This window comes from Eurytemora carolleeae, unplaced genomic scaffold (genome assembly GCF_000591075.1).
Source record: "Eurytemora carolleeae unplaced genomic scaffold, Eaff_2.0 scaffold597, whole genome shotgun sequence".
Lineage (NCBI taxonomy): Eukaryota > Metazoa > Arthropoda > Copepoda > Calanoida > Temoridae > Eurytemora > Eurytemora carolleeae.
The window spans coordinates 96,557-168,645 of NW_019396500.1; the positions used below are offsets into that span (position 1 = coordinate 96,557).

General features: G+C 31.3%; 5 protein-coding genes and 4 long non-coding RNA genes across 9 annotated transcripts; 5 read left to right on the top strand and 4 right to left on the bottom strand.

Moving 5' to 3' along the window:
• The first annotated feature begins 4,183 nt into the window (after positions 1–4,183).
• LOC111704444 (uncharacterized) lies at positions 4,184–15,766 on the top strand. The gene is made up of 10 exons (XM_023476681.1): positions 4,184–4,312; positions 6,901–6,948; positions 8,021–8,071; positions 8,177–8,268; positions 10,781–10,881; positions 12,216–12,347; positions 12,932–12,978; positions 14,517–14,589; positions 15,016–15,073; positions 15,653–15,766. The coding sequence occupies exons 1-10, from the start codon at positions 4,195–4,197 to the stop codon at positions 15,764–15,766; spliced, it is 834 nt and encodes a 277-aa protein (XP_023332449.1). The 5' UTR covers positions 4,184–4,194.
• Positions 15,767–22,710: 6,944 nt separating this feature from the next.
• Positions 22,711–25,420, top strand: LOC111704446 (uncharacterized). Its single transcript, XR_002765831.1, has 4 exons — positions 22,711–22,777; positions 23,179–23,289; positions 24,616–24,665; positions 25,315–25,420. It is a non-coding gene; the product is annotated as an uncharacterized LOC111704446 (long non-coding RNA).
• A 3,109-nt stretch (positions 25,421–28,529) lies between these two features.
• On the top strand, positions 28,530–30,987 carry LOC111704447 (uncharacterized). Its single transcript, XR_002765832.1, has 3 exons — positions 28,530–28,568; positions 30,098–30,190; positions 30,880–30,987. It is a non-coding gene; the product is annotated as an uncharacterized LOC111704447 (long non-coding RNA).
• A 9,892-nt stretch (positions 30,988–40,879) lies between these two features.
• Positions 40,880–41,650, top strand: LOC111704440 (ribosome-binding protein 1-like; the record flags this gene model as incomplete). The annotated part of the gene is made up of 1 exon (XM_023476676.1): positions 40,880–41,650. A coding segment is annotated over one exon (771 nt), but the record flags the coding sequence as incomplete, so codon positions are not given.
• A 4,575-nt stretch (positions 41,651–46,225) lies between these two features.
• On the top strand, positions 46,226–53,052 carry LOC111704441 (galactosylceramide sulfotransferase). Its single transcript, XM_023476677.1, has 4 exons — positions 46,226–46,340; positions 51,618–51,757; positions 52,154–52,204; positions 52,935–53,052. Exons 1-4 carry the CDS (start codon positions 46,272–46,274, stop codon positions 53,050–53,052), a joined length of 378 nt encoding a protein of 125 aa, XP_023332445.1. The 5' UTR covers positions 46,226–46,271.
• A 6,533-nt stretch (positions 53,053–59,585) lies between these two features.
• On the bottom strand, positions 59,586–60,047 carry LOC111704436 (uncharacterized). The gene is made up of 3 exons (XR_002765830.1): positions 59,876–60,047; positions 59,735–59,808; positions 59,586–59,667 (listed from the first exon to the last, which is right to left on the bottom strand). It is a non-coding gene; the product is annotated as an uncharacterized LOC111704436 (long non-coding RNA).
• Positions 60,048–60,913: 866 nt separating this feature from the next.
• Positions 60,914–61,391, bottom strand: LOC111704449 (uncharacterized). The gene is made up of 3 exons (XR_002765833.1): positions 61,321–61,391; positions 61,170–61,229; positions 60,914–61,089 (listed from the first exon to the last, which is right to left on the bottom strand). It is a non-coding gene; the product is annotated as an uncharacterized LOC111704449 (long non-coding RNA).
• A 2,969-nt stretch (positions 61,392–64,360) lies between these two features.
• LOC111704442 (TNF receptor-associated factor family protein DDB_G0290931-like) lies at positions 64,361–65,576 on the bottom strand. Its single transcript, XM_023476678.1, has 4 exons — positions 65,568–65,576; positions 64,904–65,035; positions 64,707–64,794; positions 64,361–64,632 (listed from the first exon to the last, which is right to left on the bottom strand). The coding sequence occupies exons 1-4, from the start codon at positions 65,574–65,576 to the stop codon at positions 64,361–64,363; spliced, it is 501 nt and encodes a 166-aa protein (XP_023332446.1).
• A 69-nt stretch (positions 65,577–65,645) lies between these two features.
• Positions 65,646–66,354, bottom strand: LOC111704448 (uncharacterized). Its single transcript, XM_023476684.1, has 3 exons — positions 66,264–66,354; positions 66,024–66,165; positions 65,646–65,877 (listed from the first exon to the last, which is right to left on the bottom strand). Exons 1-3 carry the CDS (start codon positions 66,314–66,316, stop codon positions 65,704–65,706), a joined length of 369 nt encoding a protein of 122 aa, XP_023332452.1. The 5' UTR covers positions 66,317–66,354; the 3' UTR covers positions 65,646–65,703.
• Positions 66,355–72,089: the final 5,735 nt, after the last annotated feature.

Here is a 72,089-nt window from a genome sequence, read left to right on the forward strand (position 1 = left end):
TAGCTTTCGTTAATAAAGTGTTCATCAACAATGCATTTCAATGCAAAGAATATTTTTTGTTAACTTTACGTTTTATCTTAACTTTTCCAATATAAACTCTTTTAATTATGTTTAGAAATTTTACAAAAATGCACCTTTTCTTACGTTATGATTCATCCAAAAGTTTATTTGAAAACTTTTTTTTTGCACTTTTTTACAACTGGCAAAAAAAAACTATTTATTCTTTTCATTTCTAAGAAAGATTTAATATTTATTCTAAAAGTAAGTATGAAAAGATTTTTTACATGATAATTACATTCTTATTTCAGTTTATTTCATCCTAAAACATGAACCGTGAAAAAAAAATGGTGTTGTTAATCCCTTTTTTATTCACCCTGCATGTTGCTGTTGCATTGTTAACCTTTTAGAGAATGTGTAGAAGAATATGCAATATAAAAATGTTATAATATTAATATTTTTAACTGTTTTAAAATTTGTGAATGAAAGTTTTTAGCATTAGACTTTCATCTCAAGGGTGTGTCTTAAAGGGACTAGAGACATACTTTCAAGTCATCTTCCATTTATGGAGTGGCATGTCCAGCATACATATAAAAGATAGGAAAACGCTGGTATTTTCAAATCATCAATCAGAAAAAGGTATACACGTTACCATTGGGAATTGAGCATGGCCCTCTTTAAATGGAGGATCACTTGAAATTATCATCGTGTATTTAACGTAGGGTTGTGAATCGTTTTTTGTTTCGTTTTTCATTCGTTTTCAAAAACGATGGTTTTGTTTTCGGAAAATTACGATCGTTTTTAAAAACGACCCACTCATTTTGAACTTTTAGAAAACGAATAACAATTGTTTTTGAAAACGATCGTTTTCATAAAAACGATTTGTGACCGTTTTTTATTCGAATTTTTTTTAAACCATCCCTTTTGAGAAAACAATTGTTTTTGAAAAAAATTATTGACAATTATACTGACAATTGTTAACATGGGTTGTCATTAACGATCGCTAACAAAGGGTTGTCATTAACGATCGCTAACGAAATGACAAAATTTAATAAAAAACAGTCGTTTTTGGAAAAACAATCTTTTTTGAAAAAAAATTACATTATTGAAAGTCGTTACACGTAAAGTTAAACAGTTGTGGGGGAGCTAAAACTTTTTGATATTTTCTTAGAAACTACTCATATGATAAGTACAGATGCCTTTCAGGTCGGTTTTCTCTCTTTGTTAACAATCGTTAACTAAGGGTCGTCGTTAGCGATCATTATCGTTTTAAAAAACGATCATTTTTAACAACGATCATTTTTTAAAACGATCGTTTTAAAAATGACCATTTGTAAAACACAAACTTTTTAAAAACGATCGTTTTTATAAATGATTGTTTCATTTTCGATTTTATCGTCTTTTTCATAATGAAACGATCGTTTTTCAAAAAAAAAATTTTGACGAGCTTAAAAAATAGACATGTTTTGGGACACTTCATAAAATGAATCAAAATTCGGCAAGGCAAACCACTTTTGCAAAGATGTAGAGATTAGAAAATATAATTTGTGGCAAATTTTTAATTCTTTTTGTGTTTTTTATGTTACTTACAATGTAAGTAAAAAAGCGGCATTAGCGTCAGTTTACAAACCACAATGAAAATGTTTTCAGGGTTCATGTTTGCGGTTAAAAAAATTCAAATAAAGTAAGACAAATCCTAAGTATTTTTTTAACACAAACAACGAGAAATAAAATTTTATAGCATTTTTTCTTTTTTTAACAAATGGATTAAAAATCAGTTCAAGCTCAACTGTAACTGCCGCAACAACTGAAGCTACTACAACAAAAACAACAGCGTTATCAAGAAAGAAGAATGGAAATTTTAAAATTTGTTATTTGTTTTTCCTGCTGAGGTGCTCAATAGGCCTGCAGGCCTATAGTGTCCGGGCACGCCATGCTATGGTTTCATGTTTTTTTGGCTGACATCTGACGGCCTTTCGTTGCATTCAGGAGTTAAGTTTTTTAAAGAAATACTCCTATTTTAAACATAAAACGTGTATGAATATCGTCTATTTTTAAAGATTTTGCATTTTCCAATTCAAAGGTTCCTAAAATATCACTGAATACTGATGTCTCCTGATTGGTCGTGTACAAAACATGTACACAATAGAACATGCTGTGGAAAATATCGCATATTATAGGTGTTAATCGATCTCTGTAACTCTCATATCTCTGGTCTAAAGCTAGAAATGTAAGCAAATCAGAGAAAAATCATAACAACGGAGCGTACTGCATTGTTCATCTCAAAATTGGTTAAATGTCAACAAAAAAGAGAAAACAAAGAGGAGACGATAAGAGATATGGGAAGAGAAGAAAAGAGGGAGCAGAAGAGTAAATAAAAAATAGAAGAAAAGAAAAGATAAGAAAAAAGAGAGAAAAAAATAGAAGAAAAAAAGAAGAAAAGAGAAAAGAAGAAAGGAGAAAAGAAAAAAATAGAAGAGAAAGAAGTGAAAGAAGAAAAAATAGATTGCGTGAAAGAGAGAGCTAGCATTTTACAGACAATTATATTAAAAATATGTTTAAAATTAACTTTATTGGAAAATTGCATGACATTTTTGAAAAAAATAATTGTCGTAACTGTTTAGCGTACATTTTTTTGATCATTTGGCATTTGATATTCTGATATTTTTGAAATAAATTTAGTCTTTATGTTCAAAGAAAATTCTAAAACATTTTCTTTGAACAAAAATTTAAATAGATATCCCATACCCATAATTGTTAAACATTTTTCAAAAATTTTACATTTTAAACTAAAGAATTTTTCTCTTTAACATTTTTTTTAATATATATGAGTAAATGCAACTGCGCAGTAGTCAAAATTATGTCGCCAGATATTCTGGACTATATAAATAGCTGTACAACTGTTCATATTTCAGTAAGTCTTGGCCTAGCCCTAGTTTATTAGTTTTCTTTTTATTAACAAAACTGAAAAATGGGGTATATTTCAAAGCTAATTATATCTCTCTGTAAAAAATATCATTAATATTTATCATAATGAATACAAATTATTTATACATTTTACGTTATGTATGATCAATTATATATGTATAAGGGAAAATTAGCTAAAACAAAATACATATTTATGGCCCCCTAATCTACAAAAAAATAGAGATCACTTTTTTAAAAAGTTTTCATAAGCAAGAATTTTCTGTATTATAGTTATTTTAAATTAAAAGAGAAAAAATAGTTGTCCGTTGAATGTTTCTATTTTGTTTCTATTTTTTATAAACGAAGGGATAAATTCAAGTCCTCTTCCTAAATGTAGAAAATACCTTAGAAAAAACTGAGTTTTGCCACAAACTTAAATTTTCTAGCCACTATATCTTTGCAACATTATATAGATTTTCTAGCCACTATATCTTTGCAACATTATATAGATTTTCTAGCCTCTATATCTTTGCAACATTATATAGATTTTCTAGTCACTATATCTTTGCAACATTATATAGATTTTCTAGCCACTATATCTTTGCAACCTTATATAGATTTTCTAGCCACTATATCTTTGCAACCTTATATAGATTTTCTAGCCACTATATCTTTGCAACCTTATATAGATTTTCTAGCCACTATATCTTTGCAACCTTATATAGATTTTCTAGCCACTATATCTTTGCAACCTTATATAGATTTTCTAACCACTATATCTTTGCAACCTTATAAAGATTTTCTAGCCACTATATCTTTGCAACCTTATATAGATTTTCTAGCCACTCTATCTTTGCAACCTTATATAGCAAGCTTTTGATATTTCATATTTGGACTATTTCATCCAACACAATTTATAATTTGAAATATCAAAGTTTCAAAGAAAAATTTATCAATACATCAGAGTTTGTGGCAAAAATTTAATTCCGTTAGTCAAAATAAATATCATCATTATTGTTGTTCTTATTATTAAGATCTTACTTTATTAAAGTTTTTTATTTGTCGAATTTCTGAAGATTTTCAAGAGTATGTGAAAAAAATTGAAGATTTTCTGGAAATCATTTTCAGAAATTTTTGGAGAAAATTGTCTTGAATTTTCTCGAAATCTAAGTCACCAATTTTTCCTTTTTTCCCTGAAAAATTAAAATTTCTCTTTTAAAATCAAAAACATTAGTTTATTTTTCTTGGTTACTTTACATTCTCAATTGCTTGCAGAACTAAACATCAGCAATGAGAACTAGATTAAATTTTCAACAAATAATTTTGGTGATGATTCTATTACGTTTAATGTGGATATCCGTGCTGTATGAACCTGAAATCTCGGCAAAAAATAGGATTTTACTTGAGAGTAGGTATCTTATTCTGTATAATCGTTATTTCTTATTAATGTTTTTGATTTGGGAAATATTTATTTCCCAGGCAACATTTAAACCAACAACATGTGCCGATGGCAAAGATGTGAGTAAAAATTCTGGACTTTTGATCTTCAACATCGGGCATGTTGATGACTTAAAGTTGTCAGGGAAATGTCAATGCCTACTTTAGGATGATTGATATATGGTGAAAATAATTAAAGTTATTTTGTCAGAAAAAACGTTTGTCTTGAAACTATTGGAGATTGTAATTCCAGTCCCAATAGCGTACTTTAAAGTTGTTGCGATTTAAAAGCTCGTAGTTGAATTTTAGCAGGTATTTGTCGATTTAAATCAGGGGTGAATATAGGGGGGGGACGTTCGCCCCCCCCCTAAATTTGGATTTTTAAATCCTGAATCCGCCCCTGATTTAAATGACTTCAAAACTGAGTTGTTACCAGTGTGTTTTGTCAGAATTTACAATGAAGAACACGTTTTTACACTGAAGAATTGCTCTCTCATACAAACTGGTTCCTAGATTCCAACTCTTCAAAAAATCATAGGAATTCCTGGGAAAGAAGCGAACACGTTTCCAACCGTCAAATGTTAAATAAACTTATATTTTGAAAATACATTTTTAAAGTAATTTTGAAAAAAAAGTTTAGATATCTTCAACTTTCTATTAGATACTACAATTTAATTTAATATATTTAATTTTCTTTAAATCTACGATAAAAAGCATCAAATAGTGTAAATACAAAATATTCTGAATGATAAATCGGCTTTTTCTCCGGCCACAGTTGTCTTTGAACAATAAAACTTATACCAATTAAATGCTTTTTAGTTTTCTCCTCAAATTACCCAAATAAGTGAACGGTCCCTTTATTTTAAAGAAAACCCGACCAATGAATGAGGACACATCTATCCAACTAAAAAACACATTTTAATTTTTTTTTCAATCCTTTTTTTCTTACATTTACAGGAATCGAGTCTTTTTCTCAAAATCTGGTTTTCATAGTATCTTACTTTTTCAATTATTATATTTATCAAACAATGAATTATGTTAAATCAAACTATTAGACTTTGAAATATGAAAGGTTTATAAAGTAGCAAAGATACAAGGATTAGAAAAAAGTGGAGTTTAAGGCAAAACATCAATTTCCTTTTTTTTTGACTTTTCTTCTATAACACTTTTAGGCAATAACTTTTTATATTGGACAAAGATCATCTTGTTTTTTTAAATTTAGAGTCGCCATCAATTTTACCATTCAATTAAAAACATTTAGATAAACACAATATTCACGAATTTTCATATTCATACAATAATTTGAGAATATTTATTTTATTCAATATTTATAAAACCATTTAGAAAATAAAACAAGGGTTTCTGTAAATTATCTTTGCAGAGAGTATCGATAATTCTGGTGATCAATCACATTAAGAAAATAATAATAATTATGAACACATACATTTTAAAATCAAATTGAGTAATTGACACTTTGTGACAGCAAAGGAACTGAGTTCTTGCCACAAAACTAAATTTTCAAATCCCTATATCTTGAAAACCTGATTGATCTGAGATCTATATAATGGGTGGCAAAGATACAGGGAATAGATAATTAGAGTTTGAGACAATAACTTTGTTTTTAAAAATTTGGTAAAGAGCTTGACACCCTCCATTCTAGGGAAACTTACACACATCAGAAAATGTTGAATTTAAATTACTGACAATTCCACGTTGACCTTCATAAACCTTCATAAAATGGAGGTCGATGACCTCCTTTTCACTTTTTGTTTATGTTTCTATAATAAGTTATTTTTTTTATCTGGAATAGAAATTGGAAATAAGGGTTTTCCACAATATTTTATTTTCTGATCCATATATCTTTACATCCTGTCTATGTTTATTTTTTTCATGTTTATTTTTCGATGTTTTCGTTGGAAAAACAAGGTTTTTTGGGAAAATTGTAAACTGAAAATCAACTTTAAGCTCAGCTTTCGTTTAAAAACAGAATAAAGTTTTATTTTTGAGAAGCAAATGAAGTTGTTATTTAAAAACAAAAAAAAACATTAGTTAATAATGTATGTATGATACAGTGTGTCCCTCATAACTGTGGAATGGGAAGACGGCCGGTGTGAAATTTTTATTTGTTTAATTTTTATTAAAAAGAAAATGTGCTATTAAAAAATGCTTAACTCTGTAAGTTTTAAAGTTCAAATTTTGAATCAAGATCCATGCAAGAAATATTATGTGTTACATTATAATTAAATAGTTTTGCCAGTGGCCTAAACATCATGGTGATGTTAAGTCTATAAATGTTTATGAGAGAATATTAAAAATAAGAAGGTTGAGGAGTGAAAGTTGTATTCTTGTTTCACTGTTTTATGGGACTCACTGTATATCAAGTAAATAAACGTTTTTTCTTTGTGAAAACAACTTTTTAGCTTTGGTGTTTTGCACTCCATCCAAATTTATAAATAACATTCCTTTATCAAACACTGAATAAAGGTTGAACTTTTTTTTGGAAATATTCAACTTTAACTGAAACTTAAACCTAAATTTTTCTAATTTAAATTTTTTAAGGATTGGAAATTGACAAATGTGTGAGTAAATGCCTTCGATATTTAGTAGGTAAACTTATGGTCTTATATTAGGATTACATAGAGAACATCTTCATTATATTTATTAGAGATGTCAACGATAGCGTAACGTAACGTAAAATGTACGTTTTTGTACATTACGTTACAATAATGTGTAACGTTTGGATATATTCTATATAGCATGAACGTTAAACGTTAACGTTATAGGAGCTCATACCTAACGTTAACGACGTTAGAGGAATATACCCCCAACGTTAGCGTTTTGTGGAAATGTAACGTTATTTTTCTAATATCTACAACTTTTTTGACCATAACGTAAAAAAATGTTTTGTTTCCACAGGGAGCTTGAAAGTCTAACGTTTGAAAAATGAATTGTGATTTGATTGAATATCGTAACGAAAGGATTTCTATTTTAAAGTTCAACTTATAAAAAGTGTAACGTTTTATACCTGAAAAATGCATTACTATGCCCCAATGACGTTTTATTAAAGCAAAACGTTTGTCATCTTTTAAATCTTAAACCAACTGAAAGTGTAACGTAAGGTCTTTTAAAATATTTACCTTGCATGAAAGTGGAACGTTAAAAAATTATGGTTATATTACATAAGCTCGCAACGTTGGGAAAGTTTTTAAAACATCAATTGCAAAAGCGTAACGGAGCTTACTGTTTTTTCAATAATATTTACTAAAGCTTAACGTTGTGTAAGGTATTCAAGTGCAGAAAATTCATTACGTAACGTTACTCTATACCATAAAATTTTATAATGTGCAACGTAACGTTTCAAACGTTAAGACTTTTGATGAACACTATCGTAACGAAAGCTAAAATCTAAAAAAATCAAAACGTTGACATCTCTAATATTTATACGCATTTTAAATCCCTTTTATTTGTTCCGAGGCAAACGCGTAACATTTCTATCGGCATTGCGTTTAATATTTCGAGGAACCAATTTTGAACAATTTCTCTATTACCTATGCTTCCTTGACAATTTATGAAAAATTGCTTAGGAACGAAATAGTTTGAATTCGACAGAACTACAGTTGAGTCGCCTTTACGCACTTAACACGACTTCAATCATTTATTTTTTAATAATTTATTTTAGATTCAATACCATCTACAAAAACGTTGTGTGGCATCCATGCTGAATCTAGAGGTGAAAAAAAAACTTTGGTCCAATTTGTAGTTATTTCGACATAGTATTCAATTCATAATTCAAGATTTTTGAAGATTTATCAAAATAAAATACTTTTTTTGTAAGGAGAAAAGCAGAAAATAATTTCCTTCTCTTTCTTTGGAGACTTGAAGTCTGTATATTATAATGGCATTGAGAACAATCTAAACTATTTAGATGTAAGTTGTAAGCTTCAAGGGATAAAAAAATATGATGGAAACGTTTCTAAATAAAATGTCTATATTTTCATAGAATTGATACAGCTTGTATAATAAATTAAGATATCAAATATAAATTTACACTGAAGGCAGTATTGATTAAAGCTTTTTTTAAATAAACTTTGTTAGTTAAGGGCTAAAATGAGATTTTAAAGTATTATTTTCTATACGATGTAATTATACTTAAAAGAAATACATGCGTAATTTCAAATGACCCTCCATTTATTGAGTGGCATGTCCGATGTACCTTTGAAACCTTCATTACTCCATCGTTTCTGAAGCAAGAAATGCGCTAGTCACTTTTGTAGAGAAACCCCAAATAAAAACATTCAGTTTTCAAAATGGGAAAAATGGATTTTTAAGTCAATACTTGATCAGACAAAGCTTTGAAGGGTATTGTTATGTTAGAATATATTTTAATTATTTTCTTAATCGTTTAGTTTGGGTGAGTGCAATGCAATGCAATGTAGAATGTAGATTGCCTAAGGAAAATGTAATATTAAAAGAACTCCCCCATTAGCCCCCCCCCCTCAGAGGGGGCACGCATAGGGGGGGGGGGCCGACCACTGACATGTTGTACCTAGAGCTTGGAATGTTCCGACATTTTAGATATCGATCCGTTCCGTTCTAGAACGAGGGCCTTCAGCTAGATCATTCAATTCTCATTCCTTTTTTCCAATCGTTCTGTTCTTGTTTCGCTCTGTTCCTTTCTTGGTGTTCTTACTCGAGGAACGGTTCCATTCTCGTTCCGTTATTTATTGTATGTGAAATTTTCTTCCTTTCACGCTGTTTTTAGGGCAACCAAATTTGAGGGTAAAAGAATACAGGGGCATACGAGGGGGGGCCTAGGTGCACGGGCCCTCCCTACGCATGACCCCTGAGAGAGGGGGACACGCAGCGGGGGTGGGGGGGCTGGGGCTCATTTCATATTACATCTGGAGATTTGTTGAAAAAAAACCTCAAATTCTTGATTTTAGATGTAGGATTTTTAAAGCTCTCATTATCTTTTTTAAAGATCATTTTATACATTTCTTTTTTCATTTCTTCAAAGTTTACAAACCTTCAAAGCAGTTTAATTAATATAGAATCGATTTAGAGGCTTAAAGTGACTGCAGACATAATTTCAATTCTGATTCACAATAATACCTTTTAAAACTTTGTCTGATCAAGATTGCATTTAATATCCATGCTTCCCATTTTGAAAAAATAAATAATTTTCATTAGTGGTTTCTCTATAAAAGTGAGTAATGCATTTCTTGCTTCAGAAACGATTGAGACATGAAGGTTTCAAAGGTACATCGGACATGTCACTACTATAAATGGAGGGTCACTTGATATTCCTTTCAAGTATAATTACATCACATAAAAAAAAATACTTTAAAATCTCACTTTTTCCCTTAACTAAAAAAGTTTCATAAAAAAACTTTAATCAAAACTGTCTTTAGTGTAAATATAGATTTTATATCATTATTTATGTAATAAATCCTATGAAAAATAAATATATTTTTTTAATAAACGTTTCCATCTCTGTTTTTCACCCCTTGAAGCTTGCAACAACAGTGTTAAGATGGAGATGTCTGATGTGTCCACTTAGGAGAATTACAGAAATAATGTATTAACACTTAGCAATGTGGAAGTGTGTATTTGATCAAATAGTTTTCCTTAACATAGATAGAAAAAGTATCATTTTTTCAAAAATGGTCTTTTTAAGGGGGAGGTACCAAAAAATTTCCTGATTTAAAATGAATTCCCGACTTAGAACGCGTTCCTGAAATTTAAGGTTCTTTTTAAGAAATTTCCATGATTTCCACTTTAGTTCTTTTACTAATCTTTCCAAGTTTTTAGAAAGCATTCTATGTGTTCATTCTTTTGAAAGTTCTGTTAATTCTTGAAACTTCCGTTTGTTCTTGAAAGTTCCCTTTGTTCTTGTGAAAGAACTTTAGTTCTTGTGAAAGAACATTCGTTCTTGTAAAAGAACAATCGCTCCGCAGGAACAAAGCCCAGTCCTAGTTGTACTGGCACGGATCATGCAACTCATAGACTGGGCTTACAATAAAATAATTCTTTAATTCTTTAACGAACAAAAAGTTGTGGTCCGTAAAAAAATTGATTTTCTAGTTTTTGTGTAAAAGATTTAAGTCCTTGCTACAAACAAATATTAAATATTAATGTTTACAATTTGAGTTTGTGGCAAGGACTTAATTCCTTATCTTTCATGTTGATAAAAGAAGAAAATAAACATTATCACAATTGATAATTTTCTAATCACTCTATCTTTGCAACCTGATGTCATAGGTTTAGTTCCGTTGAATTTTTTTCTTCATTTTCTTCTGACCATTATGAGAGTCTTTAATTAATTACCAAAGTACACATGCAAACTAAACAGTTAAATGAATTAAAGTCTACATTTTGGTCAACAAATTTACTTTACTGAAAATTGATTGCCCTGACATATTTAATGATCTTTGCTAAGGAATATTATCCTGGTTGGAATATGAGACTTTACCTGGATCCAACTAATCTTAATCGTAATGCTTCACATGATCTTTGTACCCTGTCTTGTAAAAGCAACAGGTAATATCCTCACAGCAAGAAATTCCAGAAAAATAGCATTTTAGAATACAAAAAAATTGTGGGCCAAATTTTTACCATTTTAAACTGTACAGTTGTAGTAGTTAAATTCCAACAAGACAAACTCATTTAACAATTAAATATGTGTCTTTTAATTTTAATTTGTGCTTCTGACATTCCATTCTGTTCAGAGCTGTTTTTGTGTGAATGATCTTAGCAGGGAACTCTTGTATTGTAGATATCGAGATTGATGCTTGATCTCAATCTTTTGTTAATCTTTAGATTAGTTTAAAGGGAGTGTTCGCGAAAAATGAAAGGGGGTATAGGCTTAATGCGATAAAAAAGCGCTTTTGATCGCTACTAATATTACTTCTATCTGTTGCATCTATAAGAAAATTCTTAAAGACGTCTCATACCGAACAACTTAGCGCCCATACAAATTCAGAAAATTGCAACATACGACTTAGACCGTAAAAAAATCAATTTAATTTCAAACAAATCATTTAGATATTACATCCTATAGTCATCGATTATCTTTCGCCACATTTGTATATAGTTTATATTTTATAATATTTTTTAATTAATTTTTTTTTAATTTGATTATTTCTCTTGTTGCTTGCACAACTATCTAAGAATGCCGCGCACCATTCACTTTTTTCGAAATCCGTTAAAAAGATTTTTTATAAAAAAATAAAATATTATAAAATATAAACTATATACGAATGTGGCGAAAGATAATCGATGACTATAGGTTGTAATATCTGAATGATTTGGTTGAAATTAAATAGTTTTTTTTTACGGTCTAAGTCGTATGTTGCAATTTTCTGAATTTGTATGGGCGCTAAGTTATTTGGTATGAGACGCTTTAACAATTTTCTCCTTATAGATGCAACAGCTAGAAGTAATATTAGTAGCGATCAAAAGCGCTTTTTTATCGCATTAAGCCTATACCCCCTTTCATTTTTCGCGAACACTCCCTTTAATATTTATTCAATATGTGATATGGTAATCGTACCCAGTCAGGAGTTGAAGGGAGCATTGATCATGGGTTTAAGAAAGCTTTGATCCGGGGAGGAATATCTGAAATGATCCAAAAATAAAAGGGCATTCACAATTGATATGAAAATCAAGCAATTGGGATTATGGGATTATGGGATTATGGGATTATGGGATTATGGGATTATGGGATTATGGGATTATGGGATTATGGGATTATGGGTGTATCCAACACAGTAGTTCTCGAATATGCTGGTTTACATTTATGTACAGGATGGATTTATGTACAGGATGGATTTATGTACAGGATGGATTTATGTACAGGATGGATTTATGTACAGGATGGATTTATGTTCTGTACTGAGTGTTCCTCCCTATGGGGATATATCCAGAAAGTTTGGAATGATCTGGCGGTTTTTACCCTTGGCAGATCCATTGGTGGATTTTATGGTTTCAAGAGATTTGGACTCCAGGTACACAACAATCGGAATTTTGATGCACGGAATTGTGCGCAACTGTTTTCATATTGCACAGAATAGTGGGAAATTGTGTAGCATTACAAAGAAATAACAAGGCTTGCAATTGCATGGAAGTAAAATGATCTTGCAAAGGACACCTTACAAATGAGAGATGCAAAAAGTTACATGACTAGTTCTAATACTACCAAAGAATTATGCAATTTTGAGAAGCATTTTTAAGCTGGATATTTAATAAGAAATAAAATAAATTATTCATCAAAGGGCAAACATTTTGAATGGAATAGTTTTCAAATTCAGTATACATTGCACAATGTTTTAAATTTAGGGGTTGAGCACTCTAACCCTTTTTTGCACCTGAAACGCTAAAACGCTGAGAGCTTCTAAACATTTAGTGCTAGAAATGCCGAGAAATAATAATCAACCCTTTCTTTAAGGGAATAAATCCAAATATGGATTTCCCGAGCAATTCTTTCTTGGCATGAAAGGGTTTAACAATCTGAGAATTAAACCTGTGACATTCAAGATTAAAAAATTTTGCCCTTATTATAGTTGAACCTTGAACTTGTTGGTGATTTAAGGTTTTCTGCAAGGGAGACAGCTGCTGTTGATGATTGGCAAAGTTTAGGTAATTTCAAATATTCCCTAAGTTTTAAACTTAAATTTTTTATTGGATGGATTTAAATGGTTAAAAAATCAGTTACCAATTTAAGTGACAAATGCACCTTAATGGGAAAAAATTCCCGAGAGTTTGTCAAGTTTAATGAATTTGATCTATAGAAAACATGGTTCAACAATTTATCTTAAATCAGTGATGCAGAATTTGTCCATATCCTATACATAGATGTAAACTCCATGTATCTTGAATCAGTGATGCATGATGAGGGTTTCCAATAGAATTTTTTTGCACAAAAATTGCATAATTGCGATGCGCATAGATTTATTTTTGTTTCGAGTAAAAATTTCCCCAAATTTTGACATAATTTTGCATTGATGTACATAAACTGTTTCACGCAAATAGTGGGTAGTTCAGCCAGGGTAGGTAGTTCAACCACAGTGGGTAGTTCAGCAAGTGTAGGTATTTCAGCCACAGTAGGTAGTTCAGTTCAGTTGGTAGTTAAGCCACCATAGGTAGTTCAGCCACAGTAGGTAGTTCAGCTACAGTAGGTAGTTCCGCCAAAGTAGGTAGTTCAGCCACAGTTGGAAGTTCAATTACAGTAGTTTGTTCAGCCACCATAGGTAGTTAAGCCACAGTCAGTAGTTCAGCCGCAGTAGGTAGTTCAGCCACAGTAGGAAGTTCAGTTACAGTAGTTTGTTCCGCCACCATAGGTATTTCAGCCACGGTAGGTAGTTCAGCCATGGTAGGTAGTTCAGTTTCAGTTGGTAGTTCAGCCACCATAGGTAGTTCAGCCTCAGTAGGTAGTTCGGCCACTGTTTTGAAATTAGGCATTTGATCTATTCCCATTTTACTATATATAATATGTATAATTGCTGCGCTCATGCACGTATATATGCCTGGATCCTGAGTATAGCTTCAGTAAGGCTTAAACCAACCATGGACGCTGATGTAAACTTACTTTGATTTCTTTCTTAATAGATGACATTCGTGTAAATAATTATATGAAATCATTATAAAAATTGTTCTTATCAATGTTATATTGTTGCTTTAATACTTGAATCTATTTCAGTTAAACATCCAAACTCTCTTTTACCAAGTAACACCATCTGAATAAAGAATCAAAGAATAACAGTTTATATATTGAGAGTAGTTTGAAACCGGTCATTCTAAAGAAATCAATACAGCCACAGTAGGTAATTCAGCCACAGTAGGAAGTTCAGCCACAGTAGGTAGTTCATCCACAGAAGGAAGTTCACTTACAGTAGTTTGTTCAGCCGCCATAGGTAGTTCAGCTAAGGTAGGTAGTTTAGCCATGGTAGGTAGTTCAGTTACTGTAGGTTTTTCAGTTACAGTAGGTAGTTCAGCCATGACAGGTAGTTCAGCCACTGTAGGTAATTCAGCAACCGTAGGTAGTTCAGTAACCTAGCTCAAAATCATTAAAGTCCCTGAATGCATAATCAAGATCTAGAGCAATATGGAATACGTACATCAAAAATCTAAAGTTATTTGTAAACATTCCTACAATTAATGTAAATATAAAACTGCAGGCCTACCATTCCACATTATGAGAGATCATCCGTTGCATCCTATATCAATCCTTGGTGGAATGTGGGGAGCAAGGTATATTTGTTAGTTAAAGTTGTAGTGGTCTGTACTTTAAAAATTAGGTGGGAATATTAAAGATTTTATATAACTAAGAAAATATTGGGTTTCATCCCTATTTGAAACTTTATGCCCTCCCGCCCCCCCCCCTGTCACCCTAAAAAAATTCATTTTTTCTCTTAAAATCTTTAATTCACCAATTTTAGTTCCATTGAAGAGATGGGGAGCGGAATCAATTTTTTAAGCTAAAATATAAACCCCTCCTAAAGCCAATCTTTCCATTCTTTTCTAGTTTCCAATTATTCTTGTAGTTCTGGAACCTTTTCAGGGTTTCCAGTAAAATTTTTTACAACAAAAGCATAAATTTGCATTTTTTTTTATAAGGAATGAACTTAGATGTTAATTTACTAACAATCTTATCGTATCTGTGTAATTTTACCCTAGGATGGATTTAGAAAACCGTCAAAGATACAGAACTCTTTTTGAAACTTTGTTAGAAAAGGTAAATTTAAAAGTGAGACTTGTTATTGTTCAGATCACATTAGATTGAAAAGTAAAATAAAGTGTTTTTTAAATTGTTTTCCAAAATTAATGGAAGATAAACTTAAACTTCCAGTTCCATGAATCAAGTTTTATTAAATAAAGAAAAGTTTTCCCTGTTAAACATATTAAGATATATGAACTTACATTGTAGACAGGATGTAGTGTTATTGTGTACATCTGAAAACTAGATGTACTACAAAGACTGCTTGTGGAATAATTATCATATGTTTATCTCTGATCTGAAAATTTGAGTTAGTATAATTTAACAAAACTCACCAGTTTCCTTTTTGAGATCAATGCATTTGTGTAGATTTTATTTTAAGAAATTAAAAAACAAGTAGAGAATGTTAATAACCAATACAATAAGATTTCTTTAAAAATCTGGAATCTACAAAACTGCTTGACCCCATTCTTAAAACCAGGTTTCTGATTCTGGGTTTCATAATACAATAGATACTATGTCTCATATCTCGGGCTCTGTATTACCATTGCTTTCCTGGAAGTTTATTTATCTCTGATAAATACAAATTTATTGCAGACCTCAGACAGTTGGCAAAAAGGATATGACCAAGATCTACTTCACGAGGAACTATTTAAATCACATAATTATAAACCCTTTTTTCATATAGAAAATAGGGATATATTTACATAATTTTCTGATACTGAGCTAGAAATATAAATAAAAAATTAGGGGTTAAAAATCAGTATTATATCATTTGATTATAAAGTACAAAAAATGTATCATTATTAACTAAGATTCATTTCCATATTTTAACTTAAAAATGTGAATAAATTTTGTTGCTTTTCCAATTATTTAAATATTTTTCAGAATCTCTCTAATAATCATATTGTTTAAATATTACAGATAATTAGCTAATGTATTCTAATAAATTGTGTGTGTTGATTAGTTAGTGTGGCCTAATGTAAAAAATGAAGCTTGCATACATGATTCCTATCACTGTGATCTCTTTCCAGTCCCATATAATAGACCCTGGCCAACACAGAGGAAAAATGGTATTATTTTTAAGTTGGGCATTGTTACATTAGCATATTTTTTTCAATAAATTAACAGTTATTTAGATGTTGGGCTTGGATATATTCTGTTTTTGACCACCAAGTTTTTAAAATTCTGAAAATTCTTTTTAGACTTTCATCTTAATGATATTTTGAAAATAATTTTCTTTAATTTTTTTCCCATTCCAAAATCTATGTAAGCTTTATAGATTCAAATTTCAAACTCTAAATATTATATTTTAATTTAGAGACTGCCAACTTTGTTGGCGCTATTGGTGATATGCAACTACAACCCTCAGATGCTTGTCCTGAGCTCTGCCGGCCTACAGATCATTTAGACTGGACAACTTGCTGATATTGATTTACTGACATTTGAAAGTTAAATTAAACTAAATATTTTTTTTTGTATTTCCTGTTAAATTCGTACTTTTTCATATTGTTTCACACTTCCCAGCTAGCATTTGTTATCAGACAAAGTTTGCTGTTATTTAGATTATTTTTTTTTTAACTTTTGAATATTATGCACATTCAAAATAGCTTTTAAGAAAGCTCTTTCATTATCAATACCTTCTCTTCTTACCCTGGGACCAAATTTTATGCTTTTGAGATCTCCTGGTTTACTGCATACTGCCAGTTTAAATTTGAGACACCAATGTAAAGTAAAAGATTCAAGATTCAGGAAGGATTTGAATCAGGGATTCAAAATTGAACTAGCTGTAAGCAGTTCAAATTCATCAAATTCAGTTCCTAACTGGATTTTTTCACAAACCAGCTTTATAATTATCACATAAACTATTGAAAGGGAGTTCAATAATAAAACATTATTCTTAACAAATGTTGATCATGGTTGAAATCAATCATCCATTTATAGCAACTCTGCCTGGTGTTTTTGGATTCATTTCTTGATCATTTCAAAGAAGTTTGTCTCATTTTTGGAATAAACTATTGTTTTTAAAAACGACCCAGTTATTTTGAAATTTTCGAAAATGAAAAACTATTGTTTCTTAAAACAATCGTTTTTATATAAACGATTAGAGACTGTTTTTTATACAAATGTTTCTTAAGAAACAATCTTTAACAAATGTTTGTCATGAACGATCTTTAATGTAGGGCCATTGTTAATAATTGGTTACCAAGGATTGTCATTTACGATCGTCAACAAAGGATTGTAACAATACAATAAACTGTATATTATTTAGTTATAATATAATATAGTTTTTTATAATGATTAAAACGATCATTTCATTTTTTGTTTTTTTGTTGTTGTTTTCATAACAAAACGATAGCTTTTCAAACAAATAAAAACAATTCATTCCTACACATATAACACATCTATCTCATGAACACAATTTCTATAAATCCCTCCCTAGCATTTTCTGCTCTGTTTTCAAAACTTGTCAAATCATTTACATTTCAATTCAGCTAATAGTTTGGCAAACCCTTGAAAATAGATATGAAAAGAATGTTACATCTTATGATTTTTCAATAACAAACAAAATTAAATCTTCATTTTCCATCTTTACTGGCAAACCCAATGGGACATTATCTGAAATATTATTAAAGGAAACTGTAATAGCTAAAGTAATCATTAATGTTAAAGTAAACTTTTTCAGATATAAATCTTTTGAAAATATGAGAGATAATCCTAAAAGGTAATTGCAATGCATGAAGTTTTTTACTTGTGAGAATTTTTATTTACATTTTAATTTCATTTTTACTCCCAATTTTGAGATCTTGGTATAAAAAGTTTCTTACTTGTTCCGAGTAAAATAACTATCAATTTAAACCAGCAAAGCAGTTTTCCTCTTTTTATTGCAGATTAAGATAAAAAATCACACATGTTTGATAAACTTAAATTTAATAAAATTTTATATACCCCACTGTCTTGGTTTATGACTTAATAAATTATGTTTTATGTTGTGATTTTTACTTTTTTGTATGTTTAAGATTCTAATTCAAGAATTAAAAATCTTAAATTTAAACATTTGACTAAAAAAGTAAAAATCCCGCCATGACAACACAAGACAGTTGCATACATAAATAACGGTTTGTGTCTCTGATTAATGATTATTTAGATGCATTTTCTACATGACTCTCATTACTCTGACACTGATTACTCTACATATATCCATTAACATAATTGAAGGTACTAGTTCATTAATAAAAACAATAGGATCAATTTCTGTAAATTATGTATTTCTTGTTTAGCAGAATTCAATGTAAATTATACTCCCATCATGGAAATGCTTAAAGGGAATGTTTTCCAAAACGTTCCCATCAAACAAGAAACGGAGCTCACAGGGAGGAATAAGAACATACTTTTACTTTCTTATGCACGGTAAATTATTAATAAATAATTGACCCTGTGACAAAATAGCTATCTTTTCTGTTATTTAATATTAAATTCAGGTCTGGTTCTTCATTCACAGGCGACCTTCTTAGTGCACTTTCAAATACTATGTACTATTTTGAACCATTCAAGATAGTTAAACTAGATGGGCTGCAAGAGGTAACACATATTACGTCCATGCTTTATTCTTGTTATCATTTAAATTAAATTCTTCTGTCCATACTGTTAAACCATCAGTACCTTAATTAAGTACTAAAAGTCAGAGAACGTACAGATTTTAGTGTCTAATTAATGGATTAAAAGTCTATAACTTGGCAAAATAATTGACAATGTTTCCCTTATGCCACCAATTAGACAATTGTTTTAATAGTGACTATTAGCATTTTTGTTCCGATGATTAAAAATCACTGACAAATTATCACTTTCTTTCTGCAGTAAGCAATTTTTGATCTGTGATAAATTTCTGGTTACAAAGAGTCCTTTTCTTCCCTATTTCTCTTCCTGACTTTTTTGACCAAACATTCATTTTTTATATTTTCCTTTTAATTTTAACAATATTATTCAATACCTATATAAAAACAGATGCAAATATTTTGACATTTCTAAATTTCTTGTTCTTCCTTATTTTCTTTCTTGAATTTTTACATTTGAGTGTAAGGTTCAAGCAAAACCATCATATCTATAATATATGTGACATAAGTTTAATCCTGTGATGGTAACCCTAAAATTATTCTCAACCTAACCTGAGGCTAAACTCAACCTCACCAGAAGTGTGCAGAATTTGATTTTAAACTTAAATTTTAAATAAATAATATATTTTGACAATTTGTAATTTAAGTACAGTGATAACCAGAAAACTCTGAAAGATGAGTCATTTTCTATCCTTGTTAAAATCTTGTTTTCCCCATGGGAACTTTTACTCAAGGAACTATTTCCTTATTTCTTGAATCTTCAGGTCTTGGATATTTAAGGATAATTTTCTATCCTTTTTTAAACTCTTGTTTTCCCCATAGGGATTTTAACTTTGAGAACTATGTCCTCTTTGGAGAAAAAATACATTTTTCAGTGTTTCTTGAATCTCCAGGACAATCTCCGATCCTTGAGCTTTTTAGCCTAACTCCTCAAGATGAGTCAAAGATTTTGCAGCTGTCAATCACATGACACAAGCTGTTGTCAGAGATGTGTCTAAGATTGGGTCATAAAGTCGTGTTTAAGGAATTCCGGCTCAAGCCAAAGTATTAAATTGCAAGCTCTGGCATCTTAAGTTTCAACAACCTTGACAAAAATAAAATTAGCTGCCACACCCTGACATTAAAGAATAATTGTTAATGAATTTTGGAATCCTTAATTGAGAAAATAATGTAAATGTAAGTACTTATAATTGGAGATGATTTGCTACATTTGAATAACAACAGTTTATTTTGCAGTTCAAAAGGTTTACAATTTTTTCTTCAAGTTTTTCTTGTTACATTAAGATTTTTCTGAATTAAGTACTATACTATAATAATGTTACATTTGAAGATAATATAATTTAAATTTTCTGGTATGTAGAAAAAATAAAAAGAAAAGATGTGTTCAAAAATTAGTTTTTTTATTCTACACAGTGAGGGTTAACCCTTAAAAAACATAAAGTTTATGCTCAGAGATAAATTTAATTTTACACTATTAAAGGAGTCAACCTGAGTTTAAAATGTAAAAAATCCTAATTTTAGACCAAGGGAAGACATTCAGGTTTCAGTCCTGATTTGACAGATACTTTAAAGGAAAATATGATCCCACACAACCATTTCAGGACAGACATTTAAAAGTGCCACCATTTATTTTTACCTCATTTGGGGGTGTTGTTAAATTTGATGTTTCAGCTAAAACAACTCTGAATAGTAGTTTCTGAGCCAAGCTAACAAAAATTTTGTATTACAAGGACAAACTACAATTTTTGCACACATTCTTTGTATTTTGTAAACAAATGAAACAAATAAACTTGTATCTCTTTTTTAGTGCAGAATTGTTATAATAATATCTCATTATTGACCTTCTTCAAGAGTATCATTTCCAAAAATGTCAATATCGCCAGACTTAAAAATGGTAATAAAAACCTAACTTATTCTTACAAATATGATCAAATATAAATTAACTTATCAATTATTAATTCAAGTCTATCGTATTCCAGAAAACCAAACACTCCTAATTGAAAGGTTACAGGGTATCACATAGTTATGAGGTTGATATCTATGTATGTCCCCAAAGTGTTCCAACTCAAATTTAATTTTATCTTTTCCAAGCTCTTGTTATGGACAATTAAATATTAGAAGAAATCTTATTTGACCATTAGTTCCAGGTACAGGACTATGTTAGTGGAATATTTAATTGCACTCCTTCTCTGCAGAAAAGACTAAAAGGGTAAAAAACATTATTTTCTAAATTAAGTTCAACTACTAAAGTATTTGCTGTAGAGTAATTTGTAATAGGTAAACAGAATTGCAATTACCAAAATTCTTCTGTGAAAAACAATAAACTTACACATAGAATGGGATTCAGTGTATTACATACTAAGTAAGTTAGTTAAGGTATGACTAGGCCTGCACAACATTTTGATAGTGAACCTCAAGAATTTAGAAATTAACGGAAGATTCTGCAACTAAAAATAACCATTCATGTGAATATTAAACAGAAAATAAAAAAAAACAAATGTGATTTAGAGAAAATGCAAAATTTGAGAAACTTTATGATATTTTTACATGAAATAATCTTCAAAAACTTAATCACAGCTAGGGCCCTTAACGATTTCTAAAATATCTTCCATTAACATCCTTGAGACAATTGATAACTTTACAAAGCAGTAAATTTAAGGCAGAATGAAAAATAAACTGTTAACCAACACAACATTATTTAACTAATTATATTTATAAACTGCTTAAAGTGCCCACCCCTAGGTAAGACAGAAAAGTATTAAAATATTTTATTCTCTTGAATGAATTGAATTGACCTAAAGAAAAGTTGATTAGGTAACTATGACAAAGAACCCAATTGAACACTTACAAATTACAAATTACTTATTACAAATTGAAATAAAAATGAACACAATCCTATTTTAATGTTAATTCTTATACATTATTTACAAAGAATTTTTTTTCCAGAAATATTTTTTTTTGTAAAAATCATTTGTAAAATCAATTTGCAAAATTTTAATTAAACCTAGAAATGGATATTACGGAATTCGTACCCCTGATGTTGACTGTGCAAATGCTGAAACAAAGGTTAAAAATTATTCATCTTAAGATATATTAAATATTTTGATCACAAAATTTTCCATCTAGCTTTGACATTTTGTAAATCTTTACACTGTTTTAGTATTAACCTGTCCTCAAGCGGGTTAAAGTTGAACTAAAGTCTCAGAAAAGTTAGATTCAATATTGTGAATGTTTTAGGTTCTAAGGCCACTAATTTTTTAAGTTTTACTTGCACTTCTGAGCAAGGAAATGATGGATTACTAATTATCCAATTTTAGATGTTAATCATGATCAATACTTTTTTGATTTTCTTTGAAACTAAGCAAATACAGGCTGGGGGCCTTAACATTGATATTCTAATTTTTCAAGACCTGCTGATTACAACAAAAATCTAAAACAATGGTTGTTATTGACAAACATAAAGATGTTAATACATCGATTTTCAAGGGCTTTTCAAAAAAGTATTTTTGATAAGATATCAATACCTTTTTTAACTATGTACAGAACATATAAAAACTTTCATACTACAAGTGTTAATAAATTATATATGTAATTATTTTAATTGGACTCATCAGAAACTCCCTCTTAATACTGTAGTATAAGCTACAAGGGGTGATAAATAGAGATAGAAACGTTTCTTAAAAAATATTTATATTTTAATAGGAACAATACATATTGTATAGAAAATAATGTTATCAAATATATATTTAGACTGAAGGCAGTATTGATTAAAGTTAAACTTTTTTAGTTAAGGGCAAATGTGAAATTTTAAAGTATTTTTTATATGAGTGCCCCACCTCAGGCAGGTCAAAGTTAACCTTGTTCTTTAGAGACTTTTGTCAGCTACCTATCTGGTAGTGCTCCAAAATATATTGTTTTAACAAAAGTCTAAGACAGGCTACATAAACTAAATTTGGTATATCTGTATTTTCAAACAATTTCCATAAAACTTAAAATATCAAAAAATCAAAACGCAATCCATGAATAAAAGAATAATTTTTTGGTGATTAAATCAATCCGACTTCACAAGGCTGGATTAGAGCCTTGGATTTACTCTTCAAATATTAAGGTATCATATAAGTTTAATTTCAAATGACACAAATGCAAAGATTAGAACAATGAAAACTGATTATTGTAGTTTCTCTACAAAAGTAACTTTTGAATTTATATGGCAGAAGAACAAACTAATCAATTTTAAGCATAAAAAACGAAAATATCTTCCACATAATCAATTAAGGTTGTAATAAAGTCCTTTTGTGAATGGGACATTTCCATCTTTACATTGACACTTTCACTTAAATATTAATACAAGGTAAATTAAAGTTGTAATCTTTTAACTTTTAATCAGAAATGTTGCTAAGGATTACCTTTAGTATAACCTATTAAGAAATGTTTCTAATTCACAGATTTTGTTGAAGAAACTGAATAAAATTTTCGATTCTGCTTTTATATGTTAACTATGATCTGCAGGTTGTCCATCTTGTGCGGGATCCTAGAGGTATGATAAAATCAATGAACTCCCGTTCAAGTGATTTTAAGCAGGCTTGGAAGAATGTTTCACAGCTATGCAATACAATTCAGGTTTATTTGGGGATTTATTTCATGATTCTCCGTTTTTCTTACAATTAATCAGTGGTTTAATGGCATTGGAATTTGATGACACAGTACTTGTTTCAGAACTATTCTCAAGAATCTATTTTCTTATTTACATTCCTTACTGATTCAAGCTTAAACTAGGAAAAACCAATGTTTTCGATCTTATTATGTATTAATTCATTTATTAAGGATCTTTATATGAAACATATTTTGAAATATACTTCATTTTTAAATTCACATTCATTATTAGTTTTTAGTATTTAGCATTTATTTTCAAACACAAAATACAAAATAACAATGTATGATGGTTCAACTAAAAATAAGACACAAAAGAAAATTTATTTTGAGCCAATTGAAAATATAATGTTTGAAAATTTTGTTTGATAGTTTTTGTTGAAACAAAGTATGCATATTGAAATATCAACTAAATATACATTCACTAGCCTTAGAGGGCGCTTCGCGCCCATCTTCTAATTTAATTGTGAACATGTTCTCTTTGTGTACATTGTAAAACAAAACATAAATAATTCGCTGATTTTCACAAAAAAAATTTCATGGATTTTCAAAATTTTCAAAAATTTAATGAAGATCGAATTTTGATGGAGACAAATATTTGAAATTTTGATCATTCATAACCTTCCCTGGGGTCCCTTTATGTCCCACAAAAAATTTGAGCCCGATTGGTTCAGCCGTTTTGACGTTTATAGGATACAAACTAACAAACAGACAGACAGACAGACAAGCCAAATTTATATATAGATTGAAGTAGACAATTAGTCAGCACTCAAACAATCAAAACATTTTTTAGGAATGCATTCATTGAACTTATAAATACATATTACTTCAGCAAAAGTAACAATGTATTCTCATTGACTGTAGTAGACTTTGACATCTAACTTAAGCAAAGGGTGTGAACCTATTTTTGTTGAATGTAGTAGACTTTGACATTTACCATAAGCAAAGGGTGTGAACCCATACTCGTTGATTGTAGTAGACTTTGACATCTACCGTTAGCAAAGGGTGTGAACCCATTCTTATTGACTGAAGTAGATTTTGACATCTACCATTAGCAAAGGGTGTGAACCCATTCTTTTTGACTGTAGTAGACTTTGACATCCACCATTAGCAAAGGGTGTGAACCCATACTCATTGACTATAGCATACTAAATTAATAAACAATTAAACAAACTTAGTATACCAATTGTTTCTTTCGAGAATCTTTTTTTAATCCAAATTTTGACACTGCTGTTGATCTAAGTGAAGTATTTGAACAATGAAAAAAAATATTGAAATTATAAATACAATTTTTAGGATGATGTTAGTCTCGAAGATGGTTTGGGCTCAAGATATATAAGAATTCGGTATGGTATATCAATGGTGGACTCAAAATTCTAAATTCAAACATGATTTACTCAATTTTTATCTGTATCTCTAACAAAAAGTATGTAAATACACTTTTCCTGTATGATTATAATGTACTAGGCTTTTAGTGCGCTTCGCGCCAATCTTAATTTTCAATTTGAAATATGTTCTCATTGTAAACATCATAAAACAAAGAAAAGACAATTGGTGGATTTTTAAGATTATAAAAATTAAAAAAAAAATTAAAAACTTTTGAACACAATTTTTTTAATTTGGATCATTCATAAACCTTCTCAGGAGTCATGTGATGTCCTACACAAAATTTGGGCCCGATCAGTTCAGCTGTTTTGACATTTGTTGGGCATAAACAAACAAACAAACACCCACCCACACAAGCTAATTTTATATATAGATATATATGATTGATTTAAAAATAAGGGCAATTTGAAAGAGTAAACAAAGCCTGTATCAAAATAATATTCTTTAAGGGAGAAAATGATTGTAACAAAAACTCTTAAAATAATTTTTTTTATCTCTTCAGTCCCAAGTATACTGTAAAGCAAGATATCATAAAATAATTAGATGCACTTCAACTTTGTTGTTATTAATCTTAATGTATTTTATATAACAAATTCTGATTTTCTTTAGGTACGAAGACTTAGTTGAAAATACTGAAACCAATTTGGAACAGATTTACAAATTTCTAGAACTACCTTACTCTGATCAGGCATTTTTTATGATCATATTCTATTTTTTAAAAAAAGTTCCATCTGTACGCAAATACTTAGAAGAATATATTTTAAACATAGTCATTAAATATAGACATAAAATTATATTAATCATAGCCCAGATAAGAAAAGTGAGTTTGGTAACTCTTGGATTTTCTTGAGAACAGGTTTTTGTGATTTCCTGGAAATTCTCAAGAAATTCTTCAAAACTGGATCCTAATGTCAGAGATTTTTGGGATATTATTCTTAAGAATTAGTTTTAAGATATTACTAATAATTTCTCTGGAATTTTTTCTAAAAAATTTTTAAGGACTTTGTCAAAGATTGTATGGTTTTTTTTGGGAACTAAATTAGAAGTTTTAGAGAATTTCTCTGGAAATTCATGAAAAATTTTCAGAATTTGGTCAGCAATTAAAAATTTTTTTGAGTGAACTGAATTGGAGACTTTGGTTTGAGAAATTCCAACAGGTGCATCTGAGGTGCTCTAACACAGTTTTAACAAAATCTTTTTTTCATTACATCCTTATTGATAAAAAATGATGATGAACTTTAATTCCACCTGTAAAAATTATTTTTGAAAAAAAAATAAAATTTTAGGATTGGCAGTATAAATAATTGTTAATGTGTTCATTTCTATTTTGTCCAATAATTGACTTGATTAGTGAATTTTTTCAGGATATGTTAAGAAAATATCAAAATATTTCTTGGAAATTTTTCCCGGAAATTCTCAGGAATTGGTAAATTTGGGGAAAGACTATGAACCTGTCTTGTAACACACTTCTAGGAATCCAAATTTCTCTTTCCTATTCCTGCAATTGTCATGTTAATTTCTTTGCAAAAGAATAAGCTCTCACATATTCCAAATGTGTTAATCATGAGTAATGGAACGCCAGAATATCTAGATTTTAATTCTTGTAAATATCCTGCGTAAAATATTTAAGATATCATGGAAAAACTTCATGTTTCATTTTAACAGAGTTGCAAAATCACAACACTTGGTGTCTCTGCTCATCTTTTAGAAACTAAAAGTTTATTGTAGTAAAATGAAATATTTTAATTAACATAAATTTTTCAGATTTTAACAAGCATGAGCAGAGTATAGAAAATATTCACATTGAATTTTGTATTGTATTTCTTAACAACCCCCTTTTGGAATATCAATCTTTTAGATATATACAGAAAGGAGAATTCTTATAATTATGAACTCATTAACATAAGTGAACATTATTTAGACTTGAAATATCTCTTTCTTGATAAGAAAAGTTTAAAGTTTACATGTTCAAGATGTTTAATGTAAAAGATATAAACTAAAATGTTTTATTTATAAAAATTTTGTAATAATTATATACACACAGTATATTTTATAATATATTTATATATCAGAAATCAATTAAATACCCCCCCCTTTCCTGGCGTTTTTAAAAATGTAATTAAAGTAGATGGGAGCAAAATAACTTTCTAATGTAAAAATCACATGTTCATCTTGAAAAATAAACCCAGGTTTTTGTGTAAAAACTCGATCCTAGATCCATGATCATATCGTCGACATTCACCTCAGCAACACGTAAATTATCACAGGATATTGATGGGTCACTCGTGTAAAATAGACCAAATAATCTTGTGTTCTTCACGGGTTTTTGTTTGTTGGGTATATATATAACTAGCTGAAGTGCCCATGGAAATAAAAAACAAGAAACAAAAACATGTTTTTAAGCCTATGTTACCAGTGAATGGTATCAGAATGTAAGGTATGGCATCAACTTGCAGGGTATTTAGAGTTTTGGGTCAAGTAGACAGATTGCAATCAAAAATAAAAAATGTACACTATTACAAAATTTTCTTTTTTTAATTTCTTTAGTTTTAGAGTTCCTTTCTTATTTTTTTTTTTAAGAATAGTTTTAAATTATTAAGGTAACATCAGGAAAGAAAAATATAATTTTTTTTATTTTCTTGACAAATTATTTTTAAGTTCAGTGAATATCAGAAAATCTGTGCTTATTTTTAACTTTATCAATTTATGTATTTTTAATTTTTTATACAACAAATTTATTGATATATGACCCAAGTAACAATTTTGCAGAAAATCCTCAGAATTACCCAGGAATCTTTCCTGGGAAGCCGGGAAATTCCAACAAAAATTTAACAGAAAAATCATGAGAAAATGTCCACAGCTATTCTGAGAAACTTCTTGTAACCCATTCTGAGGAACCAGGTCCAAGGAATTTCTTTTAACCCATTCCGAGGAAATTCTCATAACTCTGTCCAAGGAATTTCTTGTTACCAATTCTGTAGAAAAACCAGAGAAGATGTTGACAAAATTTGTGGAAATTCTTGGGAATTTCCAGCGGAAAGTATCTCAGAACCAATACCTAGGAATTTCCTGGGAACTATTCCACAGATTTTCTCAAGAGTTCCTCAGAGATATCTTGAATGTTCTCAGCATAGGACTTAGGCCCAATATTAGTGAATAACTTAACAAGTATAACCATCTTTTTAAGACAGAATGTTTTTGATCTTACTGAAGTTGTCATGCAGTGTGTTTAATGGGACAACTGAATTGTCAAGAAAAAAAAAATTATTTTTTGCAAAAAAGATGTTTCTAAAGTAAATTATCATTTTTTATCAATAAGGATGAAAAGAAAAAAAGATTCAGTTAGTGCAGTACATACAAGAAGAGAACCTCAGAAACACCTTTTGGAGAAAAATGGAACTTGAAAATTCTGTGATAAAGTCCAGAAAATTTCTCAAAAATTTCCGGAGAAATATTCCTGAGAAATACTTAGGAATTTCTTGAAACTTATTCTCTTCTATAATTCCCTAAAAATCCATACATTTAATGACCAAGTCCTAAGAATTTTTCAGGAATTTCCGGAGAACCATTCTGGAGAATATCTCAGTAATTTCTTGGGGTGAAACTTCAGAGAAATTCCAAGAAATTTCTCAAAACTAATTCTTTTATTAAATTCCCTTTTAAATCCCTATATCAACTTCAGTACCAAATACAAGAGACATACCGCTCTTTCTCTCAACAGGCTTAGAAAGCTCTGCTGACACCCTTCCTATGGGAGGTTCTGATACACACTGATTATGTGCTTATTTAAAAACAACTTTATCTTTAGCTTTTTAATATATTGTTCAGGTAAAGAAAGCTGTTTCAAATCACAAAAATCCAAGGTATTTATAAACATAACAGGGCATCTCTTTATTCTGTTTTTAATGGAAGCATAAACATAGTTTTCTGCAATAGCATGTGTCATGTACTTTTTGGCAATTTCAGAAATTATTATCACTAACTATTATCCCTATGGTCATCTTTGACTAAGTCTGAAACATTTTCATAATTTTCATAATTATTTTAAACTCTTTTACACTGGGAGGCCATTTTTGTCATACACTTTTTAGAAAACCCAGTGTTTCTCAAGAGACAAGTTTTTCTTGCAAAGTAAATAAACCAAAATTGCAATTCAACCATAAATAGTATATAGATTTCTACAGAAACTCTTGAAATAATCAAAATTTTATTCATATTTCATTTATTTTGCTCGTTTTTCCACTAAATGAATATTCAGTAAAATTATTCCTTCAGTTATATCATTCACTAAGTAAAATGGTTTATTTTGCAAAATAAATCCCTTGTTCATTAAAATTGTAAGATTAAAAAAACTTTAGTTAATCAAAAATTTTGAATGCAGAAAAATCTTTCAATAAAAACAAAAGAAATCAATATCAAAATTAACTTAAAATCATTCATTTAGTTATTTTTGACAATTTTTGAAAATTATCATATTTGCATTTTTCTGAATGATCCAAATTGTTCCTCCATTGATTGCAAATAATTTATTTCAATTATAAAAATGTTTGTTCAAAATAACCATGCCTAAATACAAAGGTTGACTGCTACAAATCATCTAAGTTGGACATGTTGCTGCAGCATTTGGCCCCCTAGTGTCTCCTGGCAGTGGCACTCGGCCCCTTGCCCAATATCCGAGCCTGGCTCAGATATTGTCTTAACCTTACCTGAGCCCTGAAATCATGTGAAGTAAATATTAGTTGCCTATTTAGCTTATAGAAGTTTTTGAGTAGTCACAGTTTTTTTTATTATTTTATGTTTTGTAAGTTAAACATGGGGTTATTCAACATTTTGGAACAATATACTGTCTACATCAAATACATTTTATTATTTGACATTTTGATAATCAACAATATCAACATATGATGAAATGAAATAGAGTTGCTGAAATGTAGATTTTGTTGAAAGAAGTTCACTGAGAGAGAAAACCAGCCCAACAATATCTTGTCCAAGCCACATTCTCATCATTTCACATATGTCCTCAAGCAAGTTTAAGTTTAAGACAAGTGTGTTTTAAGTCAGAGCTAATTTGAAATCCTCATCCTACTGTTTTTATGATTATAAAGCCTCCAGTTCTTGAAGAAAAACAATTATTTTTTTTCCTGACCATGTTATGGCACAAAAATATGGTTAGATAGCAAAGCTTACATGTTTACCTTCTCATTATAAAATAAATATGAACATATGTTCCATTCAAAAAATTTCTATTTTTATTTATGACCTGAAGAGGCTAGAATTTTTAAAAAAGTTTTATCTTTTACGATTGCACACTTAAAAAAAATATTAGAAAGAGGATTTAAGGTGGCTTATCAACAAGAGAATATAACTTGTTACAAAAACTATTTGAAATTAGGGTAAAATCTGGAAATGGTTTCTACGGTACTGTTCGTGGAAGCGGGTTCAAAACAGACTCCTGGAAAATGGGTCTCCACTTGAAAGAAATTAGGTTATACAGATTTTGGGTATACATTTTTTCGTACACGTTGACCCAGGGAGTACAAGTGAGTTTTCCAGTTTTGATGACTTGCTTTAAAAAAATTCCAGGGAATTTCTCAATAACAAGTTCTCTTTTGTTATTCCTAAAAACTTAGAGAATTTTTTGGGGATCAGAGTTTTGAGAAATTCCTAAGATATTCTACCAAATATTTTTCAATTCTATGGATTTTTAGGGAACAGAAACCATCTCTAAAATTGTTTTGTTAATTTTTGCATTTGTTTTTGACAATTCAGTTGACATCTTGTCGGGTATACTTCTAAAAAGTTTGAGTTAGGATGTGCACTACTATTGGTTCTAAGAACAGTCCAGCATGGTTGGGGAATCTACATAGGAATATGCTGAGAATATCTCAAAATATTCCTGAAAGTTGGAATTGATAATAATTTATTAATTTTAAAATTTATTCTGAGAAAATGATTTCTTAGAAAAATTTATGAAAATATTTTGGAAAATTAATTCAGAAATTTTAGGTTGGCAACTGTAGACCTAACAAGTAAATGCTACTTAAATGTTACTTAAATATGAAATACTTAAAAATACATAAATGTTACATAAATATGAAGGTTTACATATTGGAAAGGAAGAGCATCAATTTAATGTTGAAAGTCCTTTTATTAATAATTCTTTTTTTTATGTAGGATAGTAGAAGAACAATGCAATTCAATAATGGAGAAACTGAACTATACTATATTTGATCCAGAACTCAAATCTACTGATAAAAAAGTCTAAATAAATTAGTTAAACAAGTAGATTTTGTTAAATATTTTCTGTTTTAAATCTGAAAACTACTTTTTTACCATTTTTCACTTTATTTTATTTTTAAACATAAACTTTTCATTTTCTTTCTTTTGATTTAAAATTGTTTTGAAATAATTTTTTTTAAATTTCTAAAAAGTTATTTAAATGGGATTCCCTATCCATACACTTTAAGTCTCTAAAAATGCTATAAAGAAATATTTTCATTCAAATGAAATAGTTTTTTTCTCATTTACAAAGATTTATTGTAGATTAGGTTCAAGAACCAAATTTGTTCTTAATCCATCAAGGAACAGTAAGACATTAATATTGTGTTGAAAAGTAATTTTTTCAACTGTATTTTGACCTAACCATGTCCAATCTCTATGAATTTTTTACAAGTGTAAAGTTAGAGGCGTGCAGTTTACTTAAGAAAATAAAATAATTAAAAGTTATTATTTAACCTGTGTTTAGCTATGTTTGATTTTATTTGTTATTGCATATGCTGCAATTTACTTTGTTGACATGGTTGGAAATTTGTTTTTCACTAAATCCTAGACACAGCATGGTGTTTTTACATGTATATAGGGATGTTAACGTTTTCATTTTTCAGAAAAACGATCGTTTCGTTATGAAAACGACGACGAAAAATCGAAAACGAAACGATCATTTTAAAAAGGTCGTTTTTTAAAAATGGTCGTTTTTAAAACGATCGTTTTCAAAACGCTCGTTTTTAAAAACGATCGTTTTTATAAAGTTCGCCGTTTCGTTAACGATCGTTAACGACGACCCTTTGTTAATGATCATTAATGACGGACCTTCATTAACGATCGTTGACGACAACCCTTCGCTAACGATCGTTAACGATGACCCCTTCATTAACGATCATTAACAAAGAGAGGAAACCGACCTGAAGGGCATCTGTACTTATCATTGAGTAGTTTTTAAGAAAACATCAAGGAGTTTAACTCCCCCACAACTGTTAAACTTCATGTAAGACGACATTCAATAAAGTTGCATGTAATTTTTTTCCAAAAACGACCGTTTTGATAAAGTTCGTCGTTTTGTTAAAGATCGTTAACGACAACCCTTTGTTAACGATGACCCTTTGTTAACGATGACCCTTCGTTAATGATCGTTAACATAATTGTCAATAAAAGTTTTTTTCAAAAACGATCATTTTTTAAAAACAATCGTATAAAAAACAGTCGCAAATTGTTTTAATAAAAACGATCGTTTACAAAAACAATCTTTTACAAAAACGATCGTTTACAAAAACCATCGCTATTCGTTTTCTAAAAGTTCAAAATGAGTGGGTCGTTTTTAAAAACGATCGTTTTTTTCCTAAAACGAAACAATAGTTTTTGAAAAACTCACAAAAAACGATCGTTTAACAATCGTTTAACGATCATTTTCAAAAACGATTAAAAACCCTACATGTATACCATAGTGAATTATACTTAAGCTATTACAGAGTTCCTGGGTGGCACATCTTAATCTTTTACATATTTGTTTAATCAGATGATTGAAAAAAGGAACTCTGTTAATGAGAAGGTAGGAATGGGAAGGGAGGAATGGGAAGGCAGGGATGGGATGGGAAGGAAGGGATGGGATGGGAGGGATGGGAAGGGAACTGTAACTTGTATCCTGGAATCCCCAGATATCCTTGTATGCCTTGATATCCTGGAATACCCTGATATCCTGGAATACACTGATATCCTGGATAACCCTGGTGACCTGGAATACCCTGGTATCCTGAAATACCCTGATATCCTGAAATTACCTGATATACTTGAATACCCTGGTATACTGGAATTACATGATATACTAAAATAACCTGATATTATGGAATACCCTGATATCCTGGAAATACCTTATATAGTGGTATATCCTGGTATCCTGGAATTACCTGATATACTGGAATACCCGTATATCCTGGAATACCCAGGTATAATGATAATCTTAAAGTTGATAAAATAACTAAATATATACCCCTATTTTCTTCACACATTTAAATTATAACACAATATATACACCAAACATTTATTACAATGTTTAACTAAAGAAAATTATATTAATCCAATGCTGTTAAAAATCACATTATTGAAGAGCCCATGGGGAACTGTTTAACTCACTGACAGGTCCAGGAGGCCCTGAGCTTGAGTTTGCTCTGTTCTAACAATATAAAAACCATTAACACTGATGTTAAAAAACACAAGAAAATAAACAAACAAAAACATTATTTTAAATATTTATCACACTTACAGTCCCTTAAATCAGAAATTTTAAGAAACAACAGTTAATGATAGTACATTTACAAGGGAATACAATTTTGCAATGGTTTATCATTCACAATAATTGACATAGACTGATTAATTTGGTAAGAATATATGAATGCTCTTGACCCCCCCCCCCCTCTCTAGCTCGCTCGTTCCTGGTGGAATGGTCATTCTTTCCCAAGAACGAACGGAACGATCAAGAAGGATCCCATCGTTCCGAAAAAAAACGAACACTTAAAATGCGTTCTTAAAAATATTGAAACAATTAGTAAAAGAACGGAACAGAATGGGAATTTCTTGAAAAGAATGGTTAAAATCGTTTACTCGTTCTTATTATCAAGAACTTGTCCTAAGTTGGGAACGCATTTTAAATCAGGAATGTGTTCTAAATTCTCTAGAAATAGTTAAAGATTTTTTGATTTAATTACCTGACCCAACTCCCCTCCCACACTTTAAACCCACCATCCCCCCCCCCTTCCCCAGTCTCTGCTAAACTCACAACACTCAGACACACAGCAGGCTTTAGTTTATAACCTCTGTATATCGTACATATTAAGGAAGATCCAGCCCCTCCCCCCACTCTCACAAAATTATACATTGCTCAGCCCAGAAATTATCTAAGCATATTCTTTTAACCTTAAATTTAAAATATATAATTTAAAACATTATTTACGGCCGTGAGAAACTTTTTTTTTAAAATTGTAATTTTTTACTTTTTAACCGCAACTCTTTTCTATAAAACTTTTGATTTTTTTTGTTTTGTTTTTGGAATTGTTCGTTACTAAGAACAGAATGGGGGATGGAAACGTTTTTGATTAAGAAGAGAACAAGAGGGATGTAACTGTTCTTCAACTAAGAACGCCACGAACGGAACGGAACGGGAAGACTGTTCTTCTACTCAGAACGGAACGGAACAAGAACTGAACGATAAAAAAGAGGAACGGAACGATTTTGCTTAGTATAAATGAATAGGATTTATCAGTTATATTTTATTGGTGTAATGCCTCTGTTTAAGTTTATTTCTGTCTTATTACATCATGTTTGGATATTCATAATTCTCTTGCGTAATCAAGCAATCCCTCAACTCCTGTTCAGTATCTAACTAGGCAGCTTCCTCAACTCGATATCTCATTCAACTGCTTCAGTTCAATATTGCCTATACTGTAATCCTGGATGACACTGTAGCTGCTTCCAATGTCTCTTAAATCTAGCTGCTCCTAGAGTTATGTTATGTTGTCTGTACATTACTGAGCTGTACCTTGATTCTCTGATACTCTGGTAGCGGAGATACTCCTACCATATGGATGCTCCAACTAGCTGAGATATGTCGATGCTGTCCACATTGTTACCAACGTATGAGATATGTCCACCATATCCACAGCTGCTCCTAGAGTATGAGATATGGAAATGCTTACGGAAAGCATTTTGGATATTTTTAAGAATTAAATATACAGAAAGGAAATAATTTTTTTTCACCATTTTACAGAGCTGCACATTTAAGAACATGAGAGTTTGAGATATATTGGAGGGTATCGCGATTCGCGAAACACAGTGCTAAAAATCATATTCATGTAGGAGTGTGTTTATCGAAAATGTTAATGAAAAACAGTTTGAAAAATTCTAAAATTCTAAAAATTGTGTCAAAATACTTCTAAAAACTACCTAATTACATTTCAAAGCATTTTAACAAATTCAAGCCAGAGTTAAAAAACTAAACTTATCCTGGAGCTAAAAATAAATTTACAAAACTTATAATAAAATCTCATCTTGAGAAATCTCAGAAAGATTGATGACAGTCAAAATACCTAGATTATTCAAAGTCAGGCTACTCATAGTGTGTTTGCTTTTTTCTGAGGATAAATATAACTTGAAAACATATTCAAAGTGCTTGAAAGCTTGAAAGAGACAACTATAAATATTTAACCTGGTCCTCAATCATTAATTTAAAGCCCCCTCCCCCCTAACTATAAAACAAACAAAAAAGGAAAATACTGTTAAGGCAGGTTTTGTTCTAGATAAAATTGTTCTTAACAGTCGTATGTAATTGTTAATGAACCGATATGAAAAGGTTGGAACCGAACAGGATGGTAAACAGTCAGTGTTAAGCAAATCTAAAATTGTCTATAAATAGTTTTGAAAAGTCCTAAAAAAAGATTTAGATTCCATTATTTTTTGTAATTATAATTTAAAAGAATTTTCTAAAATTGTTTTTCACAGATGATATGACGGAATTAACTCAAGGTTGTTTATCAGATAATGTGACAATTATTTTTCCTAATTAATATTATTATTTTTAATTAGGGGCTGCTCCATCTGTTCTACTTATAACCGTAGTACATTGAACATGAAATTTCTTAAACGTCATAGTAGATATTAAATTAATTCAGTGGTTTTATAAATTTAACTTTTACACTTGTAAATAATATGCATATTTTCATACATTTCATGACTTAATAATGTCAAATAATAATGTTTTAACCCTATCTCTGCTGGGGTACTTGAAAACCAGGATATGCCCCCCCCCTCTAAATCCCATGTTTGATGTCCAAATATGAAAAATGATACATCATTGGAAAGCTCTTGTGCTTTACTTTTAGAATCTGCAAAAAAATTTGCAAAGGAGTTGAGTCTTTGCCACAAACTAAAATTTTCTTATTGATATAACTTTGCTACCCAATGTCGTAGGCTTCAGATATTTCAAACTATGAATTCTGGTAGAACAAATAATTTGAGTTTGAAATATCAAAGTTTTACACCATCCAGTTGCAGAGATATTGGGTTTAAAAAATCTGAGTTTGTTACAAAAACTCATTTCCTTTGCAAAAATTGAATTTTTTATCGCAAAATCCAGTAATATGGTAAAAATGTTTGCAAAAAAAAATTTGTCCAAAAAATGAAAAATTATTCATTTTTGAAAACCCCTTGACCATGCCATTTCAAATATGCAATGCAAAATTTTAAATAACCTAATTTTTAATCAAGAAAAACTAAAAATGTGCAAATTTCCTTTGAAAGGTTGTTTGCAAAAAATTTGCAATTTTTTTCGTACAACATGTGCAATTCGTTTTCTTATGTCAAAGGCTTTCCAAAAAGCTAAATTTTATCAAAATTTGACAAGTGGAAGTGGGTTAAATCAAAGATTTAGTCTGTTACAGGAAAAAGCAGTCATTCAGGCAGTGTGCCTGAGGACTCAGGTAGTATCAGAGCCTGGTTTTAGGTCTAAAGGGAGGGCTTTGGGTATGTAGGAAAAGTCAGAAAATTTCAACAATTTTAATACTTTTTGATTATGTAAAAAAAACTACAGGGGGGGGTCAAATTGACCCCCCCCCCAGCAGGAATAGGGTTAAAATTCAAAGAATTGGATATCCTAAAAAAATTATTTTATATTTATAAAATTGAGCAAGAATGTTATAGTAAATGCAAAGTTATCATTATCATAGATGTTGTTCTTTGAAATATCAAATGTTGAAAAAGTTAATGCCAAATAACATATTTTATTCTTTTAATAAAGTTTATTAATATTTATAATAGTATAATAATTATTTTATGAATATTTTAACGCCAACCAAGACAATTATATAGATATACAATTAATAAAATAGACAATGATTAATAATGGGAGGGGGAAGTTGAGAATGTTTTTAAATAAAGCAGAACATAATTAAATTATTACTACAATTTAAAATTTTATTAAGATTTTTAAGAGCGTGTTCTAAGTGTTCGTTTTTTTCGGAATGATGGGATCGTTCTTGATCACTCCATTTGTTCTCAGGAAAGAATGATCGTTCAACCAGGAACGCTCCTAGCCCTATATATAGGAGCAGAGGCAGGCAACTGGTTATTTCTTTTATGTAACTTTTAAAAGAATTGAATTTTAAAATAATGTAGAGTATAATTGGGAAGAAATGATTAATAGCATTAAGGATTAAAATTAAAGATATAAAAAAAAGTAGAGAAGTTTGACCCTTGAAGTGTAAACACCCCCCCCTAGAAAAAGACCTTAGAGAATAAGTATAGGGTTGGAATGCATGTTCATAGCCCAATTTTTTATAGCCAAGCTCAAAGAAGAAAAAAATAGACTGATAACTTAAAAAGTTTGGGTGCTATGGAGGGTTGAAAAAAATGCCTAAAAAAGGGTTCAAAAAATGAAAAAAATATTTTTGTTTGTTTTAAACAAATATCAAAGTGTGACTCATATTTCTACATGCATTTTTCAACAGCTTTTATTACAAAAAAGTTATGGGCTAATTTAGATTTTTTTCACAGACTGGACTTTTTTCGGCCCTGTACACTTCCCTATAAATTTGCTTAAAAAATTTCAACAAGAAATCCTTTAAATTACAATTCATTAAAAGTCACAAAATTTCACAGTGATAGTGTCAAAAATGAGAGTGCTAGGACAAAAAAACTAGGCTAGGCCAAAAGCCCCTAACCTGCCTGTTTAGGGTTTAGTTAGATAGAGGGGGGAGGAGAAAACACCCCTGAATGCTCCCCCAATCATTATATGGGTTAAAAAAACTATACAAGTAATTATGTTAAATTGTCTCAGTAATCATACATAATTTGATTCTAACTATTTTCAAGTGTTTCATAACATGCCAGATATACAGATTTGACCTAATGTCTGATTTAGTTATTAACAAAAGGTAAGATCAAGAGGTTCAGCCCCCCTGGATTAGTGAAATCTATAGTTTCCAGGGGGTTTTCAGGCCCCACTGGTTTCTGAGCCCCCCCCCTTTTGAAAAAAGTTGAACATCTGGGACTAATTCCTATCTATAAAAATAAATAATCACCATAAACTTTTTATTTTTCATACACCTTTAAAAGCTGATGATGTGGCGCTTTACTATTTGTTAAATTAGTTTGTAAAGATTTAAGGATTAGAATATGAAGGTTGTTTTTATCAAACGTTTGCATTTATAAAAGCTTTTTATCATTAGCAATGACATCTGCACAACATATTGTAATTACTGGGTTAACCTAGAAAAAGTTATTGTGACCAACTTTTTCTAAAATTCTCATAGATTTTTGCAAGAGAGCTTGCAACCTAAATCACTGTAACATTGTCATGGGGTTTCGGTTGGGTTAAAGTTTTAATGTTAAAATTTTAAACTTAAAAGATGGGCAAATTATTAAATACAATGTTTTTTGAAAGAAATTCCTTAATCTAAAAAATGTTTTAAACATTCGAAATATGAAACAATTATAGTTGAGGAACGGAGGCGGAAAGAACGCTATACAATGAGAGTTTACTAGATACAGTTAGACACATAAAACTCTGGAATAGAAAGTTAAAATTTAGCAATATTTTGTGTATTTTATTTAATTATATGAAAAATAGTTTTGCCACTAGTCTTTAAATCAACTGATTAGGTAAAATTGGCCTGTGTATATTTTACAATTGATCTCTCTATTCCATGTTTTTAGGGAGCTCATGGGATAAAATTTCTTTCAGAACTAAGAAACATGAGACAAAATGAATCTTTAAAGCTTTTAACTGTTTTTACAACATTTTCCGTTTTTATACTCATTACTTTCAGGAAAGCACAAATTTTACCAATTTTAATAAAGAACATTTTAATAATTTCAATGGCATACTTAAACATGACAATTTTTGCCTTAAATAGTTACATTGCTTTAAAAGCTAAATTAAAGATTAATTTTTTTAGTAAATCACTTTTGACAAACATTTTTTTTTACTTTTAAAAGTTTATTTATTTTTTGTAAAAGATATCAAGAAAAGTCACACCAGCAGACTTTTCTCTAATTTAACAAAGAAATAAAATTTTGTTCCTTTCTTTTTTTCAAGTAGGAGTTTCTCTTTTCTTTTCTTTTTTCTTGTTTTTGGCCTTTTTCAAGTTTCTCCCGATTTTTTAAAAACCCTTACTGTTCTTCTTATTTGTTGTTTGGTTGAATGTGTTCATTTTTGGAGCTTAATCTTCTAGCTAATAATTTAATTCCCCCCCCCCCCCAGCTTTTCATTTGTAAAATTTAGAATAAAATTAGTGTTAAACAGAATAAACCATACTGAAATTGGAGAGACGCTACATTTCAAAGATACAAAGGGAATTTGCAAGCCTGTAAACAAAGTAGGGTTCTTGAAAATACATAAGGTAAGCTAGAGAAGGAGATAGTTGTGTGTCTAATTCACAACAACGCCTTTTAAATGTTTGACGAATCAAGGATGTTGATGTTAAAATTGTTGAACACTTGAGTTGCAAGCTGTACACCCTTCACAATAGCATATACACTCCACTGTTACGAAACTCAAACACTATTTAACCCTTTCCCTGATGGGGTACTTTACACCCCCCCCCCACGCCTCTAAATCCCATGTTTGATTATCAAATATGACAAATGATACATCATCTGTAAGGTATGATGCTCTACTGTTAGATAGGCAAATAGAAATAAAAATCCAGTTATATAGTAAATATGTTAGCAAAAAAATGTTCAAAATATTATAAGACTTACATTTTGGAAAAGCTGTTGACCATGCCATTTCAAATATGCAAAAATATTTGCCAAATTTTAAACAACATGATGTGTAATTAAGTAAAACTAAAAAGATGCATATTTCTTTTAATGGGTTGTTTGCATCTTTTAAGGGGTTGTATACAAATAACTTGCAAAATATCTTTAGAAAATTTATGCAGTCCGTTTGCTTATGTCATCGGCTTTCCAAAAAGATAAAAATTATCAAAATCTGACAACTTAAAGTGGGTCAAAACATAAATTTAGTTTTTTACAGGAAAAAGTAGTCATTCAGGCAGTGTGTCTAAGACTCAGGCAGTTAATATATTAGCCCTGTTTTAGACTTAAAGGGAGGGGCTATGAGTTTTTAGTTATTAGTTCAGTTCCACCCCACCTTTATTCAGTTCCACCCCACCCTTAATCCTGTCAACATGTATACATATACCGGCTGCAGTACAATCTGTCAGCTGAATCAGTTGAATTACAACTTATAGTTACTATGGAACTCAGACGAAGGATCCTAGACTTGTATCATCAGTTTTCTCTATCAGGCCTAGATGTTTCACTAAACCTGTGGTATAGGGGAGGTCAGGAGTTTTTCACACTCAGGAATTCTCCTCTATCCTTGTCCGGGGATTCTCTGTCATCAGGATGAAACCAGAAGAAACAAAAAACACAAACTCAGATTTGAAACCTAAGGAGAAGGATAAAGAGAAGAAAAGAAATCCGGAGGCCTGTAAATGGAACCCCCGGAGCAATTTCTTCAGCAGTTCCTGACCTTGGAACAGGTTCCAGTACAGCCGAAGGCCCTAGAATGGTTCTATCCAAAGAAAGAACCAGCAGTAAAGGTTTCAGCCAGTTAGGACCCAAAAGAACAGGTGCAGGTCAAAGAGGAACACTTAAAGCAGTTTCTGATAGCACAGGAACCCCTAGAACGGGTTCTACTGGATTAGGAGCCCATAGAGGAAATCTTCCAGGATCCAGAGCTCTGAGACCGGTGCCGTGACAAACTCCTGAAAGACAAACTCCTGAAAGACAAACTCCGGAAAGACAAACTCCGGAAAGACAAACTCCTGAAAGACAAACTCCTGACGAGACAAACTCCTGACGAGACAAACTCCTGAAATTATGAAATTTTTCTCTGAATGAAATTTGTGATGGTTCCTCTACAGTAGAAGCCCCTGGTGATGGTTCCTCAACAGTAGGAGCCCCTGGTGCAGGTTACTCTACATATGGAGCCCCTGGTGATGGTTTACCTACAGTAGGAGCCCCTGGTGCAGGTTCCTCTACATATGGAGCCCCTGGTGATGGTTTCTCTACAGTAGGAGCCCCTGGTGATGGTTCCTTTACAGTAGGTGCCCCTGGTGATGGTTACTCTACAGCAGGAGCCCCTGGTGATGGTTTCTCTACAGTTGGAGCCCCTGGTGCAAGTTCCTCTACATATGGAGCCCCTGATGGTTTCTCTACAGTTGGAGCCCCTGGTGCAGGTTCATCTACATATGGAGCCCCTGGTGAAGGTCCTTCCGTTGTAGGAGACCCTATTATTGCAGGTTCCCTAATTCGAGGAGTACTATCTAGTGCTTCTTACACAGAAACTTTCCCATCCTGTGATGTGAGCTTCCCGAGGGAATCTCTAATCCCCCAGTTGAATGGATCAGATCCCTCCCCAAAGTCCAACCTCATCTTTCATGGATCCAACAAATCTACCACTGAATCTAACCTAGCACCCTCCTCCAGTTCCTACAGTATGTTTGGATATTGTACTTCTGACATGTGTAATCTTGGCCTAAAAAGAACAAGAGCAAAAGTGGGGGATTTCTATGCCTGCTTTGTCTCAAAAGATTCCAGCACAAAAGGATGTGATTTGGTTCATGCACATTCGAGAACTGATCTTTGTTTAATAGACAGTGAAAATATATAAATCTAAAATATCCTTATAAACATGTATATTTAGTATATACACTTATTTTTAAACCAATAATGTTTTATGTTATAATTCTACAAAATAAACATTTAGATTTTAAAAAAAGTTTTTAGGAAAAGTCAGAGAATTTCAATAGACTCAAACCAATACTTTTAAGTAATTTAGCAGGATTAGGATTAAAAAAGATAAAAACACTGAGTTCTCTGGGCCTCAACGACCAGTCAAATTTTAAAAGGGTATCATTTTGATTCAGGCATTGCCATCTTTGCATGGAAGGTCCCTTAAAAAAATATGATAAATAAAATAAATGAAATTCTAAATGGGTAACTTATACTTTTCTTGAATTATTCTTCATCGTTCGGTAACAACCCATTTCATATGATTATTTTCAATTCTTTATCCTAAATTTGAAATTCGTGTGTATGTTGATAAATGTCATCAACTGCAAATTTCCTGTACAATCAATTTCTTATTCATAGGGTAAAAAACAGCTGTTTTTTTAATAAAAAAGTGAATAAATTTACAAAGTAATAAACAACCTTGATGATAAAAATTTCAATGAGTTAAATCAATTTTGAATTTAAGATTCTGATAATCAGCTTTTTATTTGTTAGTGTGCGAGTAGCTCAGTACAGAATATCATATTAAGATATGCTTTGAAGAATGATCTGAATGTAGTATTACCCTCAGGTTAGGAAGAGATGGGTATCTTATTTAAGAAAAAATTTCAATGCACAAACAATGATAAACGAACAATAGTTAATTTTGAAAACCAATGAAAAAAATCAATAAAAAGGAAAATTTGGAATCATTCAAAAAAGTTTGAAAAAACAATAGTTTTTACTGAACAAACAAATTTTCCATAAATTGTTGTCAAAAATTTTCGTTATTACTGAACAATTCTTTTCCACAAACGTTTCAAAAAAAAATATCATTTTTTAACCTAAATAACGATTTTATAGAACAAACGATATTACTGAACTAAGTATTTTACTGTACAAGCGATTTAACTGACAATTCTTTCACTGAGAAATAAACAAAATAGATGGAAAATGAACGAAAGTTTTGAGACGAACAGTGACCGAACAAAATGAAAAAAAGCTGAACGCACCCATCTCTACCCCCAGATGGAAACTACCTGGGTTTGTCAAAACCATTTTCTAGGTAATAACAATTGTTACAAGTGAGGTGTTCAAAGTTATCTAGAATAAAGGTATCAAAAATTAGTTTGAGTAAGATGTCCATCTGATAAAATACAGCTGAATTTTATATTCAGAATACATCATTTTTCAAAAACTACATTAGTAGATTACAGTTATTTTTAAAAGTCTATAACAAAAGCACTTAGTTTTTGAAAAAAGCTTACAATCACTTTAACTTTGCAACCTGTTGGAATAAATCTTACTGGGACATTATTGAAGTTCTAAAATGTATATCACTTAACAAAGCTTGATTTTCTTTTAATTTATTTTTATCATACTTTCTGCAAAATTGTATCCAAAACAATTTTTCTAACCAGTTTATCTTATGATTTTTAAAAAACGTTTCTATCAGAATACAAATTTAGCATAATGAAATTAATGATGCCCATTGTGATATTATGGTCTAAAGTTTTTGGTGAGAATAGTTCAAAATATGAGTTTGAAATGAAATAACATTTTTTTGTTGAATATTGTTGTTTTATTACAATACTATATTTCAAACAACAGACAGAACTTGGAAAGTATATATTACTAAAACATAATTAGTTTGTTCTTTACTAATTTTAGTGTAGACTGTAAAGTGTATATGGCTATCAAAATACCACTCTGTAGTGCTTATACAGTGATTGGCTTATCAATACGATGAAGACGACCTTTCTACTTCATTTTTGCTTACTCAAAAGCTAGCCTCAAGTTACAAGTTTACAAGTAAACAGAGAAGCTGCTATTTGACAGTTTGTCTTTGTTTTCTATGTTATATGGGTATACATTATATTTAAAAGCTTGGTAAAGATCTAAAATTAAAATTAAAAGCTGTTTTCAGTGTATTGATATATGCGGCAATGACTGTATTTAGTCAAATTACTAAAACTGAATTAATTTGTTGTACATTGTACAGGGCTATGATAAATGACACAGCTTGGGAGAAAGCCGGACTAGAATATCATATGTTTTGCCTTCACACTGTCTGGAACCAGGGAATCATTTATCTAATGAAAGTAGTGATATCTGTTTGTCTGTCTGTTTGATTGGATCTCCAATCATATCTCAGAAACTCATGGACAAATTAGCCTCAAATTTTGATTGGGTAACTTGGTAAAACCACGGGAATGTTCTTAGCTTGGTTTTAATATTATAAGCTAAGTAAGTTGACTTTCAGAGAAACTTTAGTTTCCAGGCAAAGCAGGATTACCAACCCAGCAAGAAAATCCACTCTGCTTTCCACTTTTATCCATTGAAAATGGAGAAACCTCCTCATTTCCTTCTCTTGCGGCATACACCAAGAAAGGAATTCCTGAGGAATTATATTTCCTGGAATTAGATATTTGTGTTTGATCATGTGTAATTCACTAACAATACTGTTATATTTGTAATAGTCCCATGCTCAAAGTTATAACACAAGGATAGATCCAGTAGATCACAAAAGTGATTTATATGTTTATACTTGATAAATACATTTCAATTAAATACATTCACTTGATATTGTAAATGTTAATTATAACAACACATTTTAAAAGGATTACCCAACATCTATTTCAATTGACTCCAATGGGGTTTAGCATCGGTGCTACAAAAAGGTGTATTTTTCTTTAAGGTGGAAGAGTGGATCAAATTAGATTCAAGCCTCACCCATCATTTTATCTGCCAAGAAAACTATTTAGTGCATGCGAAAATGATCAAATAAGAAATCATATGGTATATCAAATGGAGGAGTACTAAATTTCATCTCCTGCTCCACGCTTTACAATACGTGTGCATTTTAGTGCGCCTGGCTTATAGCTCATTACGACCAGGTTGAATGGCCCTATTCCTGGCAATTTAGTATTTTTAAAACCAATTGCAATACTAAGGGAATTTTAATTATTATGATTAAATTATACTCAATGTACCAAAGATGATCTAAGTGATGTGTAGTAATGGTGCACCTCAAATTACTCTGTTCAGTCACCTCAATCTCATCACTTTATTGTATTGTAAAACCTCTTTTTTTGGAGATTCCAAGTTCCGTTTTATCCTACTTTCTTGGTATTTTTTCTTGCTGGGAAGCTACTGAGCATTCTGTATTCTTTCTTATCATGAATTTCAAAGATATCCTACAATCATTGCCACAGTTTTTACATCTCCACTGACTCCACTGTTTACATCTCAATGACAATGCAGTCATTTTTTAATTGCGGGCTTTATATAACCTTTTTATTTAAAAAATTGTTGAATAAATGATTTGATGTGAGGCCGAGGTTGAGAGAACTCTAGGGGGAAGAGCAGGAGTCAAATATTTAACTATGATAAGGAACTTGGCGCAAGAAAATAAAGAGTGGGGGAGCAATGAACCTCCACTTTCAACTATTTCTCAGCACTGAGTAGGGATGTGGATAATTTTTTTATTTTCAAATGATTATTTTTCTTTTGAGTGTCCATTAACTGGACAACAAATTTTCTCTAAATGATCACTTTGAAAGTTTTTAAACTGGTGTAACCAATTGAATATCTATTCCAGAGAACATTTATATTTATGTGACCTCTGGATGATTTATTCGCTATTGGTCACCATTAAACTGTTCTGAATATACCTCTCAAGTTCCATGATCAAAAATCTTGAACTATAAGACATACATGAATATAAGAACATTGATAACCACATATTTTTCTTATTACAACATGCATGGTGGTATATTGTTTGTAAATTTGCATTATTTAAATGTTGCAAAAGAATTGATTCTCAACCAAAAACTCAAATTTTCATATCCCAATATGCTTGCAACCTGATGCAAAGTTCAAACCTTTAATATTTTAAACTTTAATGTATCAAAGTTTATAGTTTATTGTAATTTACAATTTGACATGTATCTTTTGTTTGCATAATAACAAAGATATTCCATCATTTATAGTGTAAGTTGGAAGACTGAATTGTCAGGGGGGGGGGTTAAATATTCTGTTAGTTGTTTATTTTCAAAATCATGGAAAATCATCTCTTGGGATGAGATGGTTGAAGTGTCTGGTAAAAAGTTCATCATTATAGTTTTTTGTTTAGAAACGGAAAACAAAAATAATATTTTTATGGAAAAAGATAGTTTTTCTTTTTCAAAAAGAAAATGAAAAAATTATTGTTTTTCATTTTGAATCAGAAAACGTTTTTTTATAAAGGACCGTTTTTGAATTTCTCAAACGACAGTTTTTTTAAAATGATCAATTTGAAATTCTGTAAAATAATCGTTTTTATACTTTTCAAAAATTTTGGAATATGTTCTGAAAAGACCTGAAAGTGCCCATCCTTAGCCCTGGGTCACCATTAAAAACAGTTTTTAAAATTTTACTCTTTCATCAGAATATATGCTCCTTTCTTCATAAATTTCTAATTGCACTGATGATCAAGGGATCCTGTTTCTACATTTGAATCAGCCTGGGGTTATGAACAAATGTCAGGCTTCTATAAGATGGATTTAGAAACATTTGCTCTGTCACCAAAAACAGGATTGCTATCAAAGGTAAGAAGAAAAACTAGTTTGAATGTTTTCTTGACAGTTGAAGAAATTACTCTGGTCCATTGGGCTGGGAATGTTTCCATTTTTTTAAGTTTTGCTCATTTAATTAGAATGAGAGTCAGAATTAGGGTTTCCACTGGAATTCTAAGTTATGGTTTAGTACGGCAATGATCCAGACATTTTTTCCGTTGCCATTATGGAAAAGGTTCAGAAAATCCGTAATTCCGGAATGATTTCCAAAACAATTTTTTTCGTAAACCGGTAATTTCCAGAACGTTGCTCCAGAATTACAGAACGTCTCAGAATATTGTTATCGAAAATTCCAGTTTATGGAAAAATCGTTTCGGAAAAACGTTAAAGACATCTTAAACTTATGTAAAAGATAAAACCAGTAAGTACTATTATCTACTTAATAATAGAATGTGCTCCTGGTTTAGCTGTAGTTAAAGTTATACTTGTTTGTCCATTTGTATCCAATAAATGCCAAAACAGCTGAACCGACCAAGCCTAAAATTTGTGAGGCAACTTACATGGCCCATGGGAAGGTTAAAAACTGGTTTAAATATTTGTGCGGGAGAAAATGTTGAAATTCACCTAGTGTTTATTAACACTTATTTATATGGTTCATTTCATCTAGTGTTTATTAACACTTATTTATATGGTTCATTTCATCTAGTGTTTATTAACACTTATTTATATGGTTCATTTCATCTAGTGTTTATCAACTCTTATTTATATTGGTTCATTTCATCCCATCCCAGCAAACAAAAATTCGAGTAAAAATTGAGTAAAACTTGACTTTTGCCTTCTAGAATTTTAATGGAGTTTTCTCCTGCAAAAGTCGTGCCATATCTGGATGAAAACTCAACTTTTCACCAAGTTGGGGGGTTGTAAAAATTGATGTCGACTGGATGATATCTGGACGATTTCTGGATGATTTTTGGATGATTTCTGGATGATTTCTGGATGATTTCTGGATGATTTCTGGATAATATTTGGGTAATATCTGGATAATGAGAAGTGGAGTTATAATCAAATTTCAAAGAGGAGTTTTTTTTCTGCAATAGGTGTGCCATATCTGGGTTAAAACTCGACTTTTCATCAAGTTGTGGGGTTGTAAAAAATACCGTGTGATATTTGGACCATATGTGGGTGATACACGGATGATATTTGAATGATATGTGGGTGATATTTGGATGAGATTTGTAATATATAGATGATATCTGGATGATATGTGGGTGATAAAAGGATAATATGTGGGGGTTATCTGGATGATATGTGAGTGATATCTAGATGATATCATCTACATATCATATGGATGGTATTTGGGTGATATTTGGATGATGTGTGGGTGATATCTGGATGATATGTGGGTGATATCTTGATGATATCTAGATGATATCATCTACATATTATCCAGATGATATCACCCACATATCATTCAGATATCACCGATCCAATCCAGTATCCTTCTTCACTCCATCTGTAATAATCTAAATTAACACAGTACACATCTTTAACCATTACAAATTCAATTTAAGTTATACTGTATTAACTTACTGTTAAACCTGTTACAAGACTGTATAAGTGGGACTTCTATTTATCAAAAACTCAAGAATTTACTGACATTATTCTAATGAAATTATCGATTTACTCCAGAATAAAAGAAATTTTGAAACGTTGTATTTTCCAAAATAGTTGCATAATAGTTCTTACGTTTATTTATTTTGAAAAATCATCAAATATTATTAAATTCTCACTTACAAATGTAATTTTTTCAGTTGACACATAAACTGGGATTCAAAAAGTCGAGTTTGAGTCGAGTTTATGCACCCAGATTTCAGCCAGTTAGTGACTTGGTAAAAACTGGGATTCAAAAAGTTGAGTCTAAGTTGAGTTTTTTTTCACATAGATTTCATCCAGTTGGTGACTGGAATTCAAAAGTGGAGATAAAGTCGAGCTTAAGTGGAGTTTTAAAGTAGAGTTTAGTTAGAAACTATTTGTATCATCCAGTTGTGTTTCCTGGGATCCTGATCAAATCCGGAGAGGGGAGAGGATGCAGGGTAGGCTATCCGATGAGCCTCTGAAAAAAAAAAAAACTAATTTGTCAAATTAAAATGTGGGGAAAGTGAAAACTGTAACTGTAAAATAGTCATGATGAACTATAGTAAAATATTTGTGAATATATAATTATAGAACTAAATGCATATATAATATATGTCAACTAATCAGTTTTAACTTTTAATGTTTTAACATTGCTTTCTATGTCTAACATTGAAATGGTTAAAGCTTAAGGGTGAGGTAGGTGTTTCCATGGACTACACTGCTGAATGGAAACCTATTGGTAAACATACAGTTCAAATGGGCTGTCAAGTACAATAGATGGCAACACAGAATGCATACATTCAGTACAGCTGTATTTACGTCATAAGTGTCAACTCAAATTCAGTGTCTGAAAAAACTATAAATAAAAGTGATAATGTAAGACTGAAGTGCTAATCTTTTAGTGAAATCAGTGTAATTTCATATATTCTTTTTTTATTTGTTTACACTTCATCATTTAACGTTCTATTGACAAAATAACAGGATCGAAACTGATTTTGTTCATAGCCCTTTAACATTGTAATTGGAAAGTATAACAGTAAAATATATTTCAGAAATGTTTAATGATATATTCAGGGTATTGCTCTGGAGAGGTCTAATAGAGGATAAACCCCCCAGATATGGGGAAAATACAGTCAAAATACAGGTTGTCCAAACCTAAATTTTAGTAGGTATAATGGGTACTGAGGCAACAATCATTTTTAAATTTTCACAATCAAGGCATTCTGTTTTTATTACAATTACTTCTTTAAGTATGAAGTATATGAGCCGAAAAATAGATTTCCTGTATTTTTCAAATTTATATATTTTACATATTATTTTTATTTTTTCAGACATAAACTAAAATTGACAAATTTCGTACATTTTTTAAGTAGTTGCAAAATGTTTTGTGGGACAACTTGTATATTATCATAAACTTGAAGAGAAACTCACGTTTAAAGAACTCAATACAGATAACTTTACAAAGAGAAACTCAATATAACAAGCCAGATTGAATCCATTAAACCACTAACTTTGCACAGACATTTATTTTTCATTATTATTAAAATACAAACTGAGGATCAACCGAAGTTAATCCTGGAATCATAAATGGAGATAATTCTCCTCCTGGAGCTACTGGAGATGTTATCGACCGCTCTCCTCTGATACTTCATCAAGACTGACCCTCTTCCGGGGCACAAAATGGACGTTCAGTTTGCTTTCTCTGCCGATGAAAGCATCATTATCCATGCTCTCCAGCTAAGGGTCACAAGGGTTCAAATCTCGGTTCCGTGGAAAATTCTGTCCCCCCGGTGGTAACAAATGCAAAGTAACGGGTTAAATCATTATTATTTGTTTGTCCAGTCCTCAACTCATGATAAGACTTGGCTTGGGTTGAATGAACTATAGGATACAGTTATACATCCTGGGTGGGTTTACATTATATTTGAATTTCCAAATCTGTGTGATTTGTTTGTATATTTGTTTTAAGGGTATACTATGGAAAAGTACTTAGCCAACATTACATCATTATGAATTAAATTAAATTTTTTGGTTTTTATTGATTTTATTTTTTCATTTAAGGGGGGGTGGTATGCAAAGAACTTGTTTAGTGCCTGGATGCTGTCCATGCACCCTGGGAAATCCAGATGTAAAGTACAAAAAGAAGAAGAAAGTGAGGCTTAATTCTTTAAAATTGACGAGACTAATAAAGTCCATGTATTCCCAGAGACATTATTAACCTTTTAGTGAAAATCCTGTCTTTCCACAGAATAAAGCACCTAAATGTAGTAGTGCATAAACGTGGTCATTACATGATAAGAAATTTGAAGCCAAAAGGTTTATTTTTTATTAAATTATTAAAGATATTTTTTGTATTTTTATTATTGTATTTTTGTTTTTGTTATTGTGTATGATGATATAATGTGTATACTGAAGTCATTATTTAACCCACCAAAAATTTGTTACTTTTAAGACTGGGAAATCAAACTGATTTTTTGAAAAATTTGTATATGATATGAGCAGAGGAGGGTCTGTTTTTAAAAAAATTAGACGTCTGAATTTTCAAAAAATTAACTGGATTTAGAAATTGAACAGTAAACCTATAATATACCTAGAAACATTTACTTTAATGCTACTTCCTTAGAAACATTTATTTTAATACTACTTCCTTAGAAACATATACTTTAATGCTTCTTCCTTAAACAGTTGGCACCTGGACGCCACCTCCCTACAGACTATATGTTTACATAGACATGCAAAGAAAAAAAAAGAATCAGTCCCCCAAACGACAGTAAATATAATGTATTTAATTTTGAGTTTTAAATATTTTTTAATGTATTCCTACAAAGAAGACATTTATTTACACTGAATCTTGGAAATCATATCAACTAATTATAGAACATGTTGTCTTTCTTCTTACAATTGACACTTGTGGAGTTGTGTGCAGTTGGTCGAATTTTCTGTTGCCATCTATTGTACTTGACAATCTATTTGATAGAGTCTATGTCTATGAGAACAAGAAATTTTGAGTTTACTTAACAAAATCATAAACCAATTCTGGTTTTCAGGTTGTAAACCTGGAAGTTTTTCCAGCTTATGGAAGAGAACCTGGACATTTTCCAGTTTGTGTTATGGAACCTGGAAATTTTTCCGGTTTACAGAATGAAAAATGAAATTTTTCTAGTCTATGGAATGAAACCCAGAAATTTTTCTGGTTTACTGAATAAAAATCTGAATTTTTCTGGAACATTCCGGAATTCTGGAACATAGCTCCTCAAATCCCAGAATATTACCCATATTGCACCTCAAACCCCTGAATATTACCCATTTTTTTTATTTTTAACTTTAAAATTTTCTGACTTTTTTGCCATTTAATATCACTTACCTTATGCTTTTTTTTATTTTCAAGGATGATTTTAAGAAACAGAATGTTCAAAACTGTGTCTAGTTTTCACTCAGAAAATGATTCCTCACAAAATTTCAATCAAAGTAACAGTTTGGCACAAATCCAAATTTTCCAATATTTCTATCGTTGTAACCTGATGATGTAAAGTTTTGATATTTAAAAGTTAGACTATTTAATATTTTGTTAGAAATATCAATGGTTTACAACATTATTTCAAACAGTAGGATATTAAGTGACTATAAATCATGTGAACAATCTTGAACAATATCTTTAAATCAAAAAATTTTCAGAATCCCTTTAGACCGTTTGGGCAGAACCAACTGCTTCATGATTTTGGTTTACATCCAGACAACTTTAACAGTAGTTCCGCTGTTCTAGATAAAATATTAGAAATAGAAGCTAATTTCAATCTTGTGCTCCTTGCAGAAAGGTAACTTGTTTTCTTTAAAGCTACTTAGTACATTTTTCACAATTTTTGAAAATAACTTTGTAACCCTAATTTCTACTCTACCTTTCTATCTTCAGTGTTTATTTAAATCAAGACAGATAGGTAGAATCATTTCAATGTTTTTCTCAAAAAATGTCAGCCAATTTGATCCAGCTGTTTGGCCGGTTATAGGGAATTTTTAATTGCATTTCATGTTTTATTATATAGATAAACGTAAAATTCATGCTGTTTTTGCCAGGCTCCACAATCTGTTTAAAATAAATATGAAAACTTTAATATTAAACTTATTCTAGTCCTTTAGGATTGAAAATAAATGATCATAATATTTTTAAGGTTAAACACATCTATGTTAGTTTATCTTAAAGTGTATTTTGTCAGGTTCCAAGAATCAATGATATTAATGAAAAATGAACTCTGTTGGGAGCAAAGGTACTAAAAAGAAGTATGGTGCTAGTCTAAAAGAAGTATGGTGCTAGTCTAAAAGAAGTATGGTGCTAGTCTAAAAGAACCAGAATAATTTAGCGTCTTTAGACTCTTTATTCTAAGAAATACTGTTGACCATTCTATATTTTGTGTCTCAGCCTTTTCTCAATTTGTAAAATATATTTTTTTCAATTGCACATTTTAAGGGGACAGAGGATGTATTCAAGTGACCCTCCATTTAAAGAGTAAAAAATATGTTTTTCTCTTGCAGTTTTACTTCAGAAAAAGATTATTTCTCGTTCTAATTTCAGGATTAAATATATTTTATACCACAATGTGAAAAGAAAATTTTAATATTCTTTGTGTTAATTTAAAAACATGGGTATATTTAATGTTATTCTATATAGAAATTAGGACAGATTAACGTTCTGTTAACGTACTGTAAGTTCAAAAACTGTTGATTTTAGATGTGTTTAAAAATAACAGCGATTTTTTTTATATTTTTTATTGTATTTTTATGTTTTAATGGGTTTTGGTGTTTTTGAATTTCTAAAATATTTTTAAGTTATTGCTGTTCATAAAATTGAGATTGTTAGCAAACTGAAACTTTGAGAAAGAACAAAAACACCATTAGCAAATGGAATGTTCTTATCTTAAGACTAATTGTTAACAAAGGGCTTGAAAAAATATGAAGGTGCCCAGCCTTAATGGACATATACCATTTTTTTTATTCCAGTGATATGCTAAATATGAAGCTAAATGCAAGACAAGAAAAAAAGAAAACAAGCTTGAGTGAACCAGCAAGACAAGCATTAGGAAACGAAACTAATGATTTTAGATGTCTTGTATGTTGATTTGTTCGATACAAGTAATGCCCAATGGGCTGAGCAGATTCGTAATAGTCTATATATCCCCCCCTACCCTCATCATACCCTACCCCTCACCACTCCATTACCTGCCTTGGTTATCTGGAACCCCCTCTCCTTAGCTTCTAATCATGCTGCGCTATGTGTGCATTTAAATTAATATTTCCCTGCAGAGGTCACTGAGTCTGTAACAAATAGAGATATTAGCACCTTTTGTGTAAGAAATTTTTGAAAATCTACATCAACTTGATTCCTCTTGAACTCAAGTACATATGTACCTATACTATCAAGAACGATCCCATCCTTTGGAACAAAGATTGGAACGCATATAACGCTATGAACATGCATTTCAACCCTTTACCTATTCTCTAAGGCCTTTTTCTAGGGGGGCGCCCTTGGAAACATAAAAAACCTTTTTTCGACTACAAAATGTGCACCCTTTGGAAAGTGGGCGATGAGGATAGTAAAGGTTGGTGAGTGTTATGAATGCCAGAAACAAGCTTAAAACAAATGATTTAATGAGAATCCATACCCATATTTTATACCATAGGCATAGATTGGGGATGGGGTCTCTTTAAAAACAGAAGGTAGTTGGGATAGAGAGGTTAGTTTCCATAAAGATTCAGCTTCAAGGGTGGGGGTGGGGTCTCTCTAAAAATAGACGGTAGTTGGGGTTAGTATAAGGGTAGATGCCATTCAGATTTAGCTTCATGGCTGAGCGTGGGGTCTCTTTAAAAACAAATGGTAGTTGGTGTAGTTAGGGTAGTTGCCATTTAGATTCAGCTTCAAGGGTGGGTGTGGGGTCTCTCTAAATTTGGGGAAGTGAGGGTAGTTATACCCAACTACCCCAACTACCGTCATAATTCAGCTTCAAGGTTGGGGATGGGGTCTCTTTTAAAACAGAAGGTAGATGAGCTAGTAAGGGTAGATGCCATTCAGATTCAGCTTTTAGGGTGGGGGTGGGGTCTCTCTAAAAATCGAAGGTAGTTGGGGTTTTCAGGGTAGTTGCGATTCCATCCCTCCCCATCCCCCCATACTCCTCTCTCCTCCCTCCCCTCCCCTTCCCCCATACCCCTCTTTCCTCCCTCCCCATTCCAATCATTCCCATCTGTCTACTCCCCATCCAATCCCATCCTATGCGTCCCTATTCCATCACATCCCTACCATTCCCTCCCCATCCCATCCCATCTTATTCAAACACATCCATTCTTTTCCCACTCCTTACCATCCCTCCCCGTCCCATCCTATCCCTCTCCATCCCAATCCCATCCCTCTCCATCATATCCCTTAGTTTCAGATGATTCTTCGAAGCACCCTACTGGAGCATTTTCTAAATGATTTCTAGGATGGTCTAATCAAGGAACTTCATGATGACTTAATTTGCATGCATCATCATGTACGTGATAATCCTTAAAAATTAAAGGGGGTATAGTCTTGTGTTGAAAAGTATTCAATGGTGATCGCTACTAATCTTACTTCTATCTGTTGCATCTATAAGGAGAACATTTTTAAAAACTCCCATATTGAAGAACAAAGTGTCCATACAAAATCTGAAAGTTGCAATATTGGACTCAGATTGTAAACAAATCAATTTATTTTGAAACAAAATAATTCAGACATTGAACCAATAACCATTGAACTTTATTCGATGCATTCATTTAAAGTTGATACTTAATTGAATCATAAATAAAATAAAAAATATCAAATATATTATTAAATATAAACTGAATGTAATTTCTGAATGATTTGTTTGGAATTAAATTGATTTTTTTACGATCTGAGTTGAGTATTGCAACTTTCTGAGTTTGAATAGGTGCTATGTACTCATTAAAGACGCAACAGATGAAGTTTGATTAGTAGCAATCACCATCATATTAAAAAAAAAAAAATTTTAATAGAACAAATAAGCGATTCATAAAAAATTAGCTTTTTATATTTACATTTTTGTTTATACGAAAAAAAATACTATTATTTTGCAGCAGTTGGGAAACAACTTAAGTATAATTAACTAATAATTCTATTAACTAATTAATATAATTCAACTTTTCATTCTAAAATCTGCATATTATTGATAAATAATATTACTGATATATACTGGGATTGGATGGGATGGGATGGAGATGGTAAGGGATGGGATGGGTTGTGATGGGGATGGGATGGGGATGGGATGGGGATGGAGATGGGATGGGGATGGGATGGAGATGGAATGGGAGGGATGGGGATGGTAAGGGATGTGATGGGAACGGATGGAATGGGATGGAATGTGAAGGGATGAGATGGAATGGGGAGGGATGGGATGGGATAGAGAGGGATGTTGATGGGATTGGATGGGATGGGATGGGTTGCATTGGATTGGGTTGGGATGGGATGGGATGGAAAGGGATGGGAAAGGAAGGGAAGGGAGGAAAATGAAGGATGGGATGGGATGGGAAGGTTGTTGATGGGATAGGACAGGATGGGGATGGGATGGGGATGGGATTGGGATGGGATTGGGATGGGATGGGGATGGGACGGGGATGGGGACGAGATGTGGAGGAGATGGAAGGGAAGGGATGGGGTCGGATGGGATGGGGACACATGGGGGGAAGAGAGGGAAGGGATGGAATGGCATCTACCCTGAATACCCCAACTACCGTCTGTTTTTAGAGAGACCCCACCCCCACCCTTGAAGCTAATTCTGAATGGCAACTACCTTAACTACCTCAACTACCGTCTGTTGTTAGAGCTGAATATGAAGGTAGTTTGGGTAGTTGGGTTTAACTACCCTTACTACCCCCACTACCGTCTGTTTTTAGAGAGACCCCACCCCCAACCTTGAAGTTGAATCTAAATGGCAACTACCCAAACTACAGTCTGTTTTTAAAGCAGTGATTAGGATCCGGATCCATTGGATCCGCAAGATTTTGGCTTCCTGGATCTGGATCCGAATCCGCAAAAATATGCGGATCCATGACTCTGAATCCAAGGGGTAAAATATCAACCAAAAACTGCAAACAAACTTTTTTACTCCAAAAACCCAAATCTGAACTTTTGAAAAAAAAGAGAGATTATAAAAATTTCCTCATTTCTGAATGGTTCATCAAGTTTTAGGATAAAAATAAGTGGAAAAAAATAAAACAAAAAATTTGAAAATTATTTTTTGTTAAAAAAATCAGTAAATCTTAACTATCCAGATTAGGATCCAGATCCATTTTTTTCCAGTGCAGATCCAGGATCCGGATCAGGATCCTCATCAAAATTAAATGGATCCTAAACACTGTTTTAGAGAGAGCCCATCCCCACTCTTGAAGCTGAATCTAAATTACGACTACTCTAACTACCCCAACTTCTGTCTGTTTTAAGAGAGACCCCACCCTTGAAGCTAAGACTGAGTGGCAACTACCCTAACTACTCCAACTACCTTCCGTTTCTAGAGAGACCCCGCCCCCAACCTTGTAGCTGAATCTGAATGGCAACTACCCCTTACTACCCTAACTACTGTCCCTGTCCGTTTTAAGAAAGACCCTACTCCCACCCTTGAAGTAGAATCTGACAGCAGTTGGTGTAGTTGGGTGAACTATCCTCACTACCCCAAATACCGTCTGTTTCTAGAGAGACCCCACCCTCACCCTTGAATCTAAATCTGAATGGCAACTACCCTTAATACCATTTGTTTTTAAAGAGACCCTATCCCCACTCTGTGTTTATTCTATGCGCATGGTATACAATATGGGTGTAGATTCTCATTAAATCAATTGTTTTAAGCTTGTTTCTGGCATTCATAACACTCTTTGACCTTTATTATCCTCACCACCCACCTACTGAAGGTGCACATTTTGTAGTCGAAAAAAGTCATTTTGTTTTTTTTTTCTCTTACTGGAAGGGTTCCAGCTGTTTTAGGTTGTAATCTTTTTGCAGGCAATAAAGTTTTGTGATTTCAGAGAAATATTTGAGTTCAGATTATCTTGTGTATAATCATTTTAAGAAGATATTTGAGAGAAAACTAGAACAGTTTGGAAAACAAAAGATGGAAAAAGAACTAAATATGCTGGAGGAAGAAAATGCAAAGATAAGGGTAAGTGCATCAAATAGTAAACTTTTTTTAAATATTTAAAACATTGTTTTAGGAGATTTGTTCACTGCAAGAAACTGACAATGAAAATGTGGTTGGAGAAAACAAACTGTGGGGGCGAGGAGTTGTAGGATATAAGGAATTCAAAATTGAGCTGAATAATTTTATTTTAAAATTTCCTTTTCTAAAATGTTTTTTTTCGAAGGAAGTTTAAAAATTAAACGGTTTTTGGACAATCTACTCCACAACAAATTTTTCTTAAAATGATCTCATCTTATATTCTATGACCTTTCTGCAGAGAGAGTGAACAAATTATATTTTGAAAATGAAATTAAAACAAATTTTGAATATTAAAGGTTGATGCAAATAAAAATCCTGTGTGTCGCTTCATTGCAATGTCTGAACTTAGATTCCTTAATTTAATGAGAGTACAGCTTGGAGCAAAATCAAACAAATCAAGCAGTAGTGTTTAATTCATTCATTTCCAATGTAATAAACTATGTAAATAATCTTACAGTACATTTAAAACACATGTAAATCCATATAAATCCAGCAATTTGACTCTGTAGTAAAAATCAACTTTTGTTTAGTTACCAGTTAAATTTGTCTCCTATAATGAATAAATAAAAAAATGCCAAATTCTATCAAATTTCATATACTGTATTTCCTTATATCAAATCCAATAGGGTAGCAATCTTTCAAGTAAGTATAATGGTAAATAAAATCATAACTTTAGTAAAATTAAGAGATAAAATGAATAAAAGAAATCAGATATTTTCCATTCACTGGTTCACAAACTCTTTCTGCTTTGTTTGTTCACAAACAATTCAGACAAAATTTCACAAATGACTTTTATATCGTTTTGGGAATGAACGATTTCAAAACTGTGGTCAATAACTGATCAATAAAATGTCAACAATTGTTAACATTTCATCTAAAAAAAAATATTATTTTTCAATACGTTCGTTCATTGTTCATCATTTTTTCTGAAAAAAATATTTTGATAGTTATGAAATATTTTCCACTTCAACAAAATTAACAGGAAGTTTGTGTGCAAAAATTTTTCCTGAAAAATCCTTTTGTATCCTCTTCAGAATGAGAAGGAGACAAGGGGATTTAAAGGGAGTGTTCGCGAAAAAGGAAAGGGGGTATAGGCTTAATGCGATAAAAAAGCGCTTTTGATCGCTACTAATCTTACTTCCATCTGTTGCGTCTATAAGGAGAAAATTGTTAAAGACGTCTCATACCGAAGAGCGTAGCGGCCATACAAATTGAGAAAATTTTAACATACTACCTAGACCGTAAAAAATCAATTTAATTTTAAACAAATCATTTAGATATTACAACCTATAGTCATCGATTTTCTTTCGCCACATTTGTATATAGTTTATATTTTATAATATTTTTAAATTAATTTGTTTGTTTCTCTTGTCGCTTGCGCAACTATCTAAGAATGCCGCACACAACTCACAATTTTCGAAATCCGTTGAAAACGTTTTCTAAAAAATAAAATATTATAAAATATAAACTATATATAAATGTGGCGAAAGATAATCGATGACTATAGGTTGTAATATCTAAATGATTTGTTTGAAATTGAATTGATATTTTTACGGTCTAAGTCGTATGTTCCAACTTCCTCTATTTGTATGGGCGCTACGCTCTTCGGTATGAGACGTCTTCAACAATTTTCTCCTTATAGACGCAACAGATAAAAGTAAGATTAGTAGCGATCAAAAGCGCTTTTTTATCGCATTAAGCCTATACCCCCTTTCATTTTTCGCGAACACTCCCTTTAAGTGAGGATATAAATAAGTAGTTGTGTGAACAAACAAAAATTTTCAAAACAAACTAAATTTTTCATGAATAATGGTGTTGTTCAGAAAAAGAAAAAAAAACTTGGATAGTTCAGAGAATTAAATAACAATAAGTTTTTTAAAAAGAATGAAAAACAAAAATGATCGATTTAAATAAATGAACCATTTTTTTCTGATAAAACTTAGTTTTCAGACAAACATGAAAAAAAACAATAATTTTTTAACTTGAAGAATGAATTTTGCGAACAAAATTTAGAAAAAAAAATAGTTTTTTACTACATAAACTGTTTTTTTAAACAACATTTTTTCAAAAATTATTATTATTTTATAAAGTACGATCGATTTTATTTTGTTTTGAATTGTGGATAATACTAAAAAACTGAAGTGCCCGACCAGACCAGAGAGCGTTCTTTTCTTCTTAAAGAGCTACGTCTCGGCCCATTAAAAGAGCGCACCTCTTTCTTAAGCAAACCTCGTCTAAATGTTACGATTTCAACTCGTTTTTCGCCGCATCTCATATTTTGTCTGGGTATCAAATTCACATCCCCCCCATGTGACCCCCCACGTAGTTTCTCATGGTTTTGAATTGAGCAGCTTGGAGAGCCTGTTTAGGGTTAAACAAATTTCCCTTTTTTCAAGTAATATTTTCTTATACCTTTCAACGTCATCCACTAAATGTAGGAGTTGGTGGTTGGTGTAACTAAGCCATTCGTCACCATAAAGCTTCGGGCCCTCCTGATTTGTAATTCATTATTAAACTAATTAGTTAAATCAATTAAATTGATAAATCTTAGTAAGTTACCTGTACATACCACCGAATCAACTCTCTTGCAGTATGCAATCGCTCATCAGTTTGAGTCGGGGACAGAAGAAGAGCTTAATATTAACAACAGTTTAGGTAGTATTTAATTATCAATTTCTGAATAATAGTTAAGATATTTACCAACAGCACACGTAAATGTGTGAAAATGCTGAAAATACGATTGTTTCAGAATATTTTGAAAACAGTGCCAGAAAGTGTAGAATGCGATAAGACGATACTGTGTACCTGAAATAAACCAAAATGTATTCATTGATATTGAAAATAAGGTGGTGTATTTTTCGACCTACACATATCCGGCATACTCCACTTCTGACCTACGCAAAATCCGCTATACTACACATCCGACCTACGTGCCCGGCCCCCTAGCCTGTCCTAGCCGCAGCGCTCGGCCCCCTAGCCTGTCCTAGCCGCAGCGCTCGGCCCAGAAATTGTCTTAACCTAGCCTAACCCTCAAATAATACAAAAATAAACAGCTGGCGTAGGTCTGATATTGCAGTAGGTCGGAAAGTTAGTAGGTCAGAAGTTCAGTAGTGGGGATGTTGCGTATAGACGATGTAACATTACCGAAAATAATTATACGGTACCTTTTCCTCTCCCTATATGCCTTATTTCATCATGCTTCCTATGGAAAAAGTAACTAGGAAGCATGGTATTAATAATAAGCATCCTACTCTCCACTTCTTCTTTCTGTTTAGTACTAAAAGGTGATAGATTATAAGTTTTCATTCATTATAATAAATAAATATATAAAAGAATTATAAACCTTAATTTGCTGAGATTGAATACAGACCCCTTTTTCTTCTGCACTCTTTTAGAAAGAATATGAACTAAAAAGGTTTTGGTTGAGCCAAGAAGAACCAGATGTAGATAGTCCCCAGGTACATCTTAAAAACAAGGTATAAATATATACATATTATGTCAAGGATGGATATTAGTTGTGAGACACAAATTCCCTCCCATTTGAGAACAAACATAATTATTGAAGGATACTGTGTCCGAATTTAATGAATTTGAGCCGTGTCATAAAATCCGCCAAAAGCTTGTTTCAATTGAGCACCGGCTTAAATCTTGAAACATTGAATACAACTTTAAGTGAAACCAACCATATCTGAGCCACAGCTTAAATTTAAGCTGCCGCTCAAATTCTTTAAATTCAGCCTCTGGTTTGTCACAAACAGATTGTCATGAAATAATGACAGAATTAAATAATTGGCATGAACAGAGAAATTGAACGGAGACTTGAGTTTGGGGAAAACGGGAGCTTCAAGTCGGGACTATTGTTTGGGAACAACGCAACAGGATGGTAAGCTGCAGGATTCTGAAGGATCTTGAAACTGAAACAAAAGTTATCATTTTATCATTTTATCATTATCATTATCATGATCTATTCTATAAGATATTTAAGTTAAATTACCTTAATTTTTAATTAAAGCTTAGCATTACAAGTAAGTTAGATCATTTCTCCAGTGTGTTCCTGAAAATTATGTATTTTCATTTTTTAAAGTCTTAAATATTTCAACTATTCTTAGTTAAATCTAACTAATTTAATGCATATTTTTAATTACCATGCTGATAATTTAGTTCACGGAAGGGCTGTCGAGGTTCTCTGTCTGCAGGTTTCGTCATCTTTTTCAACTCTAAAAATGCATAATTTTTTAGAGGAAATTAGAAACAAGTGAAATAATGGGAAACTATAATATAATAATAAAACTAAACTCACCATGATATCTGAAATTCATTCTGTCTTGAACACTATAGTTTAAGGATGGTTCTAGTCCACTTGGCCCAGGTTGAGGTTCTTCTATAGGATTCATCATAGGATATTGCAGACCAGACTCATAATCTGACATTTAGTGGTGTAATGTCTTTTTAATTAAATGATTTGAAATGATAATNGGGGGAATGATTCCCGATAAAATAAAAACACCTGCTGACATTTCTGCTGGTCTTGCTCTCTTGGCACCTATCCGATTTCCTTTCTCTTTTTTGTCTTCTCTTCTTTCTTTTCCTAAACATTAAGATTAAAGTGCTGTTTAGTTAAAGAAAAAAAATAAAATAATAAAAAATCACCTTTATCAACATTAAATTTAAATGATGGTTGTAGTCCACTTGGCCCAGGTTGAGGTTCTTCTATAGTATCCACAGGATCCTGCAGGCCTGCCTCAGGTCCTGACATTAAGTGGTGTAATTTTTTTTAATTAAATGATTTGAAATGGTAATATTTACAGGCCATAACAATAATCTTAACATTTCAAACATTTCCAATTGATTTTCAAATGGAGGGGGGGGGGGGATTAATTCTTGATAAAATAGACACACCTGCTGATATTTCTGCTGGTCTAGTTCTCTTGGCACCTGTCTGATTTCTTTCCTCTACTTCTTCTTTTCTTTTCTTTTCTAAACATAAATTTAAAGTTTTAAAAGTATAAATATATGCATGAATAATGAATGTATTGATATACCTTTGTTTATCTTGTCCACCAGACCTCGACAATAATTGGATATTCCGATCTCAATCAATTTTGTAGAATCTTTAGGTGACTTTCGGAACTCTTCTTTGAATCTTGGCATTGATTGGATCGAATCTAAAATAATTGTTTTTATATATAAATATAAAACTTTTTACAGTTGACAATTTTTTTACAATCTCACCTTTTAATAGTTTCACAATCTCAGGAAAGTCGTCTTTAAGGATGTAGATTTTCCTAGTTTTATTATGCCCATAGCCTAAGGTGCGCTTTTAGTAGTGTATATTTTCACAAAATAAATAAAATAAATGATTTCTGGGCAAAAAATCGGGAAAAAATTGCCTCTTGATGACTAATTTTTCAAATTTTCCCCAAATCATCAAATCAATTTCCAAAATTATACATCCATGCCTGTTGTCCATGATATTTCAGGTAGAATGTTCTCCGAAAATATCTGTAATAATATAAACAAAATTATTTCAATCATGAAAATCCTTGAATTCTTCCCCCCCCCATTCTCATTCCTAATAATACACACCATAGGAAGAGCATGTTTGGCACATGATTTAGGTGTATCTCCTCTCACGTTGTTACAAAGCCAGGATTTGCACTAAATAAAAAGAAGATAATTTAAAATGTTAGGTATATATATTTGTTAAAATTAAAATGGTTAATCAATAGAATTAATTAAGAAGAGTAGAGTGGAGAAATAAAACTAAAACAAAAATAATTGATTAAAAGAGTACAAAGAGAAATAGATGAAATAAAAGAAAGAAAAAAAACAAAGAAAGTAAATGTATATGAAATAAGAAAGTAAGAAATTACTGAAAGGAACAATATATATCATCATATACAAAAAATTCTCTTTTCTATTCCATTCCATTTTCCATTCCATTCTACATTCCATTCTACATTCCATTCTACATTCCATTCTACATTCCATTCTATATTCCATTCTATGTTCCATTCTATATTCCATTCTACATTCCAGTCTACATTCCAGTCTACATTCCATTCTACATTCCATTCTACATTCCATTCTACATTCCATTCTACATTCCATTCTATATTTCATTCTACATTCCATTCTATATTCCATTCTATATTCCATTCTACATACCATTCTACATTCCATTCTACATTCCATTCTACATTCCATTCTGTATTCCATTCTATATTCCATTCTACATTCCATTCTACATTCCATTCCATTCTATTTATTTACCATTCTCCTGAATTCTGTAGCTTTTTCTAATTGACTTTCCAGTTCCTTGAACTCATCTGAAATAATAGAAAATGTTTGTATAAAAAAGCCATGGTAAAAGATTTTTCTTTATTTATACCTTTATTCTTCACCATGTTAAATGGCATCTCCATTGGAACTTCTCTCTCATTTACCTCATTTAAGATATGAAACTTCTTCTTGATGAATTCCTAACAAAATTACACAGTATAACAAGATATGGGGAATCAGATTCCCATGGAACTATGACCTAGATTTATAATTAACTAAAATATTCACCCCCAGATTGTTAACGGCGCTTGTAAGTGCGTTCTGACTTCCTGTCATAGCGTTCTGACTTCCTGTCATAGCGTCAATCTTCTTCAAAGTCCGAATATTCTTCTCATCTATGTAGTCCTTAAAATAGGGCTGGGTGTTATTCCTTGGAATGATCGTTCTTTAACAGGAAGGAACAAGACCGAACGGAACATTTTCAAAAAGTAGGAACAAGTCCAGCCTTACCTTTAGATTATAGATCTCCACCTTTAGATTATTGATCTCCTTGATCAGTTTTTCACAATCACAATTATTAGTGAATAACCTTTTTCCTGAAAGTAAAACACATTCAATAATTCATATATGTTATTTTATTATATAATTAATTAAATAATTACCTGGTTTCCCCCTAGCAGAACCTGCTGGGGTTGAAGTATGTGGCATGTAGCTTACATCTAAAATTAAATTATTTATTCATCCTGCTCCAGGTTAAATTTTCATTATTATTTCTTTAAATAAATATTACAATAGTACCTGCGTCGTTCAGTGAATCATCCATTGACGGCAACTCTGGTAGTTGAGCCAGTGTTGCAGCTTTCTTAATCATCGGTTTCTTACGTACATCTAAAATTAAATTATTCATCCATCCTGCTCCAGGTTTAATTCTCTGGGGGTGATGTTAAAATGGTCAAATATTGGTTTCTTACCTTCCTTCCTTTCCTTTTTTCCTCTGTCCTGTTCTGGTTCCTTTTCCTCTTCCATAATGTTTTCTTCGTCAGTCTCTTCATTTTCATCAAATTCATCTCCATGCTCGTTTTCGTTTTCATCCTCCTCGTCCTCAGTTGTTAGGGTTTCCTCCATTAAAGTACAATTTGAAGGGTTACTTACAAAGTCCAGGGCTTCCTGGAAATCTAAAAAACAGGCTTTGAGCCATATGTTTGTGTGGAATCTAATTAAATAATTTTTTTGAAAAAAAATACATTACTTTGAGTTGTCAGTTTTACTTTGAAATTTGTAATCGGTGATCTCTCACCCTTGGGAACCTGGGTGTGGTTTTCAGCTAGTTTGTGTATCTAAATAACAATGAGTGTATTATTTCATCAAAATATGAATATTCCCATTCCACTCCATTCCATTCCATTCCATTCCATTCCATTCCATTCCATTCCATTCCATTCTTACCTCCTTTGACTTAGGCCACCAGTATATGTTGTTTATCTTATCAAACCAGGTGCTGGAGAAGACCTCTATACACAGATCTTTCTGTCCACGCACAATCTCCGTCCATGCAATAACTTCCCAACAATTAAACATCTGAACAGTTTACAGTAACTATATCAGATATTTAAATGTGCTTTATTTCCACTTTTCCAGGATTAATTGACTGGTTAGAGATTTATTAATTCTACTTTTTGCAATGTTTATATTTAATTAACTTTTCTTGAAAATAATCTCAACGCAATCTTTCTATGCCACGAGGAAAATTTGAAACTAATAATATTTATTTTTAATGGAATTGAGTTTTTGCCACCAACTCAAATTTTCTAATCCCTATATCTTTGCAACGTGATATTGTACATCTTGGATATTTCAAACTTAGCTTATTTGATGGTGTAAACCTTTGATATTTCAAACTTAGAATTTTTCATCTAACAGAATTGATAGTTTGAAATATCTAAGGTTTACAACATTGGGTTGCACAGCTATAGGGATTAGAAAATCAGACTTTGTGGCAAAAACTCAATTCCCTTTCCTATAGAATAATAGATAGATGCAGTGAGATTTATCAATTCAAATGTTCAATATTGATTACAAGGTTTATACTTTCCCCCAAAATAAACCTCACCTTAATCATTCTTTGCTTCAAGGAAAATTTTAAATAATACCTGACGTATTTTTCAGCAAAGCTTATACTTGTTCAAGATCAACATCCAGTTTAAATAACTTCAAGAGCAATTTTTTCTGAAAGAAAAATAATCGCTTTATTTGTGATGTAAAAGTAGATGGAAATAATTTAAACCATTAACTGTTATTTTAAAGCCTTGATTTCTAAGCTTTGACAGTGAAACTATGTCTTCCTGGTAGTCTTCGCTATTAAACTGGTATTTGCCTATGAGGCGTGAGGGAAAGGGCTGTGTGAACGCATCTTGCAAATCCTAAAGAATTAAAGCATATTGTCAAAAATAATCATGATAATATTGAAAGATAAAACATTTTAAATTTTATGTTGAAAATCAATAAAAAGGAATAAATTTATGAAAATAAATAAAAAACAATGTAAATACCAATAATACTTTTATACCTGGTAAACTCGGACGACATAGGTATCGTCATTGTTTGATTTCAATATCTCTAAAAGTTGATTCTTGTAGAGGTAAATGTTTGACTTCTTGATGGGTGGTTCCTGAGGAATTGGAAGGTCTGGCAACTTTTTTTCAACAATCCTGTAAACATATAAAAAAATCAAGGTTGCACTTTAAACAAGTAAAATTTTAGAAAGAGAAAATTAGAGTTTGTGGCAAGATATTTATCAACTGTTTACCTGTTCACAAGTTGCACCAGTGGTTTAGTCCCAGTTTTTATGACAGACTTCATTTGGCCCAAGTAATTCTCGAACCAGAAGGCGGGGTGTATATTTTTCTTTTTTGCATATTTTGGCAAAAATATGAGCTTTTATTGGGTTATGGAAAAAATATTTTTCTAAAGGGGGGGGGGAATATGAGTCTCAGAACTAATATACACGCCTGAAGGAAGAGAACTGATCGAGTGGTCCAAACCTAGGTACATATTAGGAATATTCAGGGCCACCTCATAGCACAAAAAATTAGACCAATAACTTTCACTTTTTGAGTTCTAGGGAAGGTTGAAAAAAAGCTTAAAAAAGCGAGAAAAAAATATTTTTTTGTTTTAACAAATAATAAAGTGTGACACATGTTTCTTCATGCATTTTCAAGGGATTTTTAAAAATATAGTTTTTAGATCTGTATATATGTCACAAAACAGTTATGGGTTATTTTAGATTTTTTTCACAGACCAAACTTTTTTTTCGCCCTGTACCCTACCCTATAAATAAAAAAAAATTAAAAATTTTAACCAAAAATCCTTTATTCATTAAAAGTCGAAAAATTTCACAGTGATAGTGTCAAAATTAAGAGTTTAATTTTTTTTGTAAATGTTTTAACAGTACCTCCGTCGTTCATTGAAGGGAACTCTGGTAGTCGAGCCAGTTCTGGTGTTGCAACTTTCACTGTCTTCTGTTTCTTTTGTGCAGGGGTTTTAGATTTAGTTTCAGGTACCGCTTGTAGATCTGCCAACACTTTAAACATGGACATATGACATGATTTAACAAATGCATTATTAAATCAAATTATTCAAAATGTTACCTTCATCGTTCAGTGAATCATCCATTGCAGGTAATGATGGTAGTTCAGCCAACTTGACTTGTATTTTCCCCCAAAATGAACGACTTAAAAACATGCATATTTTACAGGTTTCAGTAGGTTTTTAAAAAAAGAAAGGTAAATTATGTAAATGTAATATTAATAGAAAACATCACCTTTTACCATATCAAGATCTTTAATGTGTTCCAGAGGAGAGTGAATGAAGGAAAAAAGATGCGACTTATCAGGAAGATGTGCTCTGTGAAAATAACGAAAAATATGAAACCTATAATATGTTAATATTTGTATCTATGTGTTACCTGAAACTTCTGTTTGTTCGTTTTTTCATTTCTTCAGGTTTAACATATGGTGTGAGCATCTTTTTATGCTGCTTACTGAAATAACCCTGAAATTATTGAAGTGAAGTGTCTCAATTATGGCGAGTTGTTAACAAGTTCCCCTCCAATAGGGTAAATTGTTAACAAATTCCCTCCAACATAGTAAATTAATAACAAGTTTCCCTCTAAAAGGGTAAATTGTTAACAAGTTACCCTTCAATAGTGAGAACTGTAAACAAGTTCCCCTTTAATAGGGTAAATTGGTGACAAGTTTCCCTCCAATGTAGGGTAAATTGTTACAAAGTTACTCTTCAATAATGGAGAATTGTTAACAAGTTCCCCTTTAATAGGATAAATTGGTAAGTGCATACTTTTACAAATATACAGGGCGAGTCAAAAAAAGTGTGATTTGCGGCGCCTGGTGAAATATTGTATCTTTTTTTGTGCAACTCTCCTGTAAGGTGTTTTTTTAATATTTTTTAAAAATTTTGTTACTTCAATGGCCCAAAAAAAATTCGCGAAACTTTTTTCTTTCAAAATGAAAAGTTCAGAAAAACAAAAATGTGTAAATAATTTGTTTCTATCGAAATCTAAAATTTTAAAAAGATTGAATCACAGAATCTCAGAAAATTTGCAAAATTGTAATTAGCAAATTCGTAATTTTCAGTTCTGGTATTATTTTTGCGGAAAAATTATTTTTCAATGGTTCTTAGGGTTTCGACTGAACAGCGTATATTTAATACTTCAGAATATACTAAGAAGAAAGGAACTAGAGAATTTAAATAACTTTTCATTAAAACTTAGACCAGAACTAAAAATTGCTAATTTTCTTTTTACAATTTTGCGAATTTTCTGTGATTCTTTGCTTCATTCTTTAAAAAAATTTAGATTTCGATAGAAATAATTTATATGCACATTTTTGCTTTTCTAAACGTTTAATTTTAAGAGAAAAAAAGGTTCGCGGATTTTCTTTTGGGCCATTGGAGTACCAAAAAAAATTACAGATTTTCAAAAAATATTGAAAAAACACCATGCAGGAGAGTTGCACAAAAAGGGTACAATTTTGCACCAGGCGCCGCAAATCACACTTTTTTTTTACTCCCCTGTAGCAAAATTCATAATTTTACGGATAGAAAGACAGATTACTCAATCAAATCTGCTCTGCATAAAGGGAACCATTGCAAATAAGGCAAATAACAGTTAAATTAGGTAGATTTAGTTCTTCTAATAAGATGAAATGGAGACAATTTTTGATTACAATTTTGAATGATGTCAAGCCATTCATTCATATTTTTGCATTTTTGTACATCAAATTTACCTCTACGCAACAATATGAGCATGCAATATAACTACAATGCCCCCTTATCAATTTTATTCCTGAGTTAAGGGTGTATATTTATCTAAATCATAAAAAATATTTGGATGAAATTGAAAAAAGATGTCTAAATTGTATAAAGTTCAACAATGTAAGAATATATACACCCTACCAGCCTTGGCAGGGGCATCACAAATTACAGAATTCACTTTAACCTTAACAAAATTCATAAAATAAAATAATTTTTGTTATGTTTATAACTTTATAATAAATTCACCTTAATGAGTTTTCCGCCTGCTATAAAACCAGTTGTAGTCAACTCCTGAAGCTCTAGGAATGTTTCATTTATAACAGACAATGTGTTATCTGGCTTTCCCTAAAACATTTTTTAAAAATGTAAAGTTTACAAGATATTTTAGAAGTATTTAAATTTTCAGTCATTTACCCAACATAAAATCAATGGAAACACCACTGCAGGATACATGTACTGAAACGAACAGAGAAGCGGCCACCATTCTTTCTTGGAACTAATATACATCTGTGCACCGTCCCTTTTAAAATTGAATTTAATAAATTATAGTCAAAAAAAAGAATATAAAAATTAATGTGAAAACTTTTACCAATTTAACATAAGCTTAACTTCTGTTACTGTATCCCTAATCTCCAGGGGATATCTATAAGTAAATACGTACATAGCTTTCAAATCTTTACACATTCATATATATGTTTCCTCTGGCCGGTCAAACGGCTGGACCGAATGGTCTTAAATGGTTTGTGTACAATCAATGAATCATGGGGATGATATAGGCTAGAAAATTTATTTTTTTTCTCAAATTTTTGTTATTCAAATTATTTTTCTATAGGCAACCCCGGGCTTTTCAGTTAGTAATTAATAAGAGTTTTCATTATGAGTTCAGAAAATTGGGGGAAATGGACGGGATAATAATACCCAAAATAAAGTAAGGTACCTAAGAAAATTTCTTTGAATCATTTCTAGGATATCAAATCTAAATACTTCAGTTTGCCCCTCTATCGTAATCGCGCATTTGGAGCGTGGGGTGGAGAAGAATCTGGAAAAATAATCAAATTAACAAAAATAATAATTAAACATTTTTTTTTTAACCTTTTCGCTGATAGAGGGAAGTGGGGAGTGAAAAGACGAACAACCTCCAAGAGCTGATCTATACTTGTTGCAGACCACGATCTCCCATAACTCGTGATTCCAATGATTTTATTCCTTAATAATAACTATCATAACATCATAACTCATGAAAAGTTTTCTTCATCAATGGTTTAACAATAAAATTTAATGTTTCAACACCTTACTGCTTCTAATGTCGGATCCTCCACAGGGGTATCATGCCTTGTAGTTCCAATGACGTTTTATGTCTAAGACTAATTAATTAAAAATGCATTTGTAAAAAAGTTGGAAATATTGTTATTGATGGTAATAAAAAATGTCATCTCTATTCCTAATTAAAAGGTTAGCCTCTAAATTTTGCTGAAGGGTGGGGGGAAGGGGATCAATATCCATATCCATATTATAATCAGGAATCAGAATTTCAGCATTATCTGGACTTGTTTCAACCACTTCTTCTACTTCACTTGAACCCGGAACTAATAAAGAAAATATGAAATTTGAAGACAGAAAGAGAAAGAAATAGAAAGATAAAAATAAAAATAAAAAAGGAGAAAAAAGAAAGACAAAATATCGATAGAGAAAGTAAAGCTAAAGAAAGAAAGAAAGAGAAAAAGGAAAGAAAGAGAAACTTAAAGAAAGAGAAAATAGGAAATTTAAAGCGTGAAAGAGAAAAAAAGAAATAAAAGATAGAAATAATAATAAAGAAGAATAAAAATGAAAGAAAAAAAATGAATATAGAAATAAAAAGAAAAAAAGAATGAGAATTAAAGGAAATATAGAGAAAAAAGAGAAAGAAGAGACAGAGGGAAAGAAAAGAAGGAAAGAGAAAAAAGAAATAGAAAATAGGAAATTTAAAGCATGAAAGAGAAAAAAATAAAGAAAAATAAAAATGAAAGAAAAAAATGGATTGAGAAATAAAAAGAAAGAAAGAAAGAGAATTAAAGGGATTATAGAAAAAAGTGAAAGAAGAGACAAAAGGAAAGGAAAGAAAAAGTTTTCTTGTACTTTCTAATAAAATTCTGCTTTGTAGTATCATTTTCTTTGTTTTTAAATAGCTCCTTTCAATGGCCCTACGAGTCTTCAGTTTCTCTCTAAATAAATAAAAATAAAACGAAAATTCAATGCTCCATTAAACTATTTTCAGTTCATTTGAATTATTGTTTATTTGAACTATTAATATTACATATGAAATAAACAAAAAAATAGTTCAAATGAACATAAAAATAGTTCAAATGGACATAAAAATAGTTAATTTGAACAAAACAATAGTTCAAATGGACATAAAAATAGTTGAAATGAACATAAAAATAGTTCAAATGGGCAAAAAAATAGTTGAAATGAACAAAAAAAATAGTTGAAATGAACAAAAAAAATAGTTGAAATGAACAAAAAATAGTTGAAATGAACAAAAAAATATTTAAAATGAACAAAAAAATAGTACAAATGGACAAAAGATAGTTCAAATGGACATAAAAATAAATGGTCATGTACAAGGAGGGGGAAGGGGACGGGGGGGGAGGTCCAAAAATCGTTCTCTAGGACACACCCATTTTTTTTCATTTAACCAATTATTTTGTAATTGTTTCATTTGAACTATTTTTTTCTCATTTGAACTGTTTTTTTTTCATTTGAACTATTTCATTTGCACTGTTTTTTTTATCATCTAAACTATTTTTACGTTCATTTGAACTATTTTTATATTTCATTTGAACTGTTTTTATGTTCATTTGAACTATTTTTTTGTTAATTTGAACTATTTTTACCATCATTTGAAACATTTCTGTGTATATGTTATCTAATTAATTGTATGGTCCCTAACTTCGGGTCTGTCCTAGTGAACGATTTTTGGACCCCCCCAGCTCCTATCANTGTATTTCGTCTCTGGGCCAAAAAGGGAAGGGGGGTGAAGAATATGGGGGGAAAATGGAGGGGTCTGATATCGGGTTTCAACATATTTTAAAAAAATTCCTTTTTAAAATTTTGTAGCGTCGAAATCAACGCATTCGACGGGGTCTGCGTAAAATCTACCCTATCTGGTCTGGTCGGGTGGGGTTTGTCTCTAAAACGCGACAATGTTTCAAATTCAGAATATGTTCGAAAGATGGAAAACCTAAGATTCAGTGGCGTAAAAGGGGGGGCCGAGCCCCCAAGCCCCCCCCTACGCCTGCCACCTCTGAGGGGGGGGGGGGAATCA

Excerpts from the sequence above, each read along its gene's own strand:
- LOC111704444 (XM_023476681.1), top strand. The coding sequence starts at position 4,195 with ATGAGAACTAGATTAAATTTTCAACAAATAATTTTGGTGATGATTCTA. Across the intron at positions 6,949-8,020 it reads ATGCCTTCGATATTTAGTAG|ATTCAATACCATCTACAAAA; the intron begins GTAAACTTATGG and ends AATTTATTTTAG. Across the intron at positions 10,882-12,215 it reads CTGTCTTGTAAAAGCAACAG|GATGGATTTATGTTCTGTAC; the intron begins GTAATATCCTCA and ends ATTTATGTACAG.
- LOC111704441 (XM_023476677.1), top strand. The coding sequence starts at position 46,272 with ATGTCAGGCTTCTATAAGATGGATTTAGAAACATTTGCTCTGTCACCA. Across the intron at positions 46,341-51,617 it reads AAACAGGATTGCTATCAAAG|AATCCCTTTAGACCGTTTGG; the intron begins GTAAGAAGAAAA and ends AAAAATTTTCAG. Across the intron at positions 51,758-52,153 it reads CTTGTGCTCCTTGCAGAAAG|GTTCCAAGAATCAATGATAT; the intron begins GTAACTTGTTTT and ends GTATTTTGTCAG.
- LOC111704442 (XM_023476678.1), bottom strand. Across the intron at positions 64,795-64,903 it reads GGTGGCCTAAGTCAAAGGAG|ATACACAAACTAGCTGAAAA; the intron begins GTAAGAATGGAA and ends ATTGTTATTTAG. Across the intron at positions 64,633-64,706 it reads AGTAAAACTGACAACTCAAA|ATTTCCAGGAAGCCCTGGAC; the intron begins GTAATGTATTTT and ends CCTGTTTTTTAG.
- LOC111704448 (XM_023476684.1), bottom strand. The coding sequence starts at position 66,316 with ATGAAGTCTGTCATAAAAACTGGGACTAAACCACTGGTGCAACTTGTG. Across the intron at positions 66,166-66,263 it reads CTGGTGCAACTTGTGAACAG|GATTGTTGAAAAAAAGTTGC; the intron begins GTAAACAGTTGA and ends ATATGTTTACAG. Across the intron at positions 65,878-66,023 it reads ATGTCGTCCGAGTTTACCAG|GATTTGCAAGATGCGTTCAC; the intron begins GTATAAAAGTAT and ends TTAATTCTTTAG.